Source organism: Simochromis diagramma, unplaced genomic scaffold (genome assembly GCF_900408965.1).
Source record: "Simochromis diagramma unplaced genomic scaffold, fSimDia1.1 OVJJ01000005.1, whole genome shotgun sequence".
In the NCBI taxonomy this organism is placed as follows: Eukaryota; Metazoa; Chordata; class Actinopteri; order Cichliformes; family Cichlidae; genus Simochromis; species Simochromis diagramma.
Window position 1 is genome coordinate 213,420 of NW_024387097.1, and position 72,089 is coordinate 285,508.

Consider the following 72,089-nt stretch of genomic DNA (forward strand, 5'->3'; position numbering starts at 1 on the left):
ACTACAGTGGGAAGTTGACTGGTGTGGGTTTGGGACCCTTCATTTTCTCTACAAAGGGGGAAGAAAGTTGAAGACATGTACAGAGAGACAGGAAACAACGGGCTGTATAGCACAGCTGGAGCTTAGTTGTATGGAGTAAAGGACACTTTTAAAGGAAAGATTTTTAGCCTGGCCTGTCTGTTTATTAAAAAAAACTAAAATAAAATCAGGGTTTTATAGAAAAGAGAATACATTTTTAAATCAGGGCATATGTTGTGTTATTAATCAAAGACCTGGACTGGGAAGTGCATGTAAATGGCCTGTAAATGGTCTGTATTTGTATAGCGCTTTTCTAGTCCCTAAGGACCCCAAAGCGCTTTACACATCCATTCACACACACATTCACACACTGGTATGTAGGAAGCTGTGTGCTATGGGAGATGGGAGATGGCCCACCTGATGGATGCACCTGGAGCCTGGAGAGAGAGAGACTGAGAGTCGCTTTCCCAGGACCTAGCATGGAAACTCATTCCCCACAAACACAAGTCTATTAAGGAGGGTGGAAATGCTTTTGTAGGAAGATCTAAGACTAACATGTGATTGGTTATCCCCTGAATGGCTCACCATTTTCTGTCAGTAACCAGGCTGGTAACTCTGACTCCCAGCCCACTAGCCTGTAGCAAAAACACTTACAATTTTGATTATTTATTAATTTGTTTGCACCAACAAAGTTACTCTCAGCACTGTCTGTAGTGTGTCCTTGAAAACAAACAAACAGACAACAGAAAATAAAGTGAGAGCTACTTTCGGCTGCTGCTTTGCTATAAGGAGTCCCCACACAAGTAACTCTGCATGCTTGATTTGAAAGAGTTTCACACCAGATGCATTTGGGTCTCTGGCTGGAATCAAACCAGAAACCTTTCTCTTAATATGTTTACAAATACATAATTGAAGGCACCAAAGGACAAACGTAGTGGCAGCTATGTCTGCATCACTATATCTGCAGCACATGGACAGTTTCTAGCAAAACAGGGAAGAAATCTAGCAAAGACCTGACACACAACCCAAGAGATGCATGTGTCAGTGGCAGGGAGGCTGTCAAGAAGCCAGATTTAAGGAAGGGAAAGTGGGAGAAAAGGCTTACCAGATTGGCCAAATTATCCAGGAACTGGACTAAAAATAAGTGGCAACCTGATGAAGTGATCCAAACTAGAAATGTTTGCTTCAAATCATCATGTATGGAGCAGGTTAGCAAAAAGGTGCAATACAGGAGGCTGGTGGAGGTGGAGTCAGTGGTTGAACAAAAACTCTGCTTTCAATAATGTGTACATATTTACAACACAGAGGTAGGAACTGATGACCCACAACCTTTCATTTTAAATGCTTAAATGGTTCACATATACAGTAGACTGTGACAAAATCACATCATGTTAGGGTCATGTTTGATCTCTTTCAGACTGCATCTGATGCTGCAACTGCAAATGTGCCTCAAGTATTTTTCATAAAACCAAACAAACGTATTACACTTGCCACTTGGATTGTGTGTATTCTGGTGATTCTTAATTCCAAAGAAAAATAAATGGACATTATCAGATCTGCTGTGGCTGTAGCCTAAGGCCTAACAGCACAAAACAATACAGCTCTGATTTACTCTGTGGTCCCCATACCAGCACATACACAAAGAAGGCATTAATGCTCTCATGCATCTGTGCCAGAAGTTTAATTTGCATCTACATGATTTTAAAGGCCATAAAAATGTGATGCTGGTGATACAGTAAAATTGGCAATTGAAAGAGGAGTGAAGAAATTAATGCAGTATAAATGGATTGAGTCTGTTTGTACGAGGTATCAGTGTGCACAGAGTATGCATTCAACCAGCAGCCCATTCGACATGGCATTTATTTGTTGACAGTAAGGTTAAATAGTATGGTTCCTACGTTTTACTTATTTATACTTAATTTAAAAATGTCATTATAAGCTGTGTGGCAGGCCAGTATAGGACCCAAATTCAGGACTCTCAGACGGAAAACCTGACTGACTGACAGATGGATGGAGGATGGGGAACAGGTGGGAACACAGCTGGGACTAATCTGACATAACGAGGCGGAGGGGAAGGAAAACTGATTACACTGAGCGCAGGACAAGGACTATCAAAATAAAACAGGAAACGAGACACGACAGATGAATGAACGTGAGTTTGACACAGTGACTGACAATGAAACACAGAGCTACAACCTAACAGAAAGTAAATGATCAAAAGTACAAGAAAAGCAAACATGACAAAAAAGGTATACACGAATGAAAAGAAAGTTACTGCATGACTTATAAATACAACCCAGGTCTTTGCTCTAAGGACTGTCACAGCCTCCCTATTTACTGCCTGCTTTAGGTAGGTGATCACTGATAAGACTGTGGAGCACTGCTTGTTTTCCCTTTCCTCGCTCGTCCCCTGAGATGCTAAATGCAGGGAAATGAGCAGCCAGAGCTGTATTTGATGTTCTAAGATTTGGGGAACAAATGGGAGCACTTTATCCTTGATGCACTCAGAGATTAACATGGCAAACATCAGACTTTGATGTATTAATGAAACATGTTTAAGTAGACGAATCCTGGTGGAAACATACATGCAAAACAATTTAACTTGTGGAACTTCTGCAACAATCGGTGCTGCTTTCATATTATCAGAACTATTCGGTGCATCTGGAAAGCATTCTCAGCACTTCACTTCTGCTGCCTCCTGTCATGTTGCTGTCTTATTCCAGCATAAATTAAATTCATTTTTCACATCTGAATTCTACACACAACACTCCATAATCACAAAGTCAAAGAGAAGTTTGCTTGAAAAATAAAAAGCAAAATTTAACATGTACATAAGCATTCACAGCCTTTGCCATGACACTCAGAATAGAGCTCAGGTTCATCCTGCTTCCCCTCAGCATCTGTCAGATGTTGATTCCAATCTAGCTGTGGTAAATTCAGTGGATTGGACATGATTTGTCTATATAAGCTCCCACAGTTGATGTGAGAGCACAAGCCAAAGCATGAAGTTCAAGGAGTTGCCTGCAGACCTCTGAGAGAGGATTGTATTGAGGCATAAATCTGGGGAAGGTTACAGAAAAAATTACAGCAGAATTGAAGGTCCCGATGAGAACAGGGGCCTCCATCTCTTCCAAGTGCTGGCTGCCCAGCCAATCTGAACAATCGCAGTAGTAGATTATGGATTACATTCATTTTTCACCTCTAAATTCTACACACGACACTCCATCATTACAGACCGAACTAAGTTTCATTCAATCATTAAAAATAAAACACAAAAACGTATACACAAGAATTCACCCCTTTTGCCATGACACTGAAAATTGGTGCATCCTGTTTCCACCGACCATTAGTCATGTTTCTTTAACTTGATTGGAGTTCATCTCTGGTCAATTCTACCAAATGATGTGGTGAAATGCATACATCTCCATACATATAAGTTCCCATAGTTGCCACTGCATGTTAGAGCATAAACCAGTCCCAGTCTGTAGACCGCTGAGACAGGATTGTACAGAAACATTGTACAGCAGCACTGAAGGTCCAAGTGAGCACAGCGTCCCCCATTATCTGTAAATGGAATATGTTAGGAACCACCAGGACTCTTCCTAGAGCTGGCCGACTGGTCAGTCTGCACTTTGGAAGGACTGTAATCATCAAAGTCACCTAGAACCCAATGGTTACTCAGACAGAGCTTCAACATTGCTCTGTAGAGACAGCAGAACCTTCTAGAAGGACATCCTTGATGACAACCTGCTTCAGTGCTCTGGACTTGGGACTGGGGTGAAGGTGAAGAACACAGCCAACATTACAAAGACAATGTTGTCAAATGGCCGAACCAAAGCCCAGTCCGACTGAACATTTCTCAGAGATCTGAACATGGTGTGCACCGACACTGCCCAGCAAATCTGCAATGGGAGCTTGAGAGCTCCTGCAAAGAAGAATGGCACAAACTGCCCCAAAATAGGTGTGCTGAGCTTAAACGACCATACTCAAGAAGACTTGAGGCTCTAATTGCAACAAAGTATTGAGCAAAGGCTGTGAATATATGTGTACATGTTTTATTTTATTTATTTAGAGTAAATTTACAAGAATTTCAAGCAAACTTTTTTTAACTTTGTCATTGTGAAATTTCGAGGTTAAAAGAGAATTTAATCTATTTTAAAATAAAGCTGTAACATAACAAAATGGAACAAGTGAAGCTGCCTCCACATGCACTGTACTACACTACAACAAGCCACATCCAGCCATTTCCCTCTGCAATAGATAAAAAATACTGGCTTTGTTGTCATTTACAATATACACCAGTTAGTGCATTAATACGATATGTATAAACAAACCCAAATCTAAAAGTATAAAATACAAAAAATCAAATATATACTAACTGTACAGGAAATAAATACACAAATATAGCAACAACAAAAAAAAAGCGTACATCACCATTCCAAAAATATTGCGCTGCCTAAACGTTCAGTCATTTGAACAGTCCGGGAGCAGTAAATGTGCACTCAGTATAGTTGGATGAGAGGGTAAGCTGGCTTTTCTGTTCCTGATGCTTCTTTCTAGGTGCAGGGAGAACAGTGTGTGGTGGGGCTGGGCGGACTCTCTGATGTTGTGGGCTCTGCTGAGACAGCGTTAGGTCCTCACCACTCTCTGCAGTGATATCTCGGAAGACTGGAACTTCCAAACCAGACAGATATTCAGCAGATCATCTCTATGTAGCCACAGGAGAGAGTGGTGAGGGTCTGAGGAGAAAGTGTGCAGGAAGTACAGATGCTGCTGAGCCCATTTAACCAGTGACGATGTGTTTACTGACCCATACAGACAATCAGTTATCTGCACCCCCAGGAAAAGGCTGCTGACTACCTCCACAGCTCTGCTGTCAGCTAACGAGGGGTGAAACACTTCAGGACTATGTCTGAAGTTGATTATCATCTGTTTGATCTTCTTGATTTTCAGAATGAGATTTTTATCATTCCTCCCATCATTAACCACCTGTCTATAGGATAACTGTTGTCTCTAATGTCCCGTCCCCATCCCTGATGATGTCATTGAAAACAGATGAGGTCTGTTGGTGAGGAAGCCTAGCAGCCAGTTAGAAATGGTGACGCTGAAACCCAGTAGATTCAGATTTCTCACCAGCTACTGTGGGATAGTACTCAAGTCCAAAAAATACATTTGTGTGTAAGTGAGCTCCTCCAGAAATGCCAAGCTCAGGTGAAGAGCAGAGGAAATTGTGTCCTCTGTGGAGCATTTTGGCCAGTAAAGCTCAGTCAGATTAGGTGCAGGCTAAAGACTGGCTTTATTGCAGGGGTGTTGTTTGTTACTGCAAATCAGCAGAAAACTGTGTTCATTTCATTGAGAATGTTGTCAGACCGTTATAATCTGTTACCACCTGAATCCCCTGCACATGTGTCTGGTGTTACTGCGGTCACAGGAGACGTTTTGATTCCAACCAGCATGGCTACGCTTTGCTGTTCTGGTCGCATGGTTGAGCTTAGCTCTCACCTTTCTGAGTCTCAACACTCTGATTTATGTTTGCATTAGGTGGATGCAAACAGCTGTGATGATAATCGTGGTAAATGGGTCTGCATGTCACCGTCAGCAGCTCTATGTCAGGAAAACACTGACACCACTGCATCGTTGTCACATCATGTGTTGTTAGTATACATGCATAAACCAACACCACAGGATTTAACACTAAGAAGCTTGGCTCCTATCCATCCAAAGCTTTGTTATCCCATCAGAAACAGCCACGTTCAGCTAAGTTTGTTGCAGGATCATCGGACAGAAGTCTCTCACCCCCCATTTTATCATTAGATAATCTAGACTCTTATATAGTACAATTTATTTTCTAGAGAGGGGATGTAAGTGAGCAAAATAATGGAAGTGGTGTTCTGCACATAGTAGTCTCTAGCTTAGCTGTTAGCCTCCCCTGACAGTTCCTCTTACACTTCCTGTCACCTCCATCTCATCCTGTGTCCTCTGTCTGGGAAGGGAACTACTCTGAAAACACATCAGGTCTCAGTGGGTGAAAATACTGCTGGATATTTACATTGATATGATGTGCTGGGAATGAAAGGACACCACATTGTTTGGTGGAAATGTCGCTATCAGTAGTGAGACTGATCCTAGCCAAAGCAGCTGAAGCTGATTAATGCCCCCTCTGCTTATTAACTGACCACATCAATATCCTAGAAGTGTAACTTGATGGATCAGTGCTTCTTTAATATTGTTGAGCAGTGTATGGAAAGAAGGTTACAAATGTTATTACTGTTACAGGGTCAACACAGAGACACACAGAGAGCCTCCAGCCACGTGGTGGATTTGAACTCAGGTCCTTCTGGCTTTGAGGCAACAGTGCTAGCCACCGCACCAGCATGCTGATAGCTCAGTTTCAAACTAATTTTAATAGTAGACACAGCTAACCTAAGAAAATAGAAAACCCAGGTTTTAAATGATGGCTTCATTGACGACAAGATCCCAAAGTTGGACTCCATCACTCTGTCCGTTGGAGTCACCTCGCCTGAAACTAATAGCTGTTAATAAGAAGAACATCATATCAATAGTCAAACATGGTGGTGTGAAGCTTTAGGACTGCTCTGCTGTTTCAGCATCTGGACAACTTGCTGTGGTTAATGGAACCATGTATTTTGCTCTCTGCCAAAAAGGAGAATAAGTGAGTCAGGAAGTTAGTGGGGGGTCAGAATTTGGGGTCATTGTGCAGTTCATTGTAGACTTTAAGTACTTCCCAGTGCTCAGAGGGCAACTGGAATGCATGGATACACATATACATGTAGTATATGTATACATGTAGTTAAATTATGTAGTTAAAATGTATTTATCCATCCATCCATCTTCATCCGCTTTATCCGAGGCCGGGTCGCGGGGGCAGCAGCCTAAGCAAAGAGGCCCAGACCTCCCTCTCCCCAGCCACCTCCTCCAGCTTATCCGGGGGAACACCAAGGTGTTCCCAGGCCAGCCGAGAGATATAATCTCTCCAGTGTGTCCTGGGTCTGCCCCGGGGCCTCCTCCCGGTGGAACATGCCTGGAACACCTCACCCAGGAGACGCCCAGGGGGCATCCTTGTCAGATGCCCGAACCACCTCAGCTGGCTCCTTTCGATGTGGAGCAGCAGCTGCTCTACTCTGAGCCCCTCCCGGATGGCCGAACTTCTCACCCTATCTCTAAGGGAGAGGCCAGCCACCATTCGGAGGAAGCTCATTTCTGCCGCTTGTATCCGCGATCTCGTTCTTTCGGTCACTACCCACAGCTCGTCGCCATAGGTGAGGGTAGGGACATAGATCGACCGGTAAATTGAGAGCTTCGCTTTTACACTCAGCTCCCTCTTCACCACGACGGACCGGTGCAGCGTCTGCATTACTGCAGCTGCAGCCCCAATCCGTCTGTCGATCTCCGGCTCCCTTCTCCCATCACTTGCGAACAAGACCCCGAGATACTTGAACTCCTCCACTTGGGGCAGGAACTCATCCCCGACACGGAGTGGGCACTCCACCCTTTTCCGGCTGAGAACCATGGCCTCAGATTTGGAGGTGCTGATCCTCATTCCCGCTGCTTCACACTCGGCTGCGAACCGTTCCAGTGCGAGCTGGAGGCCCTCACCCGATGAAGCCAACAGAACCACATCATCCACAAAAATCAGAGATGAGATTCTGAGGCCACCAAAGCGAAAGCCCTCCGCCACTTGGCTGCGCCTAGAAATCCTGTCCATAAAAATTCATGAACAGAACCGGAGACAAAGGGCAGCCCTGGCGGAGCCCATCACCCACCGGGAACGAGTCCGACTTATTGCCGGCAATGCGAACCAAGCTCTTGCAATGGTTGTATAGGGATCGAATGGCCCGTAGCAATGGGCCAGACACCCCATACTCCCGCAACACCTCCCACAGGTCACCCCGAGGGACACGGTCGAATGCCTTCTCCAAGTCCACAAAACACATGTAGACTGGTTGGGCAAACTCCCATGCACCCTCAAGTATCCTCGAGAGGATAAAGAGCTGGTCCAGTGTTCCGCGACCAGGACGAAAACCGCATTGTTCCTCCTGTATCCGAGGTTCGACTAGCGGACGAACTCTCCTCTCCAGCACCCTGGCATAGACTTTCCCAGGGAGGCTGAGGAGTGTGATCCCCCTGTAGTTGGAACACACCCTCCGGTCCCCTTTCTTAAAGATGGGGACCACCACCCCGGTCTGCCAGTCCACAGGTACTGCCCCTGATCTCCACGCAACATTGCAGAGGCGTGTCAACCAGGACAGCCCTACAACGTCCAGAGCATTCAGGAACTCGGGGCGGAGCTCATCAACACCAGGGGCTCTGCCACCAAGGAGTTGTTTAACTGCCTCAGTGACCTCGCCCCCGGAAATTGGCGGGTCATTCCCCTCATCCCCAGACTCTGCTTCCTCCTCGGAAGACGTGTCAGTGGGATTAAGGAGGTCCTCGAAGTATTCCTTCCACCGCCTGACAATTTTCTCAGTCGAAGTCAGCAGCGCTCCGCCAGCACTATACACAGTGCAGGTAGAGCACCGCTTTCCCCTCCTGAGACGCCTAACGGTTTGCCAGAATCTCTTCGAGGCAGTCCGAAAGTCTTTTTCCATGGCCTCTCCGAACTCCTCCCACACCCGAGTTTTTGCTTCAGCCACTGCCCGAGCCGCATTACGCTTGACCTGTCGATACCAGTCAGCTGCCTCCGGAGTCCCACAGGCTAACCAAGCCCGATAGGACTCCTTCTTCAGCCTGGTGGCTCCCTTCACCTCTGGTGTCCACTATTTTGTTCGGGGATTACCACCACGGCAGGCACCAACCACCTTGCGGCCGCAGCTCAATGCAGCAGCTTCGGCAATGGAGACGCTGAACATGGTCCATTCGGACTCAATGTCCCCAGTCTCCCTCGGAATGCTGTTGAAGCTCTGCCGGAGGTGTGCGTTGAAGATCTCGCGGACTGGGGCCTCTGCTAGACGTTCCCAGCACACCCTCACTATGCGTTTAGGTGCACCAGGTCTGTCCAACGTCCTCCCCCGCCACCTGATCCAACTCACCACCAGGTGGTGATCAGTTGACAGCTCAGCCCCTCTCTTTACCCGAGTGTCCAGAACATATGGTCTCAGGTCTGGTGATACGATTACAAAATCGATCATCGACCTACGGCCTAGAGCGTCCTGGTGCCACGTGCACTTATGGACACTCTTATGTTCGAACACGGTGTTCGTTATGGCCAAACTGTGATTAGCACAGAAGTCCAATAACAAAGCACCGCTCGGGTTCAGATCAGGGAGGCCGTTCCTCCCAATCACGCCCCTCCAGGTCTCGCTGTCGTTACCCACGTGAGCATTGAAGTCTCCCAGCAGGACAACAGAGTCTCCAGGTGGAGCACCTTCCAGCACCCCCCCAATCACGCCCCTCCAGGTCTCGCTGTCGTTACCCACGTGAGCATTGAAGTCTCCCAGCAGGACAACAGAGTCTCCAGGTGGAGCACCTTCCAGCACCCCCCCCCCCAGGGACTCTAAGAAGGCTGGGTACTCCGAACTGCCACTCGGCGCATAAGCGCAGATGACAGCCAGGACCCGTTCCCCGACCCTAAGGCGCAGGGAACAAACCCTCTCGTCCACCGGGAAAAACCCCAACGTACCGGCAGCAAGCCAAGGGGATATTAGAATACCCACCCCAGCCCGCCGCCTCTCACCAGGGGCAACTCCAGACTGAGACAGAGTCCAGCCCCTCTCCAGGAGACTGGTTCCAGAGCCCAAGCCATGCGTAGAGGTGAGCCCGACTATATCTAGCCGGTACCTCTCAACCTCACGCACTAACTCAGGCTCCTTCCCCACCAGAGAGGTGACATTCCATGTCCCTATTGCCAGTCTTGGCAGCTGGGGGTCAGTCCGCCAGGGCCTCCGCTCCTGGCCGCCACCCGGCACACAATGCACCCGACCCCTATGGTGCCTCCTGCGGGTGGTGGGCCTGCGGGAGGATGGGCCCATGTCTCCTCTTCGGGCTGTGCCCGGCCGGGCCCCATGGACTAAGGCCCGGCCACCAGGCACTCGCCCTCGGGGCACCCTCCCCGGGCCTGGCTCCAGGGCGGGGCCCCGGTAACCCTATCCCGGGCAGGGTAAACTGTTCCCTCGATATTCTTTTCATAAGGGTCTTCTGAATCGCTCTTTGTCTGGTCCCTCACCCAGGACCAATTTGCCATGGGAGACCCTACCAGGGGGCAAAAGCCCCCAGACAACATAGCCCCTGGGATCCCTGGGACACACAAACCCCTCCACCACGATAAGGTAGCGATTCAAGGAGGAGTAAAAAATGTATTTATAAATCAGATATTCAAGATATTCAAAATAGTTTTAACTTCAAGCCTTACCTGTGTCCTCCACATATTCTAAGTTTCAAAAAGGACAGATTAAGGCCTGTTTCTTATTATAACAAGATATACAACAACTCCTGGAAAGCAATGCTACACCATAATAACCCCAACTGTCATACTCGGCACTTTGTGGCTGAGTTGCTGTCATTCCCAATCACTTCAACTTTGTTATAAAACCCCTAACAGGAAATTTCACAATCGGTTAACTAATTGGAACGCGTGAATTTTGTCATTTTGGGAATATACTGTATGCCAGACAGATATAATATTAATGCATAGTGTGATAGCATGTGATGCAGAAAATTTCTCGTATCTGCCGCTGCTGCAGTGGAGCTGAATGAGTCTGTTAGAGAAGGGGCTCTGTTGCCTGTCCATCCATACGAGATAACAGTTTGTTTGTATCAAGAAAACAAGATTTATACACCAAAACCAAAGCAAAACACAAAAATCAAGCAAAACACAAAAATAAAGCAAAACACACCACAGGCTGGAAAGGAAAGCTGCGTAAAGTAACAAAGCGACTAATTTGTCTGTAATTAAGAATCGTGGAGTCAGTGAAAAACAAAGAGAAAAACATAAAAACACAAATGCTGCTGCAACAAGCTGCCACTCCGCATGGCTCTGTGGTTACTATGGAAACTGAGCGCTCATGGGTTCAGCTTATATTTGAAAGGAAAATTCTCAGATACATTTAACAGCATTTTAATACAGTAAAGTCACAATGACAAAAACTTTCTATTGATAGTTACATTTAAGTTGGTTACATGGATCTGGATTCATCTGAAAAAAATCTACATATCCTTTCATAAAATAGCAAATTATGCAGAATAAACACAGTTTATTATGTTCAAGAAATTAGATGAAGTTCCATCGAAGGCTATATGTTCACCTAGATGTCTTTTTTTCCCCCTCCTGTCCCGTTTGGTTCTTTTGCCATCAGAATTATTGTATAAAGGCAAAGAAAGATGCCCAACGGATTTACTTTACCAAATGGACCATCCCAGCCTTGTCGTATTGGTCTATTTGATTCACCTTTGCTTTTATTGTTTATTTTATTTTATTTTCACTTGCTGAACATGGGACAGACTTGACTGGGGAAAAGAAAAAGGGAAAGAAAAACAGCGGGGAAGAGGGACGGTGATAAAGGGCAAAAAACAAAAACTAACAAAACAAACAGACAAAAAATACATCTATCAATCACCTGGGTCACCTGTTGAGAAAGAAAAAAGAGAAAACAAGCAAAAAGAGAGCACCCTGGTGACACACCTTTACCCCGAGGGCCTGTATGTGTGGGTGATTGTGGTGGAGCGGGAAGAGGGAGGCAGCTCACCAAGACATCTCGATAGATTTCGATTAAACATAATCAATTTCATTATAGCAATTTGTGTTGCCATGGCAGATTTAAGATGTTTTCAAAAATCTCTTCTGTTCTAGGGACTGCAGATCTACATGTCATGTTCACTTCATGTGCATTGTCAGCGATCTTAAAAACTCTGCTGTCCATGTCGTCTTTGTTTTACTCGAAGGCTCTGGCTCCATTCTTGTTTTGATCATAATTCAAAACATTATAAAGGCTGATGTATGCTGTTATTGCACCGGGGGGGGCAGCCAGTTCACAAGGCAGTGGCAGGGATGCTGTTTGGCACAGCTGGTAGACACCTGGGTTAGGGTTAGACACTAATTATGACTCTATATTTTATGCAGTAGCGTGTGCGTGTGTGTGTGTGTGTGTGTGTGTGTGTGTGTGTGTGTGGTGTGGAGTGTGAGTGGGTGTGTGTGAGTGGGTGTGGGAGTGTGCGTGTGTGTGTGTGTGTGAGTGTGTGTGTGTGTGGGTGTGTGTGTGTGTGTGTGTGTCAGCAGGAGAGAAGATGACAGCTGGAGTTGTGCAGGCAGAAGTACAAACATTGTTTGTTCTCTGCTAGCCATCGGGGCGGGGGGGCTGGGAGGAGATGTTGGCTGTCCGATTGGCCTCCCTGCTGCTGCGGAGCCTGGGACGGTCTGCTTGCCTCCACCCCGGGGGGAAGGGTAACATCTCTTGGGTCTGGGTTTCCCCAAACATACTCTATACCCGGGGTATAGAGTATGTTTGGGGAGTGTGATTGTGTGTACATGTCCATTTATGTCAATCCTTACGTTGGGTGAGTGCTGAGTGGTGGTTCTTGGTGTCCAGGGCTGGGCGCTCAGGTATGTACCGGCTCACTCCCGGTGGCTACCTGGCGGGGCCTGGCGCCTGTTGCTCGGTCAGGCCTCCTCCGGGGTGCAGGGGGCCCTCGGGCCTCCGGCCTCTGGGCCTGCAGCTCGGTTCACTCTGGCACAGCTGGCTGCCGGCAGAGCCGGCGGGCACGCCGGTGCAGCCCCCTCTAGCTTCTGCTCGGTGGCTACTGGGTGACGCCTCGTCTGGGGATCCTCAGCCCTTCCCATGAGGGTGGCACGGATGCCCCTCCGGTGGTCCTCCTTGGGCTCTCGCACTCTGAGGCCTCTGGATGTCTGGGGCCTGGATCTCCTCCATGCCTGCTTCATGCCCTGGGGGACGGGGCTATGGCTCGCTACATCCTCTTGCAGACCATTACATGTGGAAACCATTTGAATACAAGCGCGCTGATCCACACAGGTATGCACACGGATGTTCACTGCTCGTAGACTTAAATTACAGCTTTCTTGGCTGCTACTTCAAAGCACATTGTGCGCTGTCTGTCCTGCGTGCTGCACAACAACATTCAATATTTAGTATTTACTGCTGTTTACACTTAGCTAGATTAATGCGATGGTGTTGTGTTTAGTATGTTGCTTTGGGTTTTTTTTTTTTTTTTGCTTGTTTTCTATTCTTCTTCTCTCAACAGGTGATCCAGGAGATTTTTTTTCTCCCCCCCCCCTTTCTCACTGTCCCTCTCCCCTTCTGTTTTTCTTTTCCTTCCTCTTTCTCTCTCCCTTTCCTATCCCTCACTCATGTCTGTCCCGTCTGTAACATCTGAAAATAAAATATAATAAATAATAAAAACAAAGGTCGATCAAATGGACCAATACAGCAATGCCACGATGATCCATTTGGCAAAGTAAATCCATTGGGTATCCTTGTTGGTCTTCAGACAACAATTCTGATGGCTAAAGAACCAAATGGGACAGGCAAAAAAGAAAAAAAGAAAAAAAGAAGTACAAACATTGTGTCAAATTAGCAATAAAGAGTTATCCTGAGCATTAGTGCCCAACAAAGGTGGCCAACCCATTTATCCAGCACAAACATTGGGGTAGGTGGTGGCAGAATTGGCCTCCATGCATCAGGAGCAGGAGGCAGCGCAGAGAAAACAGCTTCAGGCCTTTCAGGCCAAAGTCAAGAAGTGCTGGAAAACCTGCTGGCTCTGTGTGGTTCCACGTTTCAGCCGCCGTCACGTCCCCCTACCATCACACACTCATCAGATGGGAGAGCCTGACCACCTACATTCCTTTTTGGATACGTTTGAGGCCACAGTGGTGGCAAGTAAGTGGCCAGAAACTGAGTGGCCATTCCAGCTGCTACCCTTTGGTCTGATGAGGTGCAGACGGCGGTGCTAAGATTACCACCGGCAGCATGGGGGGCAACTTCACACACTTCTTCAGGAGACACACACCCTCTTCCACTTTTAAGATTAGGCTTAAAACTTTTTTAATAAAGCATATAGTTATGGCTGGAGTTCAAAAAAGCCATTCCTCTGCAGATGATCTGTTAGCTGTTTGACAACTACTCTTTCAAGGATGTTTGATATGAAAGGAAGGTTGGAGATTGGCCTATAATTAGCTAAGACTGCTGGGTCTAGAGATGCTTTTTGAGTAAAGGTTTAACTACAGCCAGCTTGAAGGCCTGTGGTACATAGCCGATCATTAGAGATAGGCTGATCATATTTAAGATTGAAGAATTAATTAATGGCAGGACTTCTTTGAGCAGTTTTGTAGGAATGGGGTCTAAACGACACGTTGATGGTTTGGAGGAAGTTATTATTGAAGTTAACTCAGAAAGATCAATTGGAGAAAAAGAGTCTAACTTAACATCAATGGTACTAAGAGTAGCTGTAGATAATATTACATCTGTGGGATGATTGTTGGTAATTTTTTCTCTAATGCTAAAAATGTTATTCGTAAAGAACATGCAACACCATACAGAGCAGGCTGTGATCCTGAGTCTTGACGCCAGAAAGGCATTTGACTCGGTTAGTTGGCAGTACCTATACAGAGTACTGCATAAATTTGGTTTTAATGATCTGGTGATAAACAGTGTAAAGTGTATGACAATCCAACTGCAAGGCTGAAAATAATGGTTACATAACTCGACATCTAAGACTGGAGAGAGGAGTGAGACAAGGCAGTGCTTGGTCTCCTCTCCTTTTTGCAATATTCCTGGAGCTGCTAGTTCAACGCATGAGGCAAAACAGAAAAGTCACAAGTATTACAATTAGCGATGTAGAACACAAACAAGCATGTTATGCTGATGATATGATGATGATGATGATAAACTTAAAAACGTTGGCCCGATAACAGGATACAAACTGAACCTAAGTAAAACTGAAACCCTTCCCTATAATTATAGACTATCCAAAAATCTCAAACAAGCATACCCACTGAAATAATTAAATACCTGGGGGTAACACTTATTAAAGATACTAATAAAAATACTAATAAGACTATTTGATAAAAACTACAACCATTTATATCAAAGAGTCAAAGATGGACTCACATCCCATGTTTGAGCATAAGCTCTATCTGGCAGATACAGATCTACAGGACTTCATGGTTAAAATAAGGAATCCACGGGTATGAAAGCCACAGTAGGGGTTTGGAAAATGGTGATAAAAGAAAATAAGCTGGAGAAGGAATTAAAATATTGAAATGGTGTGCATATGATTTGGAATTTACCAAATCAAATAGACTCTACTTTTAAGAACTGGATAGAAAAAGGAATCACATCAATATGTGGCATTGTAAAGGACGATGAGTTTTCAAACTTTAAAGCAAAGTTCTTATTTGGAAAATCAAGAATATCATTTATCCACAAAGGACTGTCCTCTCCCCCTTCCTCTTCCCCCTCCACACCACAGACTTCAGCCACTGCACAGAGTCCTGCCAGCTTCAGAAGTTTTCTGACGACTCTGCGGTGGTTGGATGCATCAGCAGGGGTGATGAAACAGAGTACCGGGCTGTGGTCGACTCCTTTGTCACGTGGTTCGAGCAGAATCATTTGTAGCTTAACGTGGCAAAGACCAAGGAACTGATCGTGGATTTCAGGAAGACCAGGAAACACTTGACCCTTGTTTCAATCCAGGGGGTCAGTGTGGATGTTGTGGAGGACTATAAATACCTCAGAGTATACATAGATAATAAACTGGACTGGGCTAAAAACACCACAGCACTTTACAGGAAAGGCCAGAGTCGCCTCTATTTTTTGAGGCCACTGAGGTGCTTCCACATCTGCCAGACAACGCTCAGGATTTTCTACGAGTCTGTTGTGGCCAGTGCGATCCTCTATGCTGTTGCATGCTGGGTAGCAGGCTGAGGTTCGCAGATGCCAACAGACTCAATAAACTAATCCGTAAGACCAGTAATGTTGTGGGGATGGGGCTGGACTCGCTTAAGGTGGTGTTGGAGAGGTGGATGTTGTCCAAGATAAAGACAATGTTGGATAATACCTCCCAACCACTGCATGACATGCTGGTCAGTCACAGGAGAACGTTCAGTGAGACACTGAGAGTACCAAAAGTGCACCACTGAACGACACAGGAAATCATTCCTGCCTGTGGCCATCTCCCTGTACAACTCCTCCACTTAACACACAGTATACTGCGATAGATACACCCTTTTTACAGAAGAAGAATGGCAAGACATTTGTTCATGTCATTGGAAAAGCACTGAATCACATTTAGTGCTTTAGTGGAGCTCTGCTGTAAAAGTCTTACCTGTGTTTTTATTGCCCAGCTCTAAAGGCGCACTCTGATGATGGAGGCTCTGAATAGCTATGAAGCAGCACACCACTGCCATATGTTTTGGGACTGTAACGATATTAAAAATTACTGGAGAGACGTTCATAAAGTGATGCAAAACGCATAGTTAGGATAGGATAGGATAGGATAGGATAGGATAGGATACACACCCTCAGACATAAAGGGTATAGATAAATACTTGCTGTGCTGCTGGCTGCAAGTAAAAAGGCGCGTGAATGCAGGATCCACCAACATTAAACAGCTGGACTGAAGTAACTCTAGAGATTTATAAGATGGAAAAGATGACATTTTTAGTGAATTTAGAGTGTGAGACATGTATGAAACACTGGGGACAATGGCTCTGCTGTGGGTTCTATAAGCCTGCATATTGATGCCATCCACCACTGAAGGAGTGGCTTTACTTTGCAAAGTAACGTGTGCTAATGATGTTTATGTCCTCATCTGAAGGTGCTGGTACTCAAACGTCCTGTCTCTGGATGTATACAGTATCAAACTACATCTGGGTGTACATATGTTTGTTTCTGTTCTCTTGTGAAGGAAAAAATTTTTCTTCACTTGAAGTGACTTGAAGGAACCTTCCCAGCTTTGACAAAAGTCCAGCTGAGATAACCACATTTACTCAGGGCCTTCTTGTCATGGTCCTGAGTCCGTGACTCAGTGATTTTGTGTTTGGTGTATTTATTGTTGTTATTATTATTATTTTCATTATTATGTGTGGGCTGTTTTGGGATTGTTTGTGTTTTGGGGTTTTGGATACTGGGTTTCTGGGTTTGTCCTCCCTCTGTTGGTCCCTGGTGTTAGTAGTTCTGCCCTCACCTTTGTTGTTTTTCACTGTAAATAAAGCTCCACTTGCATCTCCACTGCCATCTGCATCTTGGATCCTCATTCATTCAACCACACGACCGCTGCCCCAGCCGTGACACTTCTTGATTTGATGCTCTTCTGCCTCCCTGGCTGCTGTGTCTGTGGGGATGGTGTTCACTCTGTGTTGTAGCGTCCTGATGACGCCCAGTTTATGCTCCAGTGGATGATGAGAGTCAAACCTTAAATACTGATCCGTATGCGTAGGTTTACCACAATATTTTACTACAGAGATTAGTACACACTTTTGGTATTAAAGGAACTGTGCTGCAGTGGTTTGTAACATATCTGATAGAGTCCAGTGTGGTTGCGTGTACAGTAAATGGGGAGTCTTTTTCCACAGTGTGTAGTACTGTTTACATTATACATGCTTCCCTTATGCAGTATCATAACAATTTCATTGCTATGTAGATGATACTCAGATTGATTGATTTATTAATCAATGAAGCCAGATAATACAGATCAGCTCGCTGAATCTTGACATCTAATTTCATTCTAAATTCAGACAAAACTGAGGTTATTGTCCTCTAACCTGAAAATCTTGGAAACAATAGTGTCCAATCGGATTCTTACGTTTGATGTCGTTACCTTGGTTTCAGCGATAACACTGATTAACCCGGGAATCATTTTTGACCAGGACGGGTCGTTCAGTGTGCACACTGAGTAAATACAAGGTTACTTTCTTAGTGGGCTTCCCATGATGCAGTGTGTTTTTCCTTCATCTGTTTTTCATGTGTTTATACACCACTGCTGTGTTTGACTCGCAGTCATTTCAGCATTCTGTCTCATTGTCCCACAGTTTGCCTCGTTTCCTCTCTCCCTGTGCTCTCTTGTCTTTGCCCTCAAAGTCAGTTGCTGCTCCTCCCTGAGTCTGATTTTGTCAGAGAGGTCTTCCTGTTAAAAGAGGTTTTGCTTCCCACTGTTGCCAAATGATTGCTCATAAGGGCTTGTCTGATTTTAATATTGGTGAGTCTCACAATATAAAGTGCCATGAGCCAACTGTTGCTGTGATTTGCTGCTATATATTGCATTAATTTTCTCCTAAAAATTTAACTTTGCAATGGGTTAGGGTTTGGGCTAACAGGCTAACAGCTTATTCAGTTCAGGGATATTAAGGGAAGCTGGAACCTATTGTAGTTGTCCCAGGGCAAAAGACATTGGACATCCTGGACAGGTCAGCAATACACTGCAGAACTGCATTATAGTGCAACTTGTCTAGGACTGGAAGATATAAAACCAAATTATATTGACTGTGTTTTTACCGAAAGTGACCGTGTTGGGCAGACATCTCTGTTTACAAACGACTAAAAACAAGAATCGGCTTACATCTATACTTAGCTGCTATAATTCCTGAGTGGAGCTTCCATGTTGTCCCACTCTTAGAGGTGGTTGGTGGTCATCTAATTCCTTAACACTGACCAATACTGCAGCAGTGAGCTCAGCATTTTTATGCAGTTTATTGAAGTTCCAGCTGAGTTTGGAGCTGTGAATGTTAGACCACTACCAGGTGCTCTGTGTTCACTGGGAATGTTGGTCTCTGCACTGGGAGTATAAGCCTAGAGACGCTTACTGGAGGCTTCTCTTTGCTGCTGCAAAGGGAGCAACATTTTATATACAAATAAATATAATATATACAAATATAAAGTTGTGTTTTTACTGATTCACAAAAATATTCATTATAATCCATTCAAAACAAATCTGTGAAACCTCATAGAAGTATGGGTGTTTTGTTTTTTTTTAACTCAGAAACACGATGGTCTAAACACACACACACACACACACACACACACACACACACACACACACACACACACACACACACACACACACAAAACGGAAAAAAACTCAAACAAGCATGAGGGTTTGTACAGGACTAATGGGAAAGGAAGCATAAAGTAAAGAAGGAAGGAAACTATTTCTTCCAGAGCTGAGAGGGAACGCATTCCGCTGCAAATCATCAACTTGGCCATGTAGAGTGTGAGAATTTTATCTGATTAAAGGTTTTTGACGTCATCCAAGTGGGCAGATGATGGCTAGATGGAAAATGTCTGAATCAACATCATAATAGGATGATAAGGAAATGGGCAAAATTAGTCTTCTTTGTTGAGGCCAATGCTGAATTGCTTCTTTGGGGATGTTTACAACACTGATACTAATCACACGTCAGTTATCAAGCCAAACATCCCGCCTCAGTGCCAATGTTTTTCAGCCTCACATGCAACTGCATAATGTCAACTGAGGGTTTTATCTTTCACTGTAAAGTCCAAGCACCACGTGCTCTAGATAAATAAATAACTAACTCTACACAGAAAAATCCATGAACAGCAGCACTTTAATTTAATTCAGGCTATTTGACCTGCTCATCCCATGATATCTGAAGCAGGCAGCAGTTGCCATATTGGGTCCAAAGAATGAATACAGCTTACAGAGGGGCAAATCATTATTTTATCCTGTGCTCAATCTGTAAGTTTGCTCACTTAAAAATAAACAAACAACCTCTATTTTTTTATGGTATTCTAATTTTAATGGAGACCAAAGAACATAAACAGTTATAAATTAATTTGCATGTCGTTGGGTGAAAAAAGTATTTGTTCCTTAAGTAAAACATGACTTCATACTTTTTGAGAGACCCTTGTTGGCAATCAAAGCTTTAAGTCATGTCTTGTAGTTGGTCAGCGGGTTTGCACACATCCCAGGAGGGTTTCTGGACCACTCCTCTCTACATCCTTTACAGTGCATCCTGAACATGTCCTTAACTTGTTCCACATTTTTTTCATGTTACAGACTTATTACAAAAATTACTTATTACAAATCAAAAAAGGTATGCTTAAAATTAAATACATGCATACTCTCTCTCTCACACACACACACACACACACACATGTTCCTCAAATTGTTTTATATAATTCTTTTAAGCGTTCACATTGCATATCAAGTAGGGTGTCTTAATTTGTTATATGTAGCATGAACTGTCATTATAATTTGTAAACCTTACCCAAGCACGGTGTCTTTCACTGATGAGTTTTAACAAATCACTAGAAAACCATGATTCTGCACCTTGTTTGAGTCTTTTCTGCAACAACATCCAAGACTTTCAACAGATTTTCAAAGAAGTTCTTCCATGCTAAATTTACATCCTTTTCATTAATCGCTTCATGCAAGTCTTGAGCTCTCATCACGTCGGTGAACATATTAATATCCTAATTTCATATTGATCTAATTTGTACAGCACATATTATGATCACTGAAATGTAATTTTCTGCTGTTGTAAGCAGTTCTAAATGTTCCTCCTTATGTTGAGGCCGTAGTCAGGGATGTATACTTCACTGGTGGAAATACACTCATCTAGCCAAGTCTGTGAGACTGTGACGACCTCTGCATTTGAACACTTGCTGTGTGATGGATGTTTACACAGAATATTACAAGCTTTGATATGAAGGAAACCCTTTTTGTAGAAAACAGTTATATTGATTTACCTGGGGAATAAGGGGACAGAAGGTCCCAATAATCACAGTGGCTTCCATCATGTGCAAAAAGTTTGGAATCACCAGGACTCTTGCTAGAGCTGGCCATCCAGCCAATCTGAACAATCGAATGCCTTCATCTCCTCCTCCTCAAAGGCTTCTTTAAATCACCTTCAAGCTGTCGAAAATGTGGCAAGACTCTTAACTCACAGTCATGAATTCCCACATATCACTCCGTCCGTTAGGTACAGATATCAGTTTGAAATCCTCACTCTTACTTTTATGGCCTGAGGCGGAGAGGCCATACCAGATGCTTAGATCCACTGATCGTCTGCAATTCCACGGACCTGTCTGAGAACAGTTTACCTCCCCCTCTATGCACCATTGACTCTGTGGCTTCTTTTGAAAAACAGCTGAAAGCTCATCTATTCAGACAGGCATTTGGGTAATGTTCTTGTGTAAATGTTGTGTTTCTTGTTTGTCTAGATGTATTATTAATAATCCTGGCTTAAAAAAGCATATAGTAATTAGATCCTGGCTTAAAAAAGTGGCTATGAATATAATATGGTTACTTACTAAAAGATGTGTGTGGCCAGAAATAGAAGATGGAAACTGGCTTCGGCAATACGATCAAGTTGGCTGATGGATACGCTAATACTGTACAAGTGGGCCAAAAAATGCCAAGGAACACAGTATTCCCAACACACTATGAAACACACCACCAGAAGCCTGAACCAGATGTATAAGGCACAGGGGATGCACGCTTTTATGCACTGTTCAAGTCTGAGGGTGGCTGTTGGTGGTTGCATGCTCGGCTGTTTCTGTCTGCATGCCAAAGCATCCCTGAGCAAGATTCATTAGAGTGTGTGTGTGTGTGTGTGTGTGTGTGTGTGTGTGTGTGTGTGTGTGTGTGTGTGTGTGTGTGTGTGTGTGTGTGTGTGTGTGTGTCTGACGATTAGATAGAAAGCACTTAGATGTAGACAAGAGTGTGTGTTTGAATGGGTGAATGAGACAAATGTGGATAAAGTGTTTATCTGTGGGACCAGCTGTACAGGAAGTCTCTCTGTTTAACTAACCCTATTCTCTGATCCTATGGGTCTTACCCAGTAGGCAGTGCAGAGCTCAGATGGAGCTGATAAGAAACAGGAAGCCCTGAGTAGCCTTGCAGGCTCAGTCCCCATCAGCCATATCCGTTAACAGCAGCTCTCCTCTAGATCAGTGGTCTTGGAATATGACATTATTTAGTTCAGTGGCCTGGACAGTCGGCCCCAAGGGTCAGTTACTTAACTTAATTAACTTAATGCTGATTTTGTCCTGATCTTTGGGAAGAGAAATGTGGGGAGAACAGGCAGACCCACAGCTGAAGATGCATCTATCCCCATGAGCCATGCTGAAGATAAGAATCCAACAAGGAAAACTTTGGAAATCTATAATCCACGACGGCACATGTGAGCGGAGAAAAAGCCAAAAAATACAAAACCAGTTAGCGGGTTCACAGTTTGGGCAGCGGTTGATTCCTCTGTCGTTGCACCTGTGAACTCCTTAGATCCAATCTACTGCACTGCTCATCTCGCAGAAGACAAAGGGAAAACTGATTTATATTTTACACCTGATCATTCTTTCTACCTCCTCTTCTTCTGGACGTCACATCTTCTGTGATGACATCTGGTCTCACCTATTTTGACATCCAATCAAACCTTACCATCCTCTCTCTAGCTATCTGGCTTCTCCACATACATGATTTAAAACACAGTTTATACTTTAAAATCAGTTTATCACATTTTCTTTCTTTATATGTTCTATATGATTTGTCATACATGTTTCATTTAGTTTATGCAACTTTACTTGAAATGAATCTACAGGGAGTGCAGAATTATTAGGCAAATGAGTATTTTGTCCACATCATCCTCTTCATGCATGTTGTCTTACTCCAAGCTGTATAGGCTCGAAAGCCTACTACCAATTAAGCATATTAGGTGATGTGCATCTCTGTAATGAGAAGGGGTGTGGTCTAATGACATCAACACCCTATATCAGGTGTGCATAATTATTAGGCAACGTCCTTTCCTTTGGCAAAATGGGTCAAAAGAAGGACTTGACAGGCTCAGAAAAGTCAAAAATAGTGAGATATCTTGCAGAGGGATGCAGCAGTCTCAAAATTGCAAAGCTTCTGAAGCGTGATCATCGAACAATCAAGCGTTTCATTCAAAATAGTCAACAGGGTCGCAAGAAGCGTGTGGAAAAACCAAGGCGCAAAATAACTGCCCATGAACTGAGAAAAGTCAAGTGTGCAGCTGCCAAGATGCCACTTGCCACCAGTTTGGCCATATTTCAGAGCTGCAACATCACTGGAGTGCCCAAAAGCACAAGGTGTGCAATACTCAGAGACATGGCCAAGGTAAGAAAGGCTGAAAGACGACCACCACTGAACAAGACACACAAGCTGACACGTCAAGACTGGTTTTTCTAAGGTTTTATGGACTGATGAAATGAGAGTGAGTCTTGATGGGCCAGATGGATGGGCCCGTGGCTGGATTGGTAAAGGGCAGAGAGCTCCAGTCCGACTCAGATGCCAGCAAGGTGGAGGTGGAGTACTGGTTTGGGCTGGTATCATCAAAGATGAGCTTGTGGGGCCTTTTCGGGTTGAGGATGGAGTCAAGCTCAACTCCCAGTCCTACTGCCAGTTTCTGGAAGACACCTTCTTCAAGCAGTGGTACAGGAAGAAGTCTGCATCCTTCAAGAAAAACATGGTTTTCATGCAGGACAATGCTCCATCACACGCGTCCAAGTACTCCACAGCGTGGCTGGCAGGAAAGGGTATAAAAGAAGAAAAACTAATGACATGGACTCCCTGTTCACCTGATCTGAACCCCATTGAGAACCTGTGGTCCATCATCAAATGTGAGATTTACAAGGAGGGAAAACAGTACACCTCTCTGAACAGTGTCTGGGAGGCTGTGGTTGCTGCTGCACGCAATGTTGATGGTGAACAGATCAAAACACTGACAGAATCCATGGATGGCAGGCTTTTGAGTGTCCTTGCAAAGAAAGGTGGCTATATTGGTCGCTGATTTGTTTTTGAATGTCAGAAATGTATATTTGTGAATGTGGAGATGTTATATTGGTTTCACTGGTAAAAATAAATAATTGAAATGGGTATATATTTGTTTTTTGTTAAGTTGCCTAATAATTATGCACAGTAATAGTCACCTGCACACACAGATATCCCCCTAAAATAGCTAAAACTAAAAACAAACTAAAAACTACTTCCAAAAACATTCAGCTTTGATATTAATGAGTTTTTTGGGTTCATTGAGAACATGGTTGTTGTTCAATAATAAAATTATTCCTCAAAAATACAACTTGCCTAATAATTCTGCACTCCCTGTATGTGTAGGTCATTCTCACAAGGAGATTTTAACATGATCCATTTTTAATTCAAATACAGGGGAATACTTTCTCTCACATTTTCTCTTCCTGACTCTGTTTGTCAGTCACAACATACACAAAACAATTTATTTAATTAAATCATGTTTAAAAAATCTGACATTCTTTTAGATCATGTCTCTCTCACACACACACACACACACACACACACACACACACACACACACACACACACACACACACACACACACCAAGTGAGAAGTCTACACTATTATATTATTCAGTATATTGATTGAACTTACACCAGATTACATTCTGTTCAGCATTAACCAATTAAGCATAATTAACTATCAGCAAAATTGCATATTAATTATGGTTCTGGGTGCACCAATCTTAACACTTAATACCATTCCTCTTATTCAGACACAGACCGGCTGGAGACACATTTCTTTTTTATTTCTTTACATTCTTGCAGCCATGGATCTTCTGTGGATGGATCTTCTCTTGTCAAAACCAAGTGCTCAATTAAAGGAGAAAAGTACAATTTATGCCAAATTCTGACCATCTACCATCTGAAGCTGCAGCAAATTTTAAGACTTATCAGACCATGCAATATCTTTGTCCAAACATCTAAATTATAGCCTCAGTTTTCAATTCTTAGCTAATAATGGTGGCACCCAAAGGTGTCTTCTGCTGCCGTAGCCCATCTGTTTAAAGGTTTCATGGTTATTGTGCGTACGGAGATGGTCCTTCTGCTTGGTTGTAATAAGTGGATATTTGAGTTACTGTTGCCTTAATCTCAACTCAAAGAATTATCTTCTGACCTCCGTCATTGGGTGGCGCTGTCACTTGGTGGTCGCTCTTTCTGCCGTAAAGTATCACTTCCTGTTACAACACACAGTGGTGTTTTTGTGTAGCTTATCTACGTAGCAATTTATTAAAAACTTATAGATAACTTCTTGTGTCATAGAGTAATCTTCATGTGCTTTTCTGTGTATTCACTCATTGTGTCTTTACTGTTTCGCTAGCCTAGCTTAGCTCATAGCTGACTCGCTAGCAGCATGGCCTCTTCACCTGTCCCTTCTGCACTTTCCTGCTCATTGTGTCAGATGTTTAGTTACTCCTCTGCCTCCTTTAGCAGTAATGATACTTGTAACAAAATTAGCATATTTGCAGCTCTGGAGGATTACTGAATTGGAGACAGTCTGTCGTAGGGCTAACACATAGAGACACAGACAACTATTCGCACTCACAATTAACCTATCCCCACCAAATGTAAATTCAGTAAAATTATAATTTTACGCTGGCAGTAATGACACCCGGTTACGCTAATCGGAGGTCACTAAAATCAATATTGAATCGGTGTGTAACTTTGCCAAAACAATGTGGGACTCTGTAGTTTTCTCTGGTCCCCTCCCCAATCAGACCAGGAGTGACATGTTTAGCCGCATGTTCTCCATAAATTGCTGGCTGTCTAATTTTTGCTAATTGGCAAGCCTTCTGGAGGAAACCTGGTCTTGTTGGGGCGATCGTGGCTCAAGAGTTGGGAGTTGGGAGTTCGCCTTGTAATCGGAAGGTTGCTGGTTCGAGCCCCGGCTTCGTCGTTGTGTCCTTGGGCAAGACACTTCACCCGTTGCCTACTGGTGGTGGTCAGAGGGCCCGGTGGCGCCAGTGTCCGGCAGCCTCGCCTCTGTAAGTGCGCCCCAGGGTGGCTGTGGCTACAATGTAGCTGCCATCACCAGTGTGTGAATGACTGGGTGTGTAAAGCGCTTTGGGGTCCTTAGGGACTAGTAAAGGGCTATACAAATACAGACCATTTTTTTGTTAGGAGAGCTGTGAAACTCAGAAACCAGTCTTACTTGTTATCATCTATCGTCCACCTGGGCCTTACACAGAGTTTCTGTCTGATTTCTCAGACTTTTTATCTGATTTAGTTCTGAGCTCAGATAAAATAATTATTGTGGGTGATTTTAACATCCATGTAGATGCTAAAAATGACAGCCTCAACATGGCATTTAATCTGTTATTAGACTCAATTGGCTTCTCTCGTTTTAACATATGGCATAGAAACTGAACATTTAACAGTGTTTCCTGAAAACCCTCTCCTGTCTGATCATTTCCTGATAACATTTACATTTACAATAATTGATTACACAGCAGTGGAGAGTAGACTTTATCACAGTAGATGTCTTTCTGAAAGCGCTGTAACTAAGTTTAAGAATTATAATCCACCCACTGTTATCATCTTCAATGCCCTGTACCAACACAGAGCAGAGCAGCTACCTGAACACCAAACCAGACGTGCACGAGGTTATGCAGGCTGAGTCGGAGATGAATGAGGCAGTGGTGTGGCAGCCACAGAATCAGACATGGCAGGACCACACGAGGCAGGACCAGACAAGGAAGGACCGGACAAGGCAGAACCGACGAGGTAGACAAGGGCGCATCAGGCAACGGTGCAGAAACCGCAGGTGGTTGCACTCCCTCAGACCCTCCAGCGGAGGCAGAGGAAGGCTGGACAGGCCCCTCGGACCCTCCAGCGGAGACAGGCTGCTGAACGGGCCCCTCGGATCCTCCTGCGTGGTCCCTGGTATCCTCCAGCAGAGGCAGACACAAAACCAGCAGGGAACTGGCCCTGCCCAGGGATCCAGAATCACCTAAGGGCTGAAACCCAGCCTCTGGGGAGGCCCTGGAGGGAGTAACTGTTTAAAAAACTGCCAGTTCACGAGAAACACCTGTGGTTGGAGTGAGACTTTCTCCCTGCATAGAATCAATGGGTGAGGATGGTGGCAGAATGGGTGGCAGAGCTGCGGGCTGAATAGCAGGCTGAGCAAGTGGCAACACAGGAGGCTGAATAGCAGGCTCAGCTAGGGGCGACGGAACAGGAGACTGAGCTAAAGACGAGTAAGCAGGAAACCGAGCAGGAGACTGAACTAGAAACGACTGGGCTGAATGCTGGGCGGCTGACTGGGCTACAGGCTGGGCGGCTGACTGGGCTATCGGCTGAAGTGGTGGTTGTGGTGAAAACAGAGCAGGTGGTTGAGTGGCTGACTGAGCTACAGGCCGGGTGGCTTACTGCACAGGGGCCTGAGCTAGTCACTGCACAGGGGCCTGAGCTAGTCACTGCACAGGGGCCTGAGCTAGTGACCGCACAGACCAAGCAGTGAGGGTTTGTAGAAGTGTGGCTGAGTCCTCCTTGGCTGCACTGCCCATGCAAAACAGTTCAAAACAGAACCTCGCTCTCAGATTAGTTATTATTAGTTTTAATCCTTTAATGTCCAAAAAACTGACGGCACAGGTAGTGGATGACAGGAAGTGATTGAAAAACACTACCTGTTGAAGTCTCTTACAATTGTCCATGGCATGGATTACCTCCTGCAGTAATCCTGCAGCTGCTCGAGCGTTTCCTCCTCCATGGCAAAACCTGTGTCTGCTGGGTCCATTTTATGGTCGCGTCGTTCTGTCATGGTGTACTGTGCAGGCAGGAAGGACTAGACCCAAACGCAGGACTCATAGAGGCAAAACATGAACTCAAAAGTGGCTTTTATTGCTGGCCAAGGAAAACCAAACAGAAAGCCTAAACTGGAAAGCTAGAATCGAAATACACAAGAAAATATCAGAAGAGACACAGCACGAAGGGGAACTGATGTTAACGACGCGACAACAAGTACTGACTGACAGGGGCTAAAATACACTGGCAGGTACACAGGGAACAGCTGGGCACACAGCTGGAACTCATTAGGCTAGACAAGACAAGGAAGTAAAGCAGAACACATTAACATGAGACAAGACCTTTAAAAGTAAAACAGGAAATTCACAGACTGAACTCAGAGACAATATCAACACAGTACAGAGTTACATAAGTGGCAAGGAATCCACAAGCTCGGAAATACAGAACAGACAGCAAAACACTAGTAAACATGAACAGTAGAAGAAAACAGACTAATAAACAATAATACAAAATCAAAACACTGGACCACAGGACCGTAACACTCTACTTTTAAGATTAGGCTTCAAACTTTCCTTTTTGCTAAAGCATATAGTGCCGGGGATTCCCATGATGCATTGAGTTTTTCCTTTCCAGTCACCTTTCTCACTCACTATGTGTTAACAGACCTCTCTGCATTGAATCATATCTGTTATTAATCTCTGTCTCTCTTCCACAGCATGTCTTTATCCTGTCTTCCTTCTCTCACTTCAACCAATCACAGCAGATGGCCCCGCCCCTCCCTGAGCCTGGTTCTGCTGGAGGTTTCTTTCTGTTAAAAGGGAGTTTTTCCTTCCCACTGTCGCCAAAGTGCTTGCTCATAGGGGGTCATATGATTGTTGGGTTTTTCTCTGTATCTATTATTGTAGGGTCTACCTCACAATATAAAGCACCTTGAGGTGACTGCTGTTGTGGTTTGACGCTGTATAAATAAAACTGAATTGAACTGAATTAAAATACAATGCATCTTCCCGAAAGAACTGGTACCCACTTGATATTTTCTCTTTTTTTGGACTATGTCATCCATGAATTGCCACCTTATGATGGAGGGGTTTGTTTGTCACAGTAATCCAAGGAACTGTTGTTTAACTGGTAGGATCCTGATCTGTTCCAACCAGTTTGTTCATAAGTAACACTGTGTTCAAGCATACTGTTGTTTATAAGTGCACTTGACACTAGTACACCTTAGATTGCAGGGTGATGATCAATTGTGTAATTATTACTAGATCTATGTTTTGAACAAGACTGGTGTGCCCAAACGTACAGTAAGAGTGTCCTGGAAGCATGTGGATAAAGCCCTGGCCCATGGGATTTTCCATTTCCACCTCCAGGTGAAATTTAACAGCATTCTGAGAGAGGCCTCCTCAGCCTGTCAGGTGGCAGAAATGAGTCTCCTCTGAAATGTGGCTCTCCTTTAATGATAGGGTGAGGAATATGGCCATTCAGGAGGGACAACAAAATCCCCACAGAACAATGGAGAACAGAGGATGATCTGAAATTGTTTAGAGTAACAGAAAAAGGTTTCTGAGCCAGGAAAAATCCGAACCACTCCTCAGGAGTGAGGATACTCCCCTGAATCTGTAGCCACGGAAATATCATTAAAAAATCTTTAGCAGCACAGATTCAGTGCTGTGAAGAGATTTAAAAACAGGTTGAACGCCAAGGGCAAAGGTTTTCAAATTGTCTAAGACCTAAACCACCTTCTTTTCTGATACCCAAATAAGTGTTTGTTGTCTAGACCAGTGTTTTCCATCCACTGTGCCATGGCACATATGTGTGTCGTGAGAAAGATTATCTGGTTTCACCTGATTGGTACTCTACCATATTTTAGATCTCACCCTGGGTCAACACCCCTGAATCAAATGATTAGTTCATTACCAGGTCTCTGGAGAACTTCAGGACATGTTGAGGAGGTCACTTAGCCATTTAAATTAGCTGTGTCTGATCAAGGACACATCTAAAACCTGCAGGACACCGGCCCTCGAGGCCTGGAGTTGGACAACCCTGCCAGAAGCGAACAGGCAGAACAATTACATTCTCTTCCACTAGAGGGAAGTACAACTTCTTGCTCCAATTAAATAGGTTGCCAACTGCTAGTAAAACAGAAGAAGACAAAGAAGAAATTGCATAAAAGTCATCCTGTGAGTGAGACAACGCAGTGCTTATTAGCAGTAGATATTTGAAAAGAAAAAGTAGTTAATCTGACCTGGGTCCTGGAGAAAATTCCAAACTAGTGATGGGATTTCCGGCTCTTTTTAGAGAACCGGCTCTTTCGGTTCGGCTCACTAAAAAGAGCTGGCTCTTTCGGCTCCGAACCGGCTCTTCAGGTTATTTTGTTGCTTTAATTAATTAATTTATTATTAACAGTAATATAACATTATGCACGAAAGGAATTACTAATGTATTTATATATGTTTATATATAAAAATATGCGGTGGCCCCTAGAGACAAAGCACGTACAAACTCCAAAACACATTTCTAGCGTTAACTGAGCTTCCAAAACAGAGCTACCTAGATCACTTAAATTACACAATTGAAAGCATGAAAGCATATGTGTATTGTTTGTGTATTTATACACAGGCACTCATATATATTCAAATAATTTAAAAAAATGTTTACCTGTTACTACCACACACCAAATCCGGTCGTTGGTACTTGTGTAGCCAGTAGGTAACAAAAGCTCAACACTGTGCCCTAGAATCCTGGAGCACTTCTGTTGTGTTTTGTACGTGTTTTGAGTTTTTATGTGCTTCTGAGTTTTTACGTGTTTTGAAGTTTTTACGTGTTTTGGAGTTTGGACGTGTTTTGTCTGTAGGGGCCACCGTAAATATACTTTTGTTTATTCACTCCACATAAAATGTAATAAATAAATCATATAATACAAAAACCAACTATTTACATTTCAACTTTTAACTATTTAAATTTTCAGCTTTTTCCTTTGAAAACAAATTTAAAGTGAAACAACACAAAACACTGCAAACCACAACACAATTAAATATAAATATGAAAAGTTATAAAACAAAAAGAAGATGCATATTCTCTGTCATATGGACCTGCATGAATAAACTTTCTGAATCCTTTATCATCCGCATCTGAAAATAGTTGTGGATGATTACTATACCTTTCTAATGTGACGTTGTTGTCCCTGGCTCTCTTTCTCTCTCTCTGTCTCCCGCTCTGTTCCTGTGCTACTGCGAGCCTTGTGCTTTCCCAGCGCAAAGCACAAGGCTGACGTGCGGAGTGAAGTGGAAAAAAAGGGTGAGAGAGAGGGTGAGAGAAAGAAAAAAAAAAAAAAAAAAAAAAAACCCCACGGCTCCCAACAAGGAGCCGGCTCGCGTTGTTCACTTCAAAAAGTTGGCTCTATGAGCCGTTTTGTTCGCGACCGACACATCACTATTCCAAACAGGATGAAGGCCCTAGCATGAGTAGTGGTCAAAAGAAGGCAAAAAAGATATACTGCGGACAAACTGAGCCAACTCTGCTAAACCTGGTGTGCGGGGAAAAATTATCAACATGCTTTTTGTGACATTTTTGTTTGCTGGTGTGCTGTGTGATTTTCCTAATGTGAAATATGTGTCGTGTCTCCAAAAGGTTGGGAAACACTGGTCTAAACTGAATCAAAAAGCAGAGGGAAAGAAAAGGAAAAGAAATAAGATCTCTTAAAAATATCATTAAACACAAAGCACTCAACTTGTTTTTTAATCACCTTTTAGCAGAAAACGTTCAATTTCTTTCTTTTTGCATTGTATGTTGTAGGTCCCATAGAATATTATTTCCCATGTGTTCATATGCATTTGCCATAAAACCTGCCTAATGATAAGTTCTGTTACATCACTGGAATTTACTTCCGTTTATATGCTGCTTATCTCGTTTCACTAAACGACAGTAAGTCACTTCTTGTCCTCTTCTTTGTCAAAGAAACATATTGTCAGTCGGTATGATATCAAATAGTTTTATAACTTTAAATTTACTATGAAATGTGATAAACCTGCTCCATCATTGTCTTGTATTATTTGGCCTTTGAATGCTCATAAAGAATTCAATATCACTTTTTATTCTCATTATTCATTATTTGCATGTTATTAAACAAAACAATGTTGATGACATTTCAGACAAACCAAAAGTTTAATGACGTAGGATAAACTGTATTCCTATCACAACGTATACTCTAATTAAAATAATATCAACATTAACACTGGCTTATAAACTCAAGAATTCCCTATATTTGTATTATAAGTGATACTTGAGAAGTATTTGTAGGGTACAACTGAACTATTATTGTAGTAAAAGTATGCTTTAGAAATAATCATAACAAGAAAATACAAACTTATTATAAATTCAAAATTGAGAGAAATATGTAACATAATAGATGTTATAATTTACAAGAAATAATTTAAACACATCGCGTTCAGTGTTCAGTCATCCTAAACAACCACATGCCAGGAGTCATTATAATAATATTACACACAGATTAAAAAAAAATAACCCAGTGCTTAAGAATAAAATTGTTTTTGTTTGCTTTTTTTACGAAATGATAAACAATAAATCAGTTCTTGCTGAAATGATTTTCCCCTGCGTACAACCTCAATAAGTAAGCTAACAACCTTATCTATAGATCTCTTTATTAAACAGCCTGTAGAAAAGAGCTTATTTATGTTACTAAAAACCACGACTGTACTAATATAAATAAACCACTAACTAATTAATGAATGTCTCAACAATATGCCCTTAATAACAATAACTTACTTCTAATAACTTATTCTCATTTGGCAAAAAACTTGGCCTTGGTGATCATGTGCTGTTGGGCTCCTGTCCAGATTTGTGTTTACGGACATCAGAAAGTGAGACAAGTGTCAAAAATATCAGGTCGCCTTTCTCTTCTCTTTGCAATTTATTTACAGCCTCAAAGGCGATGTAGACACACAGAATGAAAGAGAGCACAGAGGAGAACAGCAGGGATGCTGAAAGTAAGTAAATATGAATAAAGTATTGTTTTTACTACTTTGGGTTTTGGGGCTGAGTGTACTCTGTCATCTCACTTTCACTTTCACGTGTCTCTTTATGAACCAGGACAGTGTTTCAAAGGTAAGGACTCGTGAAATGTCATGTACGAGACGCTTGTATTGCAAGACACAGACAGGAAGTGTGAAGTGATTCTCTGCAATTATGCTTTTATACACATCTTTACACAGAAAATATTGTTTACTGCTATATTAAAGTTTCATAAAGAACCAGTAATAAAAATGCAACGTAAAGTACACATTATCAGTAAAAATATCTGTAGTATCTTTTCAGGTGGTGAATTAATTATATGAGGAATTTTTCAAATAAAATTATTTAAAAGAAAACAATCATTGGAAATCAGCATGATTAGAAAACTGATGGAGCATGATTTGTATGGAGGCTACCAGACTGCAGCAATGTTGTAATGGACTGAAAACCTTACAGTATCTGTAGCTCAAGATCAGTAGCTTATCACCTATTGATATAGATGGAGTCTATACCCCTGTAGCTCTGTTATATCCTTAAAGTGTTAAGATGACATTTAGGTTTACTACACGTATACACTGTTTTTAAAACTGCAAGGTAAAAATAGATCTCAACAACTCTGCTAGTAGTGCATGCCAATATAGTGTTAAATATGCCGTCTGTTTTGAATTATTCACAGTTATTAGTTAGAATGGTGTGAATAACAATAATAATAATAATAATAATAATAATAATAATAATAATAATAATAATAATAACAGATGCCTAGAAAAACCTCAAAGAACATTGTGGCCAAATATCATGAAACACCAATACAATCATTTACCTTTGTGTGGGGGAAAATCCAAGTGAGTGGTGCTTTGTGACTCTTACAGCTGTCCTGAGTTATAAGTCAAAACATCAAAGGACACAAAAACGAGTGTCTCATGATTAACACTGTGGGTCTACTGACAGCCACTGCAAAGTCTTTGGTCACATGTGCGATTCTCCATGGACTGTGTCAGCCTCTCATTATGCTGCTGAGAAGTTTGACCTAATGGAGTCTTCTCGTAGCTGACGATGCTTCCCAGAGTCACATTCTTCGCCGTGTGTGCGACGCTCAATGGTAATTCTGTAGTTTTTTCTGCACAAGAAGGATTCAAAATAAAGTAGAAAACGAAGTCTTTCAATATGTTTGTTTTTCCTCTACAATTTTTACTTTAATTCCTCTCTTTCACCATTAAATCATACTCAGCAAAGTCATGGAGACCTCTGAAAGCAGGGGCTAAAGTTAAAACGCTATAACATGCAAAATAAATCAGGAAAATCTAATATGAAAGTCCTTCACTTGAGTGTTTGATGATGTGACTGCTGATTAACTCTGAAGTTTTCATTTCTTCCTAATTTCAGTAAGTAAACCAGTTTTGAGTCAGTAAGGTTTCATTTGAGATATAATTCCTGAAGTGTACATAGTTTTTATCCAAGGCAAAATTACACCAGAACACGCCACTGTCCAGAAGAGCTGACTACATAGTTTTTTACCTGAAAAAGTAGAACGCTACGAGGATCACAGCCCCCAGAACAGCTCCGACTATGACTCCAGTCAAAGCTGACACTCCTAGTCCGCCTGTTTGGACGAGCACTCATTAGTGAAAACAAACACTGCACCAAAATATTGTTCATCAATGTCACACGTGTCATTAACATACATTTACAGGGTGTGTCTGATTTATCGGTTTTCTCAGGGTGGTCTTTATCCCCTCCTTTCAGAGTGAAATGCTCAGTGTTGAATGCTGGCAACAGCTGAAAAGTCCCATTTACACCAAAGTAATTGGCCACCACCTGTAAATGAGTCAGATTGTTGTTGTTATTAAGCTGCACAACACATTCTCAATACGAAGCCTGTTAGAGATCTTAGAGCTTCTTCTTACCTCATAGGTTCCTGCTTCAACATTTATCATGGTCATCAAAGAGAAATCTCCATTTCTATCACCATTGGCATCTATAGACACTTGGCCAGCAATTCCTGCAACCCATTATGAAGCAGCATTATTTGACTACAATCCCAGAAATGTAGAGGGAAAGATACCTCACTACCTCATAGTGCATGAAAAGGTTTTTGTTTTGTTTTCCTTTTTGGCATATTTGTCACGTTTACATCTTTCAGATCACAAAATAAATTGTAGTACTAAACAAAGATTTTAAATAATCTTCCCAGGAGTGACTAACCTACCAAAATTATTCCAAAAGTGCATCGACATCTCCTCCAGGAGGTCACAAAAGAACCTAGAACAACATCTAAGGAACTGCAGGCCTTCATTGCCTCACTTAAGGTCAGAGTTCATTATTCAACAAGACGCAGAGCAAAAATGGCATCCATGGGAGAGTTCCAAGGAGAAACCAAAAACAACACAAAGGCTCATCTCACCAACAAGTATCCTGATGATCCCCAACACGTTTGGGAAAATACTATGTGGACTGACAACCAATGTTCCCTCTAAGCCGCGCGCGTGCGCAATTGTGCGCTGCTGGCCCGGTCTCTGCGCACAAAAAAAATCTAACCTGAATTGAAATTAAGATTAAAACTTTAACAATTCTGTTCTGCATGTCAGTCAGTGACTGGCTGCTCCCGTATGGGATCAGAACGATGCCACCTTATCCCGCAGTCCAGCCAATGATGCGATTCACATTCGTATATACGCAGCTGATCAACGTGGTTGACAGGCTATGACAGCGTCCTTATGTGCCGACACCGGTGTTTTAGCAAAGCGGCTGATGTGGAGTGAAGCCACGTTAATGACAACGTGAACAACCATTGGAGATGTGAGCAGGACAGACGGAACAACTGACGGAAAAAGTGTGGACTTTATACCAGTTTTTAAACTGTGTTGATCGGCCACGTAAAACCAGAGTTATGATAAAAATATCTGCAATGTTTGTTTCTCTTCCTGAATACTGTCGTTGTTTATATTTACTGCAGGAAGAAACGGTAAAAACGGCGTTTTATAAGGAAAACGCTCGAAAGCCTGTGAGCAAAGACAACATCAAACCCCTCCCCCAGCCTGTGTGTCAGAACAATGAGGCGACTGCTGAGTGTTACAGGTGTTACAGCAGTGATACATCTGCTGCTGTCAGGCCTGCAGGTATCAGGCTGCTGTTCTCCTTTATCTCATAGTGGACAGAAATTATTTTTTGGAGCGGCACAAATAATTTGTGTGGCATCAGATTTGATGCAGAACAGCTGATTGTTCTGTAAATAGTTTGAAATGTTTGTTTAAAAACGCCTTGGCTGCATTTTTAGGTAAAAGCTGCAAAACTTTGTTGTTTGCAAAACTCAGTTACTTTTTTGAAGAAGTAACTATATAATTAATTGCCCAACATTGGTCATTATTTAGTGTATTTTGCAGACAGAGTTACAGGACTCTCTCCCAGACCACAGACTCAGAATACAAGTCAGAGCAAAAAAAAAAGAAAAAATAAAGATTTGTTTTCAAAATTGGAGTTCAAGTTATTTTTACTTCCAATAGTGTTAACATGCTACAGGTCATGAACAAGATTTTTTTTTTAATTTTCATTGTAAGTGGGCTAAAGCAGTTAATTAAAAGTCGTCTAACATAAAGTTGGTTCAAAAACTGCTTCTCAGATTTGTTAGTTTTCTAGAGAGCAAATGATTTCAGAGCGATCATTATCATTTTGCACAGTACCTGCAGAGTCATCAGTCACTGTATTTTCTGTACAATGGTATATTAATGTCAGTGTTAATTCCACATCAGCCTGATTTTTTTTTTACTCCTTTGCATCAGTGGCATTTAAACGTTCATTCTTCATTGCTCTTGTTTTGTCGATGTGCAGATGTTGCTTTAGAGTTAAGCAAATATGAAGTCTGCAAGTTTATATTTGATCATATACAAAATAACATCAGACTAAATGATGGTCACATAACACCATCTCGTGTGTTTACCTTCGAACGTTCTGTTCCACATACGTGAGGTGATCTCTGTTCCATTCTTCTTGCTGTACCCATTTTTCATGGCTTCATGCAAGGCGATGGTATACAGTAACAGGGCATCATGGAACCCCTCCACAAACATGTTGACCTGACATGAAACAAATTCATGAAGTGACTGTGCTGTTCACATAATCACGATGGCTTTTTAGAACAGATGTCACGATGCTTTGCATACATTTATCTTTTGAAGAACTGACAGAATATATTATCAATTTACTCAATATGCAAATGGTAAATGGACTGATTCTTATATAGAGCTTCTCTCCCACAGTACTCAAAGCTTAATACAACACACAACATTCACACAGCACTTTCTTCTTTGATTTTAAGTGCTTACTAAACTAACATTCATACTCCGATGGACGCATCGGAGAGAAACTTAATGTCTTGCCCAAGGATAGTTGACATGCAGACTAGGGGGAGCCAGGGATCGAACCATGAACCTTCTGATCAGAATCTACCTTCTGAGCTACAGCCACACAAAGAGACTAAGTGTAAGTTTCTTGATGCGTGCACAATCATCCAGGTAAGTACATCCCAAAAAGTTGATTCTGTTCATCTGCATCTGTTTTCAGTGGGAAAAACGTTCCATCACTCATCCAAGTGACTTCTTCAGTGACTGAAACCAGCCCACTGAATGAACAGTGGACTAGTTTCATTCGTTGTGCAAATGTCCTGTTTATAAGGTTGGAAACCTGCAGTCAGCTGAGACTAAAGAAGTCACCTGCATGAGTGTTGAAACGTTTTTCCCACTGAAAACATCCAATTATTTCTCTTGGTGGGTTTATTATGTAGTCTTAATCTACTTTTAGAACCTCTACAAAGTATCCCATTTTAGGAATTTTCTGTAGTTTAACTTTTAAATAGCACTGCGATGTAAAACACATTTGCTTCTGCTAGTCTCTGAAAGAAGTGGTACACACCATTGTATGAAATCTTGCTGCCCCTGGGGCTAAAACTGGGATTCTGACAGGCTCCATAAGTGAGTTAATTCCCACAGACTCCCATGATATCATGGTCCTTGGTCTTTGACCAAGTATCTTTAGTTTTATTCTGGACTTATGTCTTAGAAAGTTATTAGATAATGAAGGTTCTAATTCCTAAATATGTTATTTTTACTGCATGTGTTTGTTATTTATAGTTCTTGATTTTTGCTGCTTTATTTTAGTTCCTCTTTTGTGTCCAGTCTGTCTCATCTCTGTGTTCCAGTCTCCAGTGTTGCTGATGGCCCGACAATCAGCTGCAGAAAAGAACAAAGTTATAACATACAAAGGTTGAAGTGAGAGTCCACTGCAGCCTGTCTGCACTGTTCATGCTGTATATTCTTCATGTGGCTTTTTTTTGTCATTTTTGGCTTAAAAAACAACACAATTTGGTTTTTTTTTTACTTTTTCCCAATTTGAACTTCCCTAAAACCTCTGACATATATGGAAATAATGCTTGGGGTTTTACTCACCAGTTTGACGTTGTACTTGCTCTGAGGGGGTCGTCTAATTGTTGGGGTTATCTGTATTATTGTAGGATCTTTACCTAGACGGGTTTTTTGTTGTGGTTTGACACTATATAAATCAAACTGAATTGGAATAATCTTAACAGCAGTTTTAGCGTGAGCTAATATTCTAAACTGCTATTTAACACTAGTCATATATTATTCTAACCCTGGACAAGTCCTGTAAGGTTCCAGTTATCACACATATTTTTTTAGTTCTGTTCACTTGACCCTCCAAAATCACTACCTAAACCATGAGGCAAACATATCAGCATTTACGCTCAGTTTTCTTATGCCTTACACTTCTTTGTTTTAGTCTGATATTGATAGACATACTTACATTTTCACAGTCGTTGCAGTCATGAAGCCCTACTTTTTCAAAAGGCATTTTCATTTCTATGGAGAAGTTCTCAAACTCAGGCTTGACAGTTCTCAGAAGAGTCACAGTGTTCAGAGCAGCGTAGGCTTGCCTTGCATCGTTGTCGTATTCATCACCTCTCTTCCATGAGCCATTGCCTAGAATTTAAGTTTCCAGGGACAAAAAAAACTACATTTACCAAATAATTTACAAATGTAATGCTTTGCTTGTTACATAGAGCATACATTTACACACAAACCCCATCAAATTGAACCTGTGAAGTAGAACTAAGAACTACTGAGTCTTTCTTTAATCGTTTCACATCTACTGATGCCTCACAAAGAAGAGAACTTGTGCTAGATCAATAAAATTGAATTAAAGTGAACTAAAGTAGTCTGCAATTATTCTAATTTGAATGAATTAAATGGGTAATGTCACTAATATCCATCCATCTATCCATTTTCTTCCACTAATCCACGGCTGGGTCGCTTGGTCAGCGGCCTAAGCAGAGAAGCCCAGACCTCCCTCTTCCTGGCCACCTCCAGCTCGTCCGAGGGAACAACAAGGCATTCCCAGGCCAGCCAAGAGATACAATCTCTCCAGCCTGTCTTGGATCCCCCACAGGGCTTCCTCCTGTGAGACATGCCTGGACCACCTCAAACAGAAGGCACCCAGGAGGCATCCTTGTCAAATTTCCAAACCACCTCAACTAGTTCTTTTTGATGTGGAGTAGCAGCGGCTCCTCACCCTATCTCTAAGTGAGAGGTAACTCGTCCCTGACCTGGAGCCTCATGAACGCAACGACCACTTCGGACTAAATGATGTTGTTTTTGTGCTTTTTATCACACACACATTTACACATCAAGTTACTTTTTGCACAATGCTCCGTCTTTATGTAGTCCTGTGTTGATTGTCTGTTGTATGTAGCACCATGGCTTCAGAGGAACGCTTCACTGTGTACACATGGTTTTACTGACAATAAAGCCACTTGACTTGACTTGAGTGGGCACTCCATCATTTTCCGTCTGAGGACCATGGCCTCAGATTGGAGGTGCTGATTCTCATTCCCTCACGTATCCACGAGAGGATAAAGAGCTGGACCAGTATTCTCTGACTGGAACGAAAACTGCATTGTTTCTCCTGTATCCGAGGTTCGACTAACAGACGTAATCTCCTTTCCAGCACCGTGACATAGACTTTCCCGGAGAGGCTGAAGAGTGTGATCACCGTATAGTTTCAGCACACCCTCCAGTCCGTCTTCTAAAAGATGGGAACCACTAGGGGTGGGTTTTTATAATCGATTCATCGATTAAAATCGATTCTGGCTTGGATAACGTAAAATCGATTCATTAAAATCCTGAATCGATTTTTTTAATATAAATTTATTTTGCCCAAAATGCCAGAATCTCTGGTGACATCTCACAAAATTTCAAGACCCACCAAACAGCTAAGACAGTAAATGAGAGCAGGAACACGAATTCTGCACATAGACTTAAACACACAGCGCGACCCGTGGATCAGAATCAGTTAGCTGTCGCCTTTCTCACGGTCGGGGCTGAAAGCCGACAGCTGCTGATTCTGATCTGTCGGCGGGTCCGTGCTTTGTGTTCACGCCCTTTATGAGCCGATTCTAAAGCTGTTAGTTTGATGTCTCTCCAAACAATATTGACTGAACCAGCAGCAAAAGAAGATCCAAACGCTTCACATAAACATCGTCATGAATTCACTCTGACTTTTACTGTTTTGCTTCCACCGCGATGCACAGTTCTCTCTCTCTCTCTCTGTACTTCAAGAACAGTTTCCCTTTCTTCATTATTCGCTTGCTTGTTACGCACCAGTCTACTGTTGTTTACAGCGCTGTTTCTGTATGCTGTTTTTTTCCCTTTTACATTCTTCCGAAAAGAAAACCTCATTTCTGCTGTTCAATACTGAACAAATTTAAACTTTTTAAAATTATTCAAAATGCAAAACGCTTAACCGTTTCTCTAATAAAACCGCTGTAACTTCAGAGGTAATGTTCATATGTTGATTAATGGTTTTCTTTCGTTTTTGATGTACTGCAGAATATTTTTATAAAATCCCAGGCCAGGAAAATCACCTTCATGTTTTTCTGTGTTTTATCTTCCGCTACTTTGACACAAAGGCATCTGCTGTGACGCTCACACCTTTGATAAAGTCTTGCGTGTGTCAGCTTCCTTTTTATTGATACAAAAATATGTAAATGTACTGATCTGAATTATAATATTTCTGACTGTCAAAATTTCCCAGATTTAAATCGAATCGAATCGAATTAAATTGAATTAAATCAAATCGTGGATCGAATCGATTCGGGACCTTGTGAATCGGAATTGAATCGATTCTAGAAATCAGTGACGATACCCAGCCCTAGGAACCACCACCCTGGTCTGCCAGTCCAAAGGTACCACTCCTGATCGCCATCGTAGAGGTGTGTCAACCAAGACAGGTTTACAACGTCCAGTTGAAGTCAGCAGTGCTCCACCAGCACTTGTACACCTCCTGAGTCGCCTGAGTTTGCCAGAAACTCTTCAAGGCAGTCCACAAGTCTTTTTCCATTGCCTCTCCAAACTCTTCCCACACCTGAGTTTTTGGTTCAGTCATTGCCCGAGCTGTGTTCCTCTTGGCCTGTCAGTACCTGCCTCTGAAGTCCCACAGGCTAACCAAGCCCGATAGGACTCCTCCTTCGGCCCAATGGCTCCCTTCACCTTTGTCCACCTGGTTTGGCGGTTACCACCACGCAGGCACCAACCACCTTGCATCTTATTTTCCGCACACTTGGAAGGAGAGGTGCAATCTGCAACTTTACCTCTATTTTCCATTTAAACGTATACAGAAATGCACTGCTTTACTTAACTGGTACACACTTTAACAAACCTTGACAGACAATGCCAGTGCTTTCTAATAATTATTTACCTTAAATATGTATGTTAGACACATTTAAGGTAATGGATGTTAACTTACCATAAGAAGAGGCATTAAAGAGTTCAACATTAAAGAATATGCATTTGCCAGTTGTCATCTGTCGTTTGTGTGCAGCCAGCATGATCTCTCTTATTTTTTCTGCTCCCATGCACATAATCACCACTGCAGAGAAAATCAGACAGAGACAAAAAGTCATTTAATAGGCTCATCAGTTTATTTGGACACAATAAGTTATGAAAAGGGAAAATTAATTTAGGTAAGCTTTAGTGTAATTTACGTTAAAAGATAACCCAAGCTCCACAAATAATAGTGAAAATAATAACAATTCAGTCGGATTCACAGTCGGGTGGGTGGTGTGGTTTTGCCACACTTGTATACATTTTTCACACAGTCATCAAATAATCGTAGTTCCTCACAGATTTTCATTCCAAGCACATCAGATATTTAATGCATGTAATTTACTGTGTAGCCAGTTACAATCTTTCTCGATGTGCAGGTTAGTGCTCCACAATAGCATCGAACCCCACATGTCCCAGATGTAATTCTTTTTTGAGGAGCATATCATGTTAATCAAATTCTAACACACATACCTCACATAGCTTCAAATGATGAAAAGAACCATCAAAGTGAAAACAGTAAGAAATTTACCACAAGCCTATCTCCAGCACAGCTGCTGATAATTATTACTGTAAGCATCAGGCCTGATGTGCACGTATACACAGAGCGCTCTGTGGACTATTTCCAACACAAAATGTAACCAGTGGATGTGTGGTGTGTAATCCTGGATGCACGTCACTCTGATTAGAGCCTGCAGATGGAGCAGATACTGGACCAGCTGCCGTCAGAGACAGCTGGCTAAAGCTAATCAGCTGATGGACTCCATGCAGTGTGCTGCATTTGGGCCACATTGGCACAATCAGTGCTGTTACTTAAACTGTATATTTTCAGTTTAATCAGTCATGTTAGTCAGACACCGTCCTCACATCTGATGGAACAGATAAGCTTTTAACTTAATCAAGCTGTCTGTACAGACTGCATCATGACTCATATTTCATTTCAAAATGTGATTCGATCTTCAAGATGAAGAACTTACTGATCCTGCTGGGCTGCTTGATGTCGCTGCACAACAGACTAAGCATTTAGGTACACACTAATGAACTGTAAGGAAAAGATTCATTACAGCAGCCCAGCTTCTTCCATTTCTCAGTATTTGGTGTTCATATGCAGATGTGGACAGGGGCCAGCATGGTACCAGCTGAGCATGCCTGAGAACACATCCTAAAGAGGAAGGTGCTCAAGAGGTATGTTGATCAGATACTGAACTGCACAGCTGACTCATATCAACACAAACAACCAAGTTGTCTCCAGATGTACAAGCTCCTGTTTCTAAGATGGAGTTAATACACTACATAGATGAAACCTATATTTCGTAACCTTTATATACTTAATATCATTTGTTGGTTTACCACCTCAATCACTGCCAGGGGCTTGGACTGTAGAACAACCAGGAAAACACGCAACACATCAACTACACATTTAAATAGTGCTTTTCTACTCTTGCTGAGCACTCGGAGCATTAAGAAGCTGTGTACCGATGAAACACAGTCAAAGCTAGGTGCAGGTTCACTGTTCACTGTGTCTTTCTCAGGAACAACACTCCAAGACTCCTGCACTTAGGGACACACCTCACTTGCTTTTACTGTATGTAACTGTATCCACTGCCACTCATTATCATTTGATCAACATTATTGGATTTTTATTATAATTATTATTGGATGTTTCAAGTTCTGTCGAGTAGTGGACTTCTATAAAACTGAAACTGGTACTGGTGCTTTTCTCCAAAGCACTTTCTAGTAAAAGTCTTATTCGTCCAGTCTCACACGCTTTCATACCAGGACTTTAGTCTAAAACTAAAACAGCTGCACTGGAGGCAACTTATCTCTTGAAGGCAACTTCAGCATCTTGTCTCGGAGGAGCCAGCGATCCTTCTTTCACAACCAAAGTAGTTGCATTGTGCAGACCATTACAATGCAGAGTTTATATGAGTCCTACATTGGTTCACTTTTTATAAGAAGTACCAGCTGCTTGGTGGCCTGACACACTAATATGCCCTGAGAAAAAAGAGACGTGTGTAAGCAGTAAACCATAACAAGCTGATTAGAGGACGTTTTAGTTTAAACACAACACAACTGTGTCTTTTTCCCTTTTGCTCTTTGGACAAAGCTGTGATGTCCGTGGCACGGGTAAGCACATGCTTTGGTAGACTGGTGCTGAAATGGGCCAAACGGCAGGTGTTCCTACTGATGGCTGTCCAAATGTGACAGGAAAAATTGTTGGAGATTTGATGCAGAGCCAAGATAAAATGACTAAAATAAACCCAGAACTGATATTGGTATTATGCATTGTATTATCCACCAGGAGGAGTCGTATATGTCAGTGCTAGAAATGGACCACGCTACGTTTTTTACAGTTTGATTCACTGCAAGTCAGGATCAGTGCTGGATTTGTATTTTTCTCAAAAGAAGAAAGCTTTACACACATACAGTGTGGAGACATTATTGTAGCGTCTTTAACTTCAAATATAAAACGTCTTGATCCTGTTGTGATTTGGTGCTGTACAAACTGAACTGAGACATGCTCAGAAGATGCTGGTTCTCTTTGGATGCACTTTCATGTGTAACTTAATCTCAGCGAATAGTTGAACAAATACAGATGCAGCTTCTTCTCATCTGTCCACGCTGTCCAGTGCATTTGTTCAAGCTCCAAAAAGAACTCTGGAGTTAAAGTTAAAGTGCAGAAAAAGTCACTAAACTATGAGTGAAACAGCAACAGCACTTTGTGAGCAAGTGTGCACATTTTATTCACACTTGTGGAATACTGATTTAATATAAAATTAAATTATTTTACATTTGAGTTCAGACTGGTCTTCACACTCCAACACGCTGGGAGTCGGTGTTTCTCGAATGCCTTTGAAGTAAAAACTGACTTTTCAAATTGTAATTGTAAAATTTTTATTATTATTATTCAATTCAACAATGCAAAGTCCTCAAAAACTAGAAAAAAAATTAATCAAATTAATAGAGTTCATATAAAGCACCCTGATTTGCATATTAATTGCAGGAATTTAAAGATAATCATCTGAAGAATTTAAGAAATCCATGTTAGTAAAGAGACTCCTCACTGCTCTGTAGACCGCAGAGCCTTTTCTGTTTACTTTAAATATTTAATGATCAAAATGAGTGAAGTGAGCCGAGGAGGAAAAAGTCAAATGTAACGAAGGATTTTGCTGGGTTGTATAAAAGGGTTTTTTTCCCCTCTGGTGTCCCAGTGATTAAAAATAAATAAACCAACAAACACATGGCTGCACAAACAAGGCTTGCAATTGAAAAACAGTAACCCCAGCGCCCCGTCTAATAAGGAAGATTCAGAGTCTCGCTGGAACATTCCTCACAACTCTGTCACTTAAACACACCTCCTGAAATATCCCTTGAGTCAGTGGGACAAACTTCACCTCAGTACTGCCAGCACTGTAGCACCCTTTAATTACACTGGGCTCTACACACTACTGGCCCTGTATATGCTCTGCAAGCCATTCCACGGGGCAGCGCTTGCAGCCAGCAATATTTCAAAACTTCTGGATTTTCCTTTTTGCTGGAGCGCTGATGCTCGTTACAAATGAACTCAGGAATGGGCCAGCACATGGAGCACTTACTGAGTGCCCACACTGTATTTCAGATGCCCTGTTTTGCCTGTTAGCTTTCGAACTAGAACATAGTGAAAATGGGCAGAGGCAAATTGCAATGCCATTTCCATAAAACAACAAGCAGTGATGTTGGATGTGCTTGTCAGACAGGTGAACGGGATAAGGAAAGGAAAGGAGGGTGGTGTGGAGGTAAACACAGACGACACGAGAGCTCTCGATAAACACTGCTCGTTTATTACTCATCACCACAGAACTGAACACTTTCCCTCCAAAACACAGCAACAACACTTCCTGAGAACTGGGTGTGAGTGGAGCCCTCCAGTGGTCCACCACACATGCCCCCCCCCGAACACCCAGTAGGGTCATCCACTAGTCCAGAACCCTTGCTTTAATTAAACGTCCAGAACGGCTGAACCGGGGAGGTGGAGAGCTGGCGGAGGGGAAACGAGCCTGAGGGCCAGGCTGGCACGGGCGGTCAGGAAAAACTGGAGATAGCTCGGGCCCCGCCAGGTGGGGGGCGCTCCCAGAGGAAGAAGCAGGGTTGTCCAGTCCAGTGGAAGGCGGGCGGCCACGGCGGGGGGCCTGAGCCGGCACCAGCTGGTCATCCAGAAGCACATGTGCTGGTTTAAGTCTGTCAATAGAAACAGCCTCCTGCCGACCCCCAAAATCCAAAAGGAAATGCTTCCGACCCGGTTGAATAACCCGAAAGGGGCCATCATACAGTGGACGCAGCGGAGGCCTATGAGCGTCATGCCTGACAAAAACAAACTGCGAAGAGTCCAACGACCTCGGAACAAAGGTGTCGGGCACACAATGGTGCACTGGGCCAGGAAGAGAAAACGAGTCTCTTGGGGGACGGAGAGACAGCACAGAGGGAGCGAAGCACGAGGGTGGGCTCTCAGGCAAGAATTCCCCGGGGACCCGGAGGGGCTGACCAAGGACAAGTTCAGCCGGGGAAACCCCAAGGTCTTCTTTAACCGCGCAGCACAACCCCAGTAAAACCCATGGAAGGCGGTCAACCCAGTTGCCATCTGTGAGAGAAGCACGGAACGCGGCCTTAAGCGACCGGTGGAAACGTTCGCACATCCCGTTGGCCTGCAGGTGGTACGCAGTGGTGCGGTGGACCTTGACCCCCAGGCCGTCAGCCATGGCAGACCAAAGCTCGGAAACGAACTGGGGGCCCCTGTCTGAGGTAATGTCGGCGGGGGGACCGAAACGCGAAACCCACGTTGACAAAAATGCCCTGGCCACTGCTGCTGCTGTAGTGGACGTCAGAGGCACTGCCTCAGGCCAGCGGGTTGTGCGGTCCACTACAGTCAAAAGGTGCGTGAAACCTTGTGACTGCGGCAGAGGACCAACCAGATCCACATGCACATGATCAAACAGGAGTCACCAATGTGGAGGTAAACACAGATGACACGAGAGCTCTCGATAAACACTGCTCGTTTATTACTCATCACCACAGAACTGAACACTTTCCCTCCAAAACACAGCAACAACACTTCCTGAGAACTGGGTGTGAGTGGAGCCCTCCAGTGGTCCACCACAGTGGAACATAAATATGTATACGTAGGTCAGTTAAACAGAGTCCTTAAGATACAGAAATCAATATTTATTTCCTGACTAACTGTTTCTCCTTATTATTATAGTCCTGGGGTACACATCACTGTCTGAACCTTGCAGCCTGATTATCAAGTCACTTGTGGTTGCAGAGTCAAAGTGGATCCCGAGTCCTACCGGAGCCCTGGAGGAGTTCTGTCCTTCATACAGATTCAGGATCAGAGTGCAGGTCTCACATGGACTAACAATGGAAATGAACCAATCACAAGAAAGGTGCTTTATTTTCAGTTTGTGTTAGAATCTTTATGATGTGATGTTACAAAATCATCTATAACAAATAGTTTGGGGTTTTTTGTTTGCATACGTTGGGAGAAGCACATAGTTTTGAATTATTGGAGATAAATTATCAAAATTTCAGGGGCAGGATCACACCTCCAAACACGGCCCTTCCATGTATTTTCTATATATGACCCGCACCCCCCGCCCCAGTTCTACAAGCTGTTCGTTCGCGTTCGCGTGCCCCACCCATCTCTCATTAGTACATGGGGGGATCTGCCAGGCCCGGGAGCTGCCGCCAGTCCCTATCGAGGCCTTCAACCAACCGCAGCTCAATTCTTGATTAACCCTCTCAAGGCAGGCGTTGCCGATTTACAACAGTTAAAAACTAACAACCTGATTACCCCACATACATATTTTATGAGTTTTTTTTACTCAGAAGTACCACTGGAGGACTTGGTTGTGCATTAGCAACAAAAGGTTTAATTTGAGCATGAGAGGGCTAAGCCATTTGCCTTTATATACTAAAACTAAGCTGAAACTAACCCCTAACCCTAACCCTACATCTTACATTGTGATTTTATTTGCATTTCAAACTGAGTATAAAACAATTAATTTTTTCAGTTATCAGGAAAATTAAACTAAAGGATCAAATTCCAAATGACATCATCTCAAAAAACCTGGATCGTCAGATTATAACGGGCAAAGCTGACGACAGCCTGAAACTGAAGCTGATAAACATGTGATTCACTGCCTTTAATATTCATGGTTTAAAAACATAAATGAAGCCTTTAGAAAAATAATATTACTCTTCAAATCTGTGCTTCACGCTTCATTCAACATAGAAACATGACACCCAGCTTGACTTAAGGTTTTATTGTACAATATCAGCTCTGGGAATTTGGGACACGGTCTAAAGTAATAACCCAACATTTGGTTCTCAGTCAAACAAAGGAAACATATCAAATCTTTAAACTTTTACATTTGATGAAAATCTCATTTGTGTCTTATTTTTCAATGGCAACACATCTGAGAAAGCTGGAAGAGTATGAAGGAAACTGCATATGTCAACGTTTACCTGAAGTGGGTCTGAATCTAGTGTTGTATACCACAGCCACAGCTCTATCCATAATGCAATTACAAACACGCAGGCACTGCTTTTTCCAGACCTGTTGGAGAGAAACTGATGGCTGATGACATATTATTAGTTGCCTACGGTAACCTGAACATGTAAAGAGGAGCAGATGGTGCCCAGGAGGAGTATTAATGTCATGGTAGTGTTTCAGTTTTTGTACTTCTCACCACCATTCCTAGAGGAACTGATGAGCTTGGACTGATGAGCTGAGACTGTAGTTAAGCTGTAACAGTGTATAGGTCATAAACCTTTTTACTCTAACAGTAAAGAAACATTGTTTCCTTACTGTGTAGATGGATAAAAATACATAGTTAACATTTTTAGAAAAACACAAGACACAATGTAGAACCAGGTTTGCAGGCTTTGTTTTAGAAAACACCTGTTCAGTCTCACGTGATAAAATATCTAACCATGGCGTAATTCCTATTAGCAACAAGAACAACAGGAGACACCCAGAGAGGAGGCAGCGTTTAGCATTTAGGATAATATTAGCATATGTTAATCACATAATTTAACACTGATAATTAATGTTATTGGTTAATATGTGCTCTCCTAACCAGTTTCACATAAATGAAACTCCTGCAGACAGGTTTGCTTGCCACATTTATTGGTTTACAAATTTTCAGTCTATTGAGGCTTCATCAGGTATAGGGTAAGGCAAACGCAAGGCTATAGGAAGCAACACCTGTAGAGCAGGTATTGCTTCCTATAACGATGGCAAGTAAAGATGGATCATTTTTAAACTGCAACATGAAGTGCAAGCTAACTTTGGGCGATACGTAAACATGTTCCAACCAAAAATCATCAGTTGCACATGCGCAGACTTTTTGATGGGCGGAGCAATGTAATCATGCACGGACTGATTTGCGCGTTTAGAACATGAACAAAGTCCAAACATGGACGAACTAATTGCCAAATTGCACACTGGAGGAGAAGGCACAGACAGAAATGGACTGTTATCTCAGCGAGGAGGTTGTAGACGGAGAAGACGATCCACTTGTTTGATGGAAAGTACATGAAAAACGTTGATGTCACACATGGCACAGGCTGTGTACACCAGCCACAAACACACCTTCAGAACACGTCTTCAGCACCGCTACGTTTTTTGTGCGATTCGGCGTGTCTCAAATAAATAAATAAATACATACATACATAATCCAAAAAGTATCTATATTAATACTGAAACAAACGAGAAAAGAAGGTCAAATATTCCCTCTAAACACAATTCTGTGACAGGCAAACGAGCATGTTTACTTCATCAGGTTTCAGCAGCGTGCACAGGTGGTTAACAATATTAGCACGCTGCTGAAACCTGATGAAGTAAACATGCTCGTTTGCCTGTCACAGAATTGTGTTTAGAGGGAATATTTGACCTTCTTTTCTCGTTTGTTTCAGTATTAATATAGATACTTTTTGGATTATGTATGTATGTATTTATTTATTTATTTGAGACACGCCGAATCGCACAAAAAACGTAGCTTTACGTCAGAGATTTCTTTTTATGATCGCTGCAAGAGACATTTTGATTTTTTATTTATTTGTTGTTTGGTCGAGTGTGTCATACAAACACTGGAACGACCTGTAAACACGTTAGTGGAAAAAAGAAGCCAGTTTCTGTCACAACGGGACTGAACAGACTCACGTGCAGGCTCTGAATAGAGAACACAAGAGTCTTTATTTACAGCAACACCAGGTGATCCATTTACAAAGTGGGGAAGAACGGGCTCCGGGGATCCACACACGAACGGGGGACAAGACGCTGGAAGTCCACACACACTCCTAACTCCACACTCCGTCCACGCTCCACGCCTCACGCTCCTCTTCACACTCCACAGAAAACACAAAAGCTCACTCCAAACTTCACTCACTTCACTGTGTTACCTGAACTTCGCTCAGGTAACACAGGGGTTGGTTCAGGGAAGTCTATTCACAGAGACACGGAAGGATCACTACGGGTAGATCGCTAAGAAAACACGAGAGTAAGCTGAGCTGCGTTTACACTGACGAGAGTCGGCAACGGTCCAGCGACGAGAAGCACGGTGCTGCCATCTTATAAAGGGACTGGAACACTGTCGGGTGATGAGCCACAGGTGTGTGATTGGGACCAGGTGCGTGAGCCAAAGGCAGGAGCCCACAGGTGAGCTCCACCCAGGCGGAGGTAAAGAGAGGGAGGGAGAGAGCAGGAACAAAATCAAAACAAACACACATGTAGCCACACTGAGCCAACCGGGTAGACCAGGGGTCGGCAACCTTTCTGATGACGAGTGCATCTAAAATCTCCTCAGAGGTCAGTGTGCCATATGACTGCATTAGCAATACATTTAATAACGCTCTATATTAACAGTTACACACTATATAGAACAACTTTATAGAATCATATTTGTCCGCAGATGTTGCCAGCTGTCAGCGAATAGTTATCAGCTATTTGGAAACAAAAAAAGACTTTTTATCCATAACAGCAAATGAACTGTACAACAGAAAATACAAATGCTATTTATGGTCTCCTCACAACAATGATAAGAAAAATAAACTGGGCCAATATGGCATGTTTGTTATCTCTGAGTGGGAGACCATGTGATCTCTCCTCTCCCACTCAGAGACACAGGTCTCCCAGTGTCCAGCATTCAGAGGCTACCTGAGGAGTCGTGTGAGAGAAAATCTGCTCACACAGACATGTAGAGCCAAATACTGTCAATAAGGCCTCTGCAATGTTCTGAAGACAGTTAAACTTGTCAGGTAGTGATGTCCAGCAGGTGAACATGCAGCTCCATGAACACGCACAGCTGTGGATTCCAGCTGTGCTCGTAGTTCTGCAAACTTTGACCCCACAGAGTCGAGCTTTTCAGTTCAATCAGCTGCATTTCGATGTCATATTAACTCAGACAGTTAATGCGAGACAAATCTAGCTGCTCATTAAAGCTTCTGGTTTGATCAGAAAAGAAAACATTGGTCCAAACACCTGAAAGTCCCAAAAACACATTGTGAATTCTGTCTCGAGTCTACGGATGTATCCGTGTATTTCCGCGGTGCTGATGCTGTGCTGAGCGGAAAGCTCCTGAAGCATTTGAAGTGTCGGAATGTAGAAAGCTAACAACGTCCCTCTCACCGGTAGGCTAAGTTATTTTAACCCAATTACAAGTTGAATCTGGTAGTTGGGGTTGTTAGCTAAGATACCGTCATTAAGAAGTTGCACAACTAATGTGTCTATGCGAGCTAATCTGCGATGTGCACCGCTGGCGTGGCCATTTATTTTCTAATGCACCTTCTCAGATTAACTCACTGCGTGTCGTGCGCAGGGCTGGACTGGGACAAAACATCACATAAATATTTAATAACAGTGAGACATTTTAAATGAGAATAAGAAAGTATATCTTTGTGCCCCCCTCTCCCTGTTAATGCCCTACCTGCCCCCCTGGCAAAACTTTGCTAGACCCGCCCCTGCACAGTTACCAGCTGTCAGCTACACAGAAAAGGATCCTGGTGTTATTTGTCTCTCAGAAACAGTTCATAACTTCAACTCATTCATGTCACCTAAAGGTAAACCAACTCTACTAACTAACATTATGAATAAAGTTCACTATCAGTAACATCATAGCACCCACCCAGCTGTATAGAAACCCCGTCATGCTAGCTAGCACGCAGTACGAAAAAGTCAGCACAATGAAAATAAACTCCACCTAAACTTGGTTTATATCTGACCCAGATAGACTGCAGGTCATAACTTCTTACCTGAAGTTCAGTTCACCTGACACTCGGACCGGCGGCCGCCTCGCGTCTCTCCTCCTCCTGCCTCCCCTTTCTCTCATCCACCAGCTGGCCTCTGTGGAAGAGGTTTTTTTTACACACCGGCCAGCATCTGGCCAATCCACCACCTCTCATTGTTTATTCCATTACAAAAAAAAAAAAAATCATCAGCCCATAAAATCGAAAAATCACCATCGGCCCACCGAGCAAATGCCCGGTATCCCGATGGCCAGTCCAGCTGTGGTGCCATTTGTTAACCCTTCGTGTGCCGACTGTGGCACGTGTGCCCAGGGGTGCCGACCCCAGGGTAGACACAGGGACCCTGACAGTTTCTCTTTGTTTCCATTATTGTGGTTTTTATTTATATATAATGCTTTTTTTTCTGAACATAGGCTGCTGCTGTTCTGTTCTTTCTGTTATGAGTCTGAGTAAATGAATCTCTGCATTTGGGCACACTCTGAGGAGGAGGCTGTTAAAACAGTGCGTTTATTTACTTCTGTTGACTGCTTCTGTTAGCTTCAACCACAAACTTACTCATGGACAAATAAATAAATAAATGGCTCTTGTAAAAACTATCAACGATAGGGCGGCCTATCGTCGATATATTCGCCCAATCACCCAACCTTAGTGCAAGCACATCACAAGATATTGTGAAATATCAATATCTACAGCCTGAATCTCATACATTCTACAAGAGCCTGAGGTTATGGTTAGGTGTGGAATATACGGCTGGAACATGTGTTACCGCGGGAGTGTCATTCTAATCCATTTCATCCACAATCCGGCAGGTAGCATAGGAACGTGGAAGGTCACCTTTCGCGTTCCCATTGAATGCCTCGGGACGTGACAAATTGTCGGTATATTACGTGTCGTGAGTGAGAACGGGCTGAGGTCATGAGCTACCTCCACCAGCTGAGCCAAGGCAGCATGGATGCATGCTTTCATATGTTGCAACAGAATTTGAGACCAGACCAGACGATATTTCTTCGGTCATCTAACGGAAGTCTTCTAGCTAATGGAAGCACCTGTCATCATATTACCTGATATGGGGGACAGGTAACATCTGAAAATAACACTAATTCTATTTTGAGTGATTTCATCAAAATGTACTAATTGGCTTTCATGAATAATAAAATGGGATTACCTGTGAGACAGCTTTACACCTTGACTCTTACTGCTGAGCCGTACTGTTGGAATATTTGCAGACTGTATTCTGATGCTATCAAAATAAGAACGGTCTGTTCTGAAAAGCACATCAAGCGTTGGTATGTTTATGCTGTTCTCCATTAAAAGTTAAGGTAAATTCACAACAAAAGCAGATTAAAGGTTATTAAAGGATAAACCGACCTTTATAAATATGGGTCTTTATAAATATAGTAAAGGAACACAAAACTCAAAATACCACAACACAAGAATCTGATTCTGTGGCTTTTCCAAGTAGAGACATGGATGTGAGGTGGTTGTAGCTTAGGAGGTAGAACAGCTCATCTATAAATTAGAACAGCGGTCCCCAACCCCCGGGCCTTGGACCGGTACCGGTCCGTGAGTCGTTTGGTACCGGGCCGCGAGAGTTGAGGCTCAGGTGTGAAATGTATGGTTTTCAGGGTTTTTATCGGTTTTCAGCGTTATTTTGTTATCGTTTTTATCGTTTACTCGGTTTTCCTGGGTCTTTTCACGTGTGCTATGAATAAATCTTTTTTTTTTCTGTACCGGCACTAGTTTTATTTTGTTGTATTTTTCCGCGACACCTTAAAGGCCGGTCCGTGAAAATATTGTCGGGCATAAACCGGTCCGTGGCGCAAAAAAGGTTGGGGACCACTGAATTAGAACATTGGTCATTTAATCCCTGGCTGCTACAGTCAGCATACCCAATGTTTTTGAGCAAGATCCTATCCCCAAGTTTCTCTCCAGTCCATCCAGAGAGGGATGTTGGAAAGTAAACCCTTAACCATAGAAAAACCTCATGAATGTGTGAAAGAGATATGTTGTATAAAGTGTTTTGAGTGCTCAGAACCAGCCATTTACCATTTACCAGTACTGCAGATAAGAAGCTAATGACTCGGCAAATCCCTTTGAGTAAGAACTTTGCACTGGGGAGAAAGAGCACCTTTTAACCGGAGCTCTCTGTCAAAACAAGCCTCAGTGAGGGCAGGCATTTGACATTTGAAAAGTTGCAGCATCAAACGAGAAAGCAGAGAGATAAGCACAGAGAGTCTAACCACTAACAGCACAAAGCTCACACAAAAGTCTGTACCAGCTGAGGTCTTAATGCATCGATCATCCAGGTAAGGATATCCCAAAACTGGACGTGGTGTTTTCACAAAATGCTTTTCAGTATTGATGGGAAGTCCCCCAGCAGCCGGAGCTTATATCAGAATAACTAAGCTCAAAGTCACCATCACTCAAAAGGAAAGACTGAAGCTCGATTTTTAAAGTAGATGACTATCTCCTGGACACCTAAAGGCTTTGAATCCCATTCCCATTTTTGGAAACTGCGAGAAATGCAGGACAGTATGAGGTCTTTAAGACATAACTGACCTGATCATTCAGGACTTGATACTGGATGGAGAAGGATTTTAAATTTAATTTGAGAGTAAGTCAGTAAAGAGAAGCTCATATGGGAGAAATATGAGCTCTCTTTTTAGTTCCTGTTAATATTCTCCCTGCTCTGCTATTAGAAAATGGCAACCAATACTACATTATTATTATTAAATAGTTCCTATTACTGAATGATCCTATTAACGATTGTCATTGGCTTCACTCTGAGAGTCACCACTAAGCAGCATATTAATGATGCTACATTTGTGCACATTAATTGGATACAATGTGGTCAAATGTCTGTGTTTGTTGTATCTCCCCTGTCTGTTGTGATCAGTGCTGGGGTCGTCATGTGTTACACACATTACACAACAGTGTTCTTCAAAGTAATGCAGTGTGTTACTTAATTACTACCAGGAGAAAATAATTCATTATGCTACTTGTTATAATAGTGTTGCATTTCTCCATAAGATGACCTGAAACACATTTAAGGCTACAGTCCTACACAACAGCCCTGCCCTAATGAGGACACACACATGATTTTTCTCTCAGTATTTAGGTATGAACAAACACAAAGCTAAGATGAAAATCAAAACAAACTTTATCACCACAGTGACTCTAACTTAGAAAGAAGAACAGGTCGAAACAGAGGCTGCAGTCCAACTGCTCACCTGTTTGTCACCTGTTGAAGTTCAGGCTCTGGCTGCTGGGGTAGGGTCAGCATTCGCCCACTCTAACATCACTTGGCTAGCTTAGCATTAGCATGGCGTCTGTGCAGATAGATGCAACTTGCACCGTCGCGTTCTTGTCGTTTTATGTAGTAAAAGTAACGTCCATATCCATGCTGTAGACTGCAACACGCAGACTGAAACCAGCTGATTGTAGCTCGAGTGCATGTCACACTGATAAGCAGACTAACTGTTAACCCGAACTGAACTACTGCGACTCAGCTCTCTGCAAAACTGAGTCTCATCCCTACTGTTTATACAAGATATTTGGACATTATTAGTGTTTTAGCAGTAATAACTCACTATTTACCACAGACGTCATCATTTTCTTATTGCTGATCAAGCACCTCTGTGCTGTCAGGTGAAAGCAACACCATACAGCACACAAAAAATAACGAATAATATGTAATTATTATCAAGTTGACCTATTCCTGTTGGTGCCAGGACACCACTCTGGATTGTTTGGGCCCATCCTGAGCCCTGGTGATATTTCGCAGTACAATAGTTGCTTTGCAGGCTGTAACACTGCACTGTGACAGGCCAACAACAACATTTATAAGATCATGTTGGCAGTTGTTTTACACTGAAGTAGTTGTAGAAGTTGTATAATATGCAACAGTCCATGTTTGTGGGCATTTCTGTTCTTCTGAACTCTCCATACAGAGTTTTGTGTAAAAACTGATCATTTCCTACAAACGTGACTATGACATCATAACAGATGAGAGTAGCAACTGAGTGCCAGCACGGGGAAAAGCTGAGAGCTGTCACAGCATCATCAGACATGATGCCTCTCACTGGAAGCTAGTTAGGAAAGATTTACATTTCTTAGAAAAGCCTGCTGTTCACATTGGTTATTGATGTTTTTGTGTAGCCACACATGAAACATGGAGGAGCGTTCAGCTCTGCCCACTGCTCGGCTGTTGAATCCCATAAAATATCTCAAACTCATGTCTTGCTATCAAGCGCACTTAGTCTCTCGTCACCATTTAAAGTTTATCACAGGCAACTCTTTATGACACCGGCGCAGCTACTCTGATATGGTTCCACTTCCTCAGGGCTGTCATGACCACAGCAGCGGTGCCAACAACCTGCTTATCAGTATTTTAGCCTCGCGCTTTAAGCACATATCACATGGGTTCAAATGTGTTGAGTGAGTCCCTGGATTGATTACTGGGTGGCCCTATGATTTGCTGCGCTTCATTACCATGCTTTATTTACCAACAGTAATCCCACTGGTTTAAATGGTTTTGGCTTACTTTACTTTCCATTGGCAGTTTTAAATGGCTCCATGCAAAAACACCTCTGGACACACTCGCAGAGAAGAAGCTGTGTGACACAGTGATGAGCAGTGAAACACAGCGATACAGCAGCAAACAGAGCAATCGTGTAGAAATGACAGCATACACGATGCTAGTTGGCTGGTGTGGTTCAAGGTGAGTTGGAAATGTTCCTGGGGAGAAGAAGGAGTCCAGATTGTCAAGTGAGAAGCAACAAAACCATTAGACACGAGATGATGGACCATGCAGACAGCATGCAGGATGTTATGTAAGTCTGTCTAAGCAGTGGAGGCAGTGGGCGGGGTGAGGACAAACAAACACACACATGCCTATCACCACCGATAGCTTGTGCTACACGAGGGATGTTTGCTTGGATCTGAAAAGGAACAGGCTGAAAAATCACGCATGTTTTCAGAGCTGTGAGGAATCACTGCAGAAGCAGCAGAGTTATATCTGACAGGGTTTCTCTCAGTTACAGGAAAGCTTCCTTCTGTATTCATCTTAATTTTCTAAAAACACCAGAGATCTTTAAAAATCTGGGATTATGATTGGATACATTATTATAGATGTTACATTATTTACTGTAGATAGTGCCATGCAAAAGTATTCGACCTCTTTCTGATTCCTTAGTTTGCTGCATATTTATCACACATGATTCAGATGAAACAAATTTTAATAAGATAACATTGTTGGTTTTTAATAATGATTTCACTGTAAGATTAAACATATCAGATGGACTTTGAATAGGCCACTAAAAAACCTGTTTCTTAAAAACTATTCAGAGGAAGACACTCTGTGTGTGCTGCTGCAGGACATGAGTGAGCAAACTGACATTGTCCTAGAATTCATGGTTCCACTAATTACATCCAGATCCTGAAGCATGAAAGCAACCCCCGACCATCACACCACCACCACCATGTTGGACTGTTGGTGTGATGTTCCTGTTATGAAATGCTGTCTTAGTTTTACATCAGCAGTGATGTCCACAGACTATTTCCTCCAAAAATAATCAAACATCATCGTGAGATGAGCCGGCGTTTCTCCTGGAAATCGCCCGTCGATGCCGTTTTGCTGTCTCTTTCTTATTGTTGAATCACAGGCTTTGACATTAAAGGGGTGTGGCTAAGGAAATTAATAATGATAATGGATTGGATTTATATAGCGCTTTTCAAGGCACCCAAGGCGCTTTACAATTCCACTATTCATTCACTCTCACATTCACACACTGGTGGAGGCAGCTACAGTTGTAGCCACAGCTGCCCTGGGGCAGACTGACAGAGGCGAGGCTGCCATATCGCGCCATCGGCCCCTCTGGCCAACACCAGTAGGCGGTAGGTGAAGCGTCTTGCCCACGGACACAACGACCAGGACAGAGAGCCCGAAAATCGAACCTGCGACCTTCCGGTTACAGATGCGCTTCCCAACCCCCTGAGCCACGGTCGCCCCAAATTAAACCCAGGTCTTAAAAAATGATGTGGTTGATCACATGACTCATGATTTATCAAATTGGGGCTTAGGGCTGTTCGATATAATGATATATATCGGATGACGATATAAACGTCTATCGTTTCATTTTTTGCTATGGTTTGTTTCGTGGTGTCGCAAAATAAACTGTTTACGGCAATATTTGTTCATGGTTCTGATGTCACTGTAGTGGCTATATTCATTTATTAAAGTTCTCTTTCTCTTATATTTAATATAACCACACTACGGATGGACAAGCGCCTGTTTTTATGCGTTGTCGTTAGCAACAACAACAGTAACACCATCGCCTGTCCGCTTGTTTTCCACATAAACCTTTCACAATAAAGCTCAAGATCCTGTTGAGACTTTTCAAAATAAACTGAATCACGTGAAAGAATATGCAGAGAGTTTATGGATGAGAAGCAAAAAAGAGCCGCCAGGTGCTAAAAAATAAAGCTTAGACTCAAACGTTAGAACAGGCTTTTCCCCGCAGCACGCCGTGAATTAAATACTCACGCGGCCATTACAACTTATGTCTAAAATGTGTCGTTTCATGCATCGGTATGATAGATACATGAGATCCAGATACACGATGCCCAGCTGGAAACACTTCAGCTGCCCGAGATTCACAGAATTTACAGAAAATGTTACATTTTTGTGATTTATATCGTTATCGGACGATAGATGTTTTACATCGGGATATGAGATTTTGGTCATATCGCACAGCCCTATTGGGGCAATTACTTTTTTTAATACACAGGACCAGGTGGGGTTTTTAAATCATCATTTAAAAACTGCATTTTAAATTTGTCTAATATTAAATTTGTTTGATGATCTGAAACATGGAAGTTTGAGAAATGTGCAAAAAAGTGAAAATGCTTTTCATTGTATTGTCTAGTATAATTTCTGAAGCACTGCCTTTTGTTATGTGAATAGTGTAGTAAGAGAACAGGACAGAACAGTGAATAAGAGGAAACATCTCTCACAGCTTCAGGTTGCTTATTGTGTCTGATAAAACATTTAGTTGATTCAGTGAGCTGTCAGTTAATCCCTGTGCATGAGCAGATCGTGCTGCTTTTGGTAATAATGCCATTTATTGCGTGTACTGAGAGGCTGCTGTGGAGGAGGAGATTAAAAGAGCCACAACACTGACCGAGTTCAGACTGCTGAAGCTGAAATGGGCTGGAACGTGAAACTTGGATAGTTGTTAATGTACAGACTGTGAATACTAGTGTGACAGTGCAGGTATATACTTGTACTTACATTTTCTGGCAGTGGCTAATTTAGCCCATTACGATTGTTGCATTCACTGAAATCTGCTGTAGAGGAGGACTATGAGTGCATGTACAAACTGATATGTCAGATAAATGCAGGCTTGTGAAGGGCACATCAGTGTAGGGCTCATTGGTTTCATCAACTGAAACTCGCTGGCTTTCATACAGAACACAAACCATATATAGTCTACATCGAGCTATGAATGATGGTTAGCTGTCAGCCAAATCCAGTGACGATGAGTTTAAGTCAAGACTTATTTCAGCTGTCATTAAGCACACTGTAGACACCGTCTAATTAAAGAGTAAGGAAAGCTGCTTTACCTTCCATGTCACTGATGCTTCGCAGCAGCTCGTCAGTGTCCAGGGGTTTGTCATCAGTTAACACATAGCTTTCAATGTTATAGTTACTCATCAGATGGTATACTCCTTCTAACGTGAAGTAGCAGTTCCGCTGCTCCCGGTCGTCCTCGAAGACCAGCAAAGCGCTCTTCCAGGAGAAGTGTTCAAACATCGCCGTGAAAGTCTCTGCCATTTTCACGTATGGCGGGGCGATGCGAGTCAGGTGGGAGTATTCTTTGTTCTTGTTCGCGAAACCTGTGGCCAGGGCACCTGCCGAGATCACCGGGATGTTCCAGTGGGACGCCAGCCTTACCACTGCCGCAGCCTCGTACTCGCACACAGGACCCAGGATCAGGTCGGGCTTCTGTCCGCAAGACCTGTCCGCTAATGTGAAGAAAGCATCATAGAGGCAGTCGGAGTTTTCAAACTGGATGTTGAAGTTGAACCCGGAGTACTGACCCCCGTCTGCCTTCAGTCTCTTTTGTGCGTAACGGATCGCCGGTGCGACTCGTTCATATGAAAAAAGATAAGAATTATTTTGTGGCAAAAATACCAAAACATCTAAGTCCTCGGTCATGGTGTTTGTCATAACTGGGCTCAGGGCTACCAAGAAATAGACACATAGTGTTCTCAAATGTGGCATGGTAGCACTTCCTCTTCAAGACAGACAGCCAAAGACTTTTAGAGAAATATTCTTCCAATGTTCCTTCCCTCAAGTTGGCTCTCGGCAGCGCACATAGAGCTGCAAACAGAAAGCCCTCTGTCGTTAGTAAATGCCTTAATAGTAAATAACTGTATTTGTCTTTTGGAGAAGCCAATCTACCAAAATGGGTGTGTTTTATTCTGCATTTAGAGTCGCTTCCCAAGCTCCTGAACCTGTTCAAACTATTTTCTCAACAGTTGATCGTGCCAGGCTCGGAAATTCTTCCAGCTCAGTCAACAGCCATCATACACGCTGGCTCCGGCCTGGAGTTTAGAAGCGTCTTTTCAGGATTATTCATGCGTCATCGGAGCGCTGCCCACCTCCTTCTTAAAGCTACACCGCTCCCGAGCGCACAATGAGCCACTTCAACGTAGCGTGACTTAATGCGCTCCAGTTAATGCAGATGACGCTCTTTACTTTTTGTTGATCGAGCTCTAACCATCTGTAACACAGCTATAGATCATTTATTTAGACAGGGTTTAATTAACAACAACACAAGCCATCAAACTGCAGGTGTGCATGGACTCTGCAGTAACCAAGATTTCTGTATAGACATTTTCAGCATTAGTAGCAAATAAGTCGAAAGACTGGTGGAAAAATGTGACCAAAAATTAAAATTGTGATGTTGATGGTATACAAACGATTTAAATGAAGCCCTAAGTTCTTTATTTTTTTAAACCTTGGGAGTGAACTGGCAAAGAAATCATTTTAAGCTCAGCAGTGCATGCTGACACTGCCGACAAGCCTCTGGCAAAAACACCGTAAACAACAGTATAAACGACATATTACAAGTCATGTCTGTGAGAAACAGGAAGAAACCCAGCAAAGATCTGAGAGATGCATCCGACCCTCCAGTGGATCCATCTAACGTCACCGAGGCCTCATCAGAAATGGTCCCAGTCAAAGTGTGGTTGTCAAGAAGCCATTCTTAATGATACAGGGAGGAAAGGCTGAGGTGTGCCAAAATTACTCCAGAGCAAGAAAAAACAAGATAAGGACAAACATAAAGCAGAGATGTGTTTCTGTCAGAGGGGTTAATGTGTGGAAGAGTTATGACAGTGATTTCAAAAGATCTAGTTCATTTTCCTTGTTTAAAAACATGTTTAAAAATAGAGCCATAATAATAATACTGAAACTCTTGGTTGTTTTGCTTTGATTATTGTTATGAAATGTAATTTATTATCTAAGGTGGAAGGTTTTTGTTTTGATTTTTGTTTGTTTTACTCTTTTGCTTCGAGCCCTGTGTATATGAGCTGCACGCTAAATGAGCTTTTGTTAAAAGGCTTGGCGTAATAAGCATCTTTTGATTAGCCTTGCCTCGTGCTTTCTTGCTTTGTGGTAGATCTTAATTCTGTATTCATTGATCTATTTGAATGATAATCAAATAAAAACACATTTTAAAAAATCACTGGAAGGCCGCATGGAGTGGTGAATCCAGATTAGCCTTTTTGGATCCAAATCGCCATCAGTATGTTCAGAGGAGCTCAGGATGGAGCTACCACAGTGAGGGTCTACAGTCATCTGTGGAAAACAGTGGAGGCTCAGTCGTGGTTTGGGGCTGGGTTTCAAAGCCTCTGATTGGACAGTGATCCCAAAGATGCTACCAATGCAGTAACAGCATATCAAGGTAGAAAACACACAACAGAACATTATCAGTAATAGACTGGCCTGGTCCAGATCTCAAAATCATTGAATCAGTGTGCGATCATCTTGACAGAAAAGCTTTGAACGTCCTTCAAGAAGCCTCGAAAACTATTCCTGGAGACGACTTGGAGAAATTACAAGAAAGCTGCCAGACAGAGTTCAGTCTGTGTTGAAGAATAACTGCAGCCATCCCCACAATGATTTGCCATTTTCCATTGTAGTGGTGAAGCCGTATGAAACAGATAAATTGTAAATAAAATAGTAGACAGGTAGAACAAGTGTGTGCACAGTGATGGAGTTCACGGCCTGTAGTAACAGCAGAGAGATCCAAGCGAACAGAGTGAGCGACTCCTGTGAATGAATAAACAAAGCAAACCAAAAAGCTTCAGCTTATAACCTCTGCACTTATCATGGCTCATTAACGTGTCACTAATGACCCGCCCACTGACGCTGTCTAAAGACACCTTTTGTTTGCTGGCATTCAGACTGCAGTCTGCTGACGTTAGTGCTGATGCTTTCCACAGATTTTGCAACATTTAAAATCATTACATGGAAAATGATGTGAAAAGCATTATACAGAATGTAAAGAATAATTTTGCACATCTTTATTTATTGTACAAATTATACCAATTAGACCACTGCCTAGAAAAATTATGAAATTATGGTCATTAGGCTCAGCTCAGCACACATGCAATCTCATCTTTTACGTCTGGATTCATGTTTATTTTTGAGAAGGCAGTCTGAGCAGACATCCTGCTGAACCTGCAGGCTCAGCTGTGCCTCTGCTCTTTTTGTTGTTGATCATTTCTGACATCAGAAATATACAGATGCAGTACTGAGTGCTGTGTGCACTGTGCAAGAAAACGGCCAATTAGATTTCCCCGGCTGTGCGTTGATAAGCATGACTGCACTGACTCAGAGCACTGATTCAAGAATATCCAACACCTTCAGGATGAACATGAAAATCAGTTGTGGCCAAGTCCTAATTGCTCACGTAATGTTCCTGAAATGATTTCATGTGATACACATTCTAATTGTTTTATATGTTTTATGTTATATTTACTATTAGTTAAAGGCATCAAAATACAGTATATAGATGACATTTTGCCAGTGATCCATTGCACAGTTACACAGCCTGACCTCAGCGGTCTGCTTCATTAGTCTGGCCATAAATGTCTTTAAGATAAATAGATTAAAACAACTAAAGCTTGCTTTCCCGTGTTTTTCACATGCTGTCATAGCACTGATGTACTGAAGCAACAGTATCTCACACACAGAAGTGTGTGATTTTACTCCCCTCTGCTGGTCTTACACCTGGACACTGAAAATGCAGCCAATTTAAAAAGAAGTGATTTACTGTAACATTTAAATTCAGTGTTCAGAGATGCACTGCTTCACACTGTTGCCTCACAGAAGGCCTTTAGTTCAAGCCAGTTGGTTTTTCTGTGTGGAGTTTCATATGTACTCGATGTGCCTGCATTGGTGGTGGGTGTATTGTGGCAGAGAGAGAACTCCAAGGATCAGACAATCCCACTTCACAATGACGGGTTGGAGGAATTCCTTTTTAACTGGGAGAGAGTAGACAAAAGTAGACACGACATGCAGCACTGGCATATAAAGGCAATGGTACTGAAATGAGGTTAGTGGGGGAAAAATGCTTAGTGCATCATGGGAAGTCTCCCACAGCCTGAGCCTCAGCCTGTGCTCTGAGACCAAACTGCTGGGATATACACCTACAGGGGGATATAGTACCATCACAGTGGCTACGTCCACACTGGCCCGGATAGATACGAAAACGGCATTTTCGTCTGAAAACGCTCCGCGTCCACACTAGTGTTTTCAGTTGTTTTCACAGAGTTGTGCGTCCACATTGAAACGGCCAGAAAACGCTTGTGTTCCAGTCCTGCGCATGCGTGAAACGCAAGAAGATTCGACCTGCCTCATTTCTGTCTGCCGCTTATTTACTTTCCTGAGTTTTTTAAATGGACTAACAATGAGGTGGAGTTGTTGCTGCAAGTAACACAAAAGTACAAAGTTGCAAAAGCGAGTGAGAATTAAAGAATTTGAAGAAAAGCTCTCTGGAGCGCGTACACACTGATATTAATCTTTAATAGGGCTGTCAGACAAAACAACTGCTGTATAATGCCCTCCGCTATCTTTGTTTAATTGGTCACATGACTGCATCACATGACTAACATGCGTCTCCGTCTCCGAAAGTCTCCGTTTTCACCGTCCACACTGCAACACTAAAGCACCGTCTTCAAATGTATTCGTTTTTGAGAGCGTTTTCCAAACGCTGCGTTTTCGGGGAAAACACCGTCTCAGTGTGGACGGGAGGCCAAAACGGAGAGAAAACGATGCGTTTTCAAACAAAAATGTATTAGTGTGGACGCAGCCTGTATCTGAATCAGCATGCTTTATTAATCCCTGGGAAAGTACGCGGTTACAGTTGCTCCAGACAGTAACTGTAACAGACTGAACATTAAATAATACAATATATTACATAGTTACAAAATATAAGAAATAGCTCTAATACATACAAATAGTTCAATTATAAATATCAAATATCATTTTAATTTACTTCTCCATCCAAAATGGGATACAACTAGCCGAGACCGGAGGGGAACTAAATTAGAGAAACAAGTAAAAACAATGTTATCTGAGTTGGGGCTTATAGATATATGGAGATATTTACACAAACATGAACGCAAATTTACATTTTATTCAGCGAGACATGATATGTACTCGAGGATTGATTATTTCTTTACTTTTAGTAAAGATCTCCACAGAGTGAAGGATTGTATAATAGGACAGAGAGATTTATCTGATCATTCGGGACTAACTATGAAGATTGGGTTTAAAGCTAGCCCCAAAAACACCTTATGGAGGCTTAACACAGGTCTGTTAAATAATGACTCGTTTAAAAGAGAAATGGGACAGGAGTTAAAAACATATTTATAACTCAATGACAATCGAACAGTTAATCCTACAATTTTATGGGATGCGGCTAAGGCATACCTTAGGGGTAAAATTATTGCAAAATGTGCAGTCCTAAAGAAGGTGAGAGCAAAAAAGCTGTCAGATTTGCAGGAAAATTTGGAAAAATTGGAACAACTGCACACCGTTACAAGGTGCCCCCAGGTATTGGAGCAGATGAGGCCGGTTAAACAGGAGATCCACAAAATTTTAAGTGAGGAAATTGAAAAAAAATTAAAATATAATAGACAACGGTGGTATGAGGCAGGACCCAAAGCTGCTAGGCTATTATCATGGAGACTCAGGAGGCAACAACAGGAGAACACTATTCATAAAGTTCGAAATTTAAAAACAAATAAGATAACTAATAAACTTGAAGAAATTCAGAGAGCATTTGAAGAATATTACGCTGAGCTATACACGCAACCGGACAAAGCAGATGAGCATAAGATTCAGAATTTCTTATCCAGCTTAGATCTGCCATTTATAGGTAAGCAGCAGAATGAAAAACTCGTCAGAGAAATATCAGCAGAAGAGATTAACATTGGGATCTCAAAACTCAAGACTTTTAAAGCCCCAGGATGTGATGGATTTCCACCAGAGTGGTATAGGCAGATGAGGGAACCCTTAATCCCGCTACTAAAGGCCTCTTTTAATTACTCTCTGAGTGGGGGGGGCGCTCCCACCATCGTGGCGGGAGGCGTGTATCTCTGTCATACCAAAAGCAGGGAAGGATAAAACTGATCCCAGAGGTTATAGACCTATTAGCGTGTTAAATATAGACTATAAACTATTTGCCGCGATTTTGGCTAAGAGGTTGAGTACATTGATGCCCACGCTGATAGAGGAGGATCAAACAGGCGTCATTGGTAACAGACAAACACACGATAATATCAGAAGGCCCATTCATATTATTGACCAGATACTTAAAGGGAAAACTGGAACAGTTCTCATTGGGCTTGATGCGGAAAAGGCATACGATACAGTCGGGTGGGAGTTTCTGTTTCATGCGTTGAAGAGATTTGGGCTATGTGACAGGTTTATTCAGTGTATAAGAATGATTTATATGTCTCCAACAGCGAGGATCAAAGTTAATGGAAGCCTCTCAAATCGGATAACACTACAACGTGGCTGCAGGCAGGGCTGCCCGTTGAGCCCACTGCTCTTTAACCTTTTCATTGAGCAGTTGGCTCAATGCATCAGAGAAGATACTCGATTGGAGGGGGTTACAACGGGGAATGTGGAAAATAAAATTTGCTTGTATGCAGACGATGTGCTGGTAGCGCTAGGAAACCCGGAAGAGGGACTTCCTCTGCTTATGGAAACACTGGAAGAATATGGCAGACTGTCTGGTTATAGACTGAACATTCAAAAAACTCAAATCTTGACATTCTTCTTTAACCCCTCAAGACAATTGGTAGCAAGATATAGATTCGGATGGCATCAATCTCAAATGGAGTATTTGGGGATCCTGCTGACAAAAGACCTTGCATTGTTATATGAAGTTAATTATAATCGGGTGAACAAGAAGATATATGAAGATCTGGAGAGGTGGGGTCTGCTCCTCCTCAATCTGGGCAGCAGAGTTAGAGCGATAAAGATAAATATCCTCCCAAAGCTGCTTTATTTGTTTGCAGCACTTCCAGTTGAGGTTCCAGCAAAACAATTTAGGGAGTGGGATATGCATTGCTCAAGAATCACATGGGGAAATAAAAGGCCGAGAGTGAAATATGCAACAATGCAGCTGCCTGGTGAGCGGGGGGGGGGGGGCATAGCTCTACCGTGCTTTGAGGATTACTATCTGGCAGCCCAGATCAGACCTCTAGTGTGCTGGTGTAACTCTAAGTTTGAGGCAAAATGGAAGGACATTGAGCTTTCTTTGATGGATTTCCCAATACAGTCTGTTCTGGGGTCTCTTGAGAGTTTGCCACAGGCATATCAGATGCAAAATTTATGTGTAAGTTTTTCCCTGAAAAAATGGGCAGATGTGATTAAAGTTTTTGGTCTTAATAGGGAAATAGGGTTGCTGGGATGGCCAGCGTATCTCCCACGCTTCCTTCCAGCATTGTTAGACCATAAATTCAGGGAGTGGTCCAGGCATGGAATCACTGCGATCTGTAAGATAGTGAAGCATGGGGAGCTGATCAATTTTGAGGACGTGTCAGATTTACGAGATCGGCAGGGAAGATTTTTATCGTTACCTACAGGTTCGGAGCTTCTTCCGGAAGGAAATTAGAATGCTTGACGCAGATGCTAGTGGGGTGATCCAAATATTTATGGATGCTTATGGTGAGAACATTATAAGAGGTACTATAGGCAAAATATACAGAAGTTTTACAGCCATGAAAAAGACCTCAACAAGATATGTCAGTCATCGATGGGAAAAAGAAGCAGGTATAACTATCTCAGAGGAAGATTGGTTGCAGATGTGGAAGAATGTGTTATCTACCACAAATTCTTTAACATGGCGAGATTTTGGATGGAAGAATTTAATTAGATTCTTCATCACACCAAAGCAGAAATCCAAAATAAGTGGTTCAGGCGCTTCGTGCTGGAGGGAGTGCGGGGAGGTCGCTGCAGGTTGCTTCCATGTCTTCTGGTCATGCCCTAAACTGAAGACCTTTTGGGAGGAGATTAAACAAATGGTGATGGATGTGCTGGAAGTAATACTGGACTTCTCCTTTAGTACCATGTACCTTGGGAATATCCCTGAGGATATAAATAACAGAGACTCATACTTACTGAAAATAATTATGGTTGCATGCAAAAAGGCAATTACTAAGTGTTGGTTACAGACAAGCCCCCCCACACGGAAGCTGGTCATAGACATTATTAACGTAATCCATCATATTTGGAATATGTGACTGTGTTGGTTTCCCTTGCCCTCTTTAGTTCTGTATGTAAAATAAGATGAAAATCAATAAAGAGAAAGTATTAAAAAAAAGAATATTACAGAGATATATAAGAATGGCATTTCGATGAAATAACTTCCTGTGTCTCCAAAAGTTGCTTCTGTTCATCTGGACGTAGCGTTTTGTGGGAGAAACGTTTCGTCATCATCAGGTGACGTCTTCAGTCTCAGCTGACTGCAGGTTTCAATCTTATAAACAGGACATTTGCATTTGACTGAAACCAGGCCAGTGAAGGAACAATGGGCTGGGAGGGCAGTTCCTTAATCATAATTATGCAAATTCTCATGACCATTGATCAACAACCACTGATCAACAACCACTGATCAATGGCCATGAGTGTCACGGCTGCGCAGCAGTCGTGTGGTGAATTGAGAAAAGGATCCAAAATGCAGGCACTGGCTGGGGTGCGAGTGAATGTTTATTTACAGAGGTGATTAGGTGACAAAAACAGGAGGAGCAGAGCGGGGAGTAAACAAACCTAAACTGGGGAAAACTAAAGAACTCAACTTAAACCAAACACGCACGGGAGGAGGAACAAAATGCACAAAGAAAGATGGCGGAGAGACGCAGACTGAACACCGGGTTACACAGAATTATGCAGACGGACATGGCATTAAACAGACGACACGACAGAGAGCACAGGGCTTAAATACACGGGGAGTAATCAGGGAATGGGCCACAGGAGGGAGACACAGCTGGGAGAAATTAGGCTAACGAGACGGGGGAGTGGTAAAACTGAACACACTGACATGAGACATGAACTTTCAGAATAAAACAGGAAACTAACAGACAGAGAACCAGACAGGACACTGAACTTGACCGGCGGACTCATAAGTAGACACAATAACACCATGGACAGACAGAGGGAACACAGAGAAGTGGGAGCAGGCAGGCAAAGAACAGAAACCTAACAAATGGCAAAATCACAACAGAATACATGCTCGGAATGAACAAAAGCATAAGGAAACACAAAACACTGAGTCCTCAGACTCAGGACCATGACAATGAGTCCCATTCACAGAGAGGTGGGGAATGGCTGCAATCACAGCATTGTAAGATGGTGACAGATGGACCCTTAGGCCCCTCCTACATTCAGAGATGGTCTTTCCCTTTTCACGTAAATGGCCTCCTTGACTCTGCCCTCAAACCAGCGTTCCTCCCTGTCCAGGATGTGTACATGTGGTCTTCCTGTCAGGTAATTAACAATCCAGGACATGGGAGAAGCATCCACCTGCATCGCTGTTAACTCATCACCCAGGAGGGTCGGCCTGATGGTGTTAAAAGCACTGTAAAAGTCAAAAAACATGACCCTCACAGTGCTCGCCGGCTGGTCCAGGTGGGTGTAGGCACAATTGAGCAATAGATGATGGCGTCCTCAGCTCTGAGGTGGGGCGGGTAAGTGAATTGAAGGGGATCCTGATGTGGTCTGCCAATGGGTCAGAGCTGGTCCAGGATGAGTCTTTCCAGGGTCTTCATGATGTGGGAGGTCAGGGGCACAGGTCTGTAATCCTGGGAGGCACCGGGACGTGGCGTCTTCGGTACAGGGACGAGGCATGATGTCATTGGGACCCCCTGCAGACTCAGACTCAGCATAAACAGTTTATCCACTGGATCAGCTGCTGGAAGAAAAAAGAAGAAACACACAAAAAGAGAACAACACAGCAGGGAGATCACAGCAACAACCGAGATAAGTATAAGTATCAGTAACTAATAAAGTGTGATAAGTAAGGTGTGAAGACCTCTCAGCCCACTCATATGTGTTGTTGCTGTGTGCTGTTTTAAAGTGTGTTTAAAACACAGCAGGGCATGGTGCCTCCCCTGCACCCCAAGGCCCTGCTGTAACCATATCATTGTTCTGTAGTATGTCAGGGTTGTTCCAGATAGGCGAACGTTTGCATGAAGACTCCGTCATTGTTACAAACTCCCACCATGCTGTCAGAGAAGAGCTGATGTTGATGCTTTTAAAGCATCATGTCGTTTGATGTTTGAGCTGATAAATGGTCTGAAATCTCTGGATTAGTGCAAAGTTTTACATCTACCCAGGGCTCATCTAAGAGGGTGTGTTTAAACCATCCTGAGATGAAGCCTGTGGGCTAAGAAGTGTTGTTGAAAGTTAGGCAGATCTAGTCCTTTGTCCTTGGTCCTTTGGGTAGAGATTTCCATGTGGCCAGATCGTCTTTTTCTTTCTCTAAAAGTGGGATGTGGTTTAATTTAGTTAAATCTGCAAGCTTAGGAGAGACATTAAATAATTAATATTTAATATTTCCAGATTGCAGTGGGGTAGAAGAAGAATTATGGAAGGAGAAATTAATCAGAAGAACTGCAGATTTTAACCAGTTTATTGAATAATCTGAAACTCTTGAAAAACAGTTTATTAATACAATTACCTCAGAGAGATTGGTTTGTGAGTTTTGGAGAAAAAGCAACACATTATCTGCACAGAGACTGACTATGTTCTACATTCTTGCATCTGATGCCCTTCATTACTGCAGCCTGTCTAATTGCTGCTGCTAGTGGTTGGATAAAAACTGCAAACAGTGAAGGGGAGAGTGGGCATCCCTGCCTGGAGCCCCTCAGGAGACAGAAGCTGGAGGATGTTTGGTCGTTTGTTCTGACACAAGCTGTTGTTATATTTTTAACCAGTTAATGAAAGAGGATCCAAAACCAAATTTGTGTAAAGTTGCAAATAAAAATTTTCAGTTAACTCTGTCAAACGCTTTTTCTGCATCTAGAGACAATACTGTGGTTTTTACTGCATGAGTAGTCTATTAAATTAAGTAATCTACGTCTGTTTTTTGATGAGTGTCTGCCTTTTATGAAACCAGTTTCATCAGGAGGAATCTTCTTTAATCTCTTTGAGAGAGCTTTGCAGATTATTTTGAGGTCTACATTAATAAGGGATATTGGATGATAGCTTGAGGGATATACAGTGTGTTGCTTATTCTTTCAGGGTCATATATTGTGTTCCCAGATAAATCTTTAACAGCACATATACTTGTTTTTTCTTTCTTTATTTTTAGCTGGTTAGCCAGAAATCGACCGGATTTATTACCATGTTCAAAATTCTGCAAGTGAAGTCTTTGTACTAAGAACTGTGTTTTTTATTAATGATTTCATTTAATTCTAGTTTTGTTTTGCGTGTTTTGTTCAGTATTTCCTGATCTTGACACGTAGGCTTCTTGTAAATATTTGATGGTTTTTCTAGTAGGGCTGGGTATCGTCACTGACTTCTAGAATCGATTCGATTCCGATTCACAAGGTCCCGAATCGATTTGATCCACGATTCGATTCGATTCGGGGAAATTTTGCCTCAGACAGTCAGAAATATTATAATTCAGATCATGCATCAGTACATTTCCATATTTATATATCTATAAAAAGGAAGCTGACACTTTCCAGACTTTCAAAGGTGCGAGCATCACAGAAGAGGCCTTTGTGTCAAAGTAACTGAGGATAAAACACAGAAAAACATGAAGGTGACTTTCCTGGCCTGGAAAGAAACGAAAGAAAACCATTAATCAACATCTGAACATTACCTGATGTTGCTGAGGTGAAGAAGAGCAGAGTTACAGAGGTTTTAGAGACACAGCTGAGAGATTTGCAATTTTGCATAATTTTAAAAACTTTAAATTTGTTCAGTATTGAACAGCAGAAATGAGGCTTTCTTTTCGGACGTAAGTAAAAGGAAAAAAAAACAGTGTCCGACAGCCTGTAAACAACGGTAGACTTGTGCGTAACAAGCAAGCGAATAATGCAGAAAACAGATTTTTAAGAAACTGTTCTTGAAGTACAGAGAGGGGGGGGGGGGGGGAGAGAGAGAGAGAGAGAGAGAGAGAGCTGTGCACGAAGTGTGATTTTATCCTGGTGGAAGCAAAACAGCAAAAGTCAGAGTGAATTCATGACGATGTTTATCTGTAGTTTGGATCTTCTTTTGCTGCTGGTTCAGTCGATATCGTTTGGAGAGAGATAAAGCCTGCAGCTTCTGAATCAGCGCAAAAAGGGCGTAAACACAAAGCTCGACCCGCCGAAACACCGGAATCAGCGAGCTGTCGCCTTTCAGCCCCGACCGTGTCCGTGCCGTCGGGTGAGAAGGGCGACATCTCATTGATTCTGATCCGTCGGCGCTTTGTGTTTACGTCTTTGTGCAGAATCCGTGTTCCTGCTCTCATTTACTGTTTTAGCTGTTTGGTGGTTGTTGGAAATTTGTGAGGTTTAACCTCAGATTCTGGCGTTTTGGGCAAAAAAAATTATATTAAAAAAGCGATTCAGGATTTTAATGAATCGTAATCCAAGCCAGAATCGATTTTAATCGATAAATCGATTATCAAAACCCACCCCTATTTTCTAGTTCCTGAATTTTTTTTTTCTTCTTTCTTTTTATGTGATGGGAATGAAATTATTTTACTTCTCATCACAGCTTTCCCTGTTTCCCAGGAGGTTTCTTCCTGTTAAAAGGGAGTTTTTCCTTCCCACTGTCGCCAAAGTGCTTGCTCATAG

At 42.6% G+C, this 72,089-nt stretch overlaps 1 protein-coding gene across 2 annotated transcripts; it reads right to left on the bottom strand.

Annotated features, from left to right (window-relative positions):
- Positions 1 to 30,894: 30,894 nt before the first annotated feature.
- On the bottom strand, positions 30,895 to 60,324 carry npr3 (natriuretic peptide receptor 3). Of its 2 annotated transcripts, XM_040046552.1 has the most exons (9): positions 60,181 to 60,324; positions 59,340 to 60,099; positions 41,359 to 41,481; positions 38,362 to 38,537; positions 36,485 to 36,620; positions 34,455 to 34,549; positions 34,233 to 34,365; positions 34,066 to 34,150; positions 30,895 to 33,667 (listed from the first exon to the last, which is right to left on the bottom strand). In XM_040046552.1, the coding sequence occupies exons 2-9, from the start codon at positions 59,998 to 60,000 to the stop codon at positions 33,556 to 33,558; spliced, it is 1,521 nt and encodes a 506-aa protein (XP_039902486.1). In that variant the 5' UTR covers positions 60,001 to 60,099; positions 60,181 to 60,324; the 3' UTR covers positions 30,895 to 33,555. The 2 variants fall into 2 exon arrangements, with proteins under 2 accessions (XP_039902486.1, XP_039902485.1); XM_040046551.1 differs by having other exon boundaries at positions 59,340 to 60,324.
- Between the last annotated feature and the right edge of the window lie 11,765 nt (positions 60,325 to 72,089).

What these genes read in the sequence shown, in the direction of transcription:
- npr3 (XM_040046552.1), bottom strand. Translation starts at nt 60,000, where the DNA reads ATGCCACATTTGAGAACACTATGTGTCTATTTCTTGGTAGCCCTGAGC. An exon ending in TTGAAGCAGGAACCTATGAG is followed by an intron (nt 34,366 to 34,454) that starts GTAAGAAGAAGC and finishes ACTCATTTACAG; the next exon opens with GTGGTGGCCAATTACTTTGG. An exon ending in GTAGCGTTCTACTTTTTCAG is followed by an intron (nt 33,668 to 34,065) that starts GTAAAAAACTAT and finishes CTTCTTGTGCAG; the next exon opens with AAAAAACTACAGAATTACCA.